The following is a 69679-nucleotide window of genomic DNA, read 5'->3' as shown; positions in this document are numbered from 1 at the left end:
TGATTAAACAACGTGCTAGACAATGATGGAAACAAACCAAAGAAAACCTGATGAGTATCAGTGTTTGATAGATAAACTACAGAGCAACTTACAAGAATGATAAAATAAGAAAGCATTTGCAGAAAATGACTGAAGATGAATGAGACATTATAAGGTGAGAAATTTTATGATGAAAGTGCTGTATTCAGCTGTGATTATTAAAGATAAGTTTTAAAACAAAACACTTGACACACCATCGTGACCAAACATCATAAAACGTCAACCAGTGCTCGACAAATGGTTCTAGTTACTTCAACGTTCTAAAAGTCCTAAATCTGATCACTTGGTCTGAAATTCAACTCAAATAGCACTTCATCAAGTGGCCAAAATCAGACCACAAATAGCAAAACAAAGCAGAGTCATGAAATCAGCAATCTGTAAGAAAAGAAAGCAAAGATTTTGAAAATCTTCGTACACGACTGCAAAATATATCTGTCAATGTCTGAATAGGAAGAAGAAAACCTTGCATATATGAGAAGCGGACCCAAAAGAAAGGCGTTTTCAACAGTCCTTAGCCGAGAATCTTTAGGATCTGCGTTTATGAAGACACGAATAAAAGAAAGAGAGAGTAAGTTTTTATTGCATTAGTTCAAGAGATGGAATATACTGTTATACGCAACCCTACCAGCGAAAAATATTGGAGTTGCAACTGGAGCACCAGTTGTATGGGCGATGTAAAATAGGGTGTAAAAATGTGGTAGGAGTTGGTAGCGCCTTTTCAATGCGGCACGGCAGACTTCCTCACACTAAATAAAAGACTACAATTCATAAGTGACAACAAAATCCTAAAACAAGAATTATTGACTTTCTTTATGAGATTACAATTTTACAAGTAGTTGCAGGTCATTAGTAGAAGAGGTAGTATTTTTGCCTGCATATCTTATATAAGTTATTTCAGGTGTCTATCATTCATCTTTTCAGTAATAGAAAAATGATTTGTGAAGCAAAAGTAGCTCTTACAAGATTTGCAAGCAAAAAACTACCTCTTCTCCGAAGGACCACGGTTCATGGTCATCAGTGCCAGCCTCAGAATGGCCACGACAGAATGGAAACATAGCTCCAACACCCATCCAGCGTCCAAATAGCCGCGGAGTCGCATTGCCAGCAAAGCCACCGATATCCGGCCCTGATAAGGGCTGACCACTAAGCCCCTGTATATAATTTAATGTCTTATAGTTAATAGGTGTAACGGAAACTTAACTGGAACGAGAAGAAAATTGTATTATTCCACATAGTTCGTTGCCGAATCAAGATACACTACTGAATAACCATACTTTTCACTCATTTCTTCTGTTAGCTCTACCAAAGTAAGGAAATATGTATGCTATAAGAAACACCTAAGCTTAAAAGAACAGCAGACAATTCCATGCTTTAAACTTTTAGGTCTTCAGAGTTCAGTTAGCACAAAATAAATTAACGTAAATGATAATACACTCCATGCTTTAATTTTGTAATAAGGATACTCTGAAATTCTTACCAGCTGAAGTACCATCGATATAGACATATGTAAATGCTCCCAGTTTGAAAGATTATCTCCTGTCCAAGTTGCAGCATATCTTTGGCTACCTATGAATCCAGCCCTTGTCAATACAAACGGTCGCTTATTCTTATCAGCGAGCTCCATCCCTTCATAAGTTGATCTTGCCATCAACATCCCATAGACCTAGACAACATGACATCTTGACTAAGTTATCTTGAAGTGTCTAAAATTGTACCTCCATCATGCAATGATGCACATACACAGCTATCGCAGGTACCAAATGTTTTTTTTTTAGCATTTAATTTCACTCTAGATGCACTTCAAAGTTCAAATGTCCCATGTGTTAAAAAGGGTGAAGGGAACCCTCAGCATAGAGATTCATAAAACACTTTTTGGAAGCTGCTACCGAAATTTTTAACAGCAGTAACATATAACCATGCAAAGACAAGTAGAACTATACAAAAGACAAGTAATAGTCGCATATGTCTATCACAATATATTTGTATCCAATCAACCACGACATATTTCCATAACTAGGATAACATCAGACAAGCATAGAGGAAATTTGAGATTAGAGTAGAAAAATAAAGTTACATTGTGGTAATGTGAGTGGTTTTGAACACCTCCAATCTCATCATCTCCACGGTGAATATTGTTCTCAGGCATCGTCTTTGTCACAACCTGGACGTTATCAAATATGACCATACGAAAACTGGATAAAGATTCTGCCTAGAAACTAATAAAGGATGAACATCGTAGACAAAATTTACTTTGAAAACTGCAGGCTCATTCATATCATTCCATATACCATCAACACCATTTGAAACGAAGTCCTTAACCAAATTAGCCCACCAAGTGCGAGTTTTTGAATTTGTATAGTCAGGAAAAGCGCAAGGCCCAGGCCAAACTTCACCTATTCAAAACAAATGTAAAATGTCAGGAATATATGCAGAATTATAAAATTAAGATGATAAGAAAGCATAAAAAACGTGATAGGAAGTCAAATTACCAATAAATGGCTTCCCATCTGCTCGGCTAATCCAAACATCATTTTTACTCCCACTATCGTACACATAATAACCTTCCTCCTGTTTGATTCCAGGGTCAAGCATCCAGATTGCTTTGAAACCATTATTATGAAGATCTTTCGCCAGAGCACTAGGATCTGGGAAACGCTCCTGAACGTAGTATTACAAAAAAAATCTTTTAATGTCAAAACAAAACTTCTAAGGCGTCTATATAAGCCATGGTGAGCAGTGTTACTAAAATCCACTTGGAATAATGATCTTTAAAGAGAAAAAAGCATGCCTTGTCGAATGTGAAACAACGAAAACCATCCATGTAATCAATGTCCATCCATATCACGTCAGAAGGAATTTTCTTGTCACGAAACATTTGAGCAATCTGCACTCACCAACACAATGATGAAAATATGACAACGAGGTCCAAAGAAACTGAACATAAAGTTTCATTCCTCTCATTAGCTTTTCACCAAACAGCCAAAATATGAACAAAAACACTGACCTCGGCTACTCGCTTGGCAGACATATAACTCCAACGGCATTGGTGGTAGCCTAAGGCCCACTTTGGAGGCATAAAAACAGTTCCTGAGAAGTAGAAAACGATAAATTATACAAAAAACAACAATCTTTACCAAGGAGAAATGATAGACAGCACAAAAGTAAGAGTAAACAATAGTCAACATACACATTACATAAACAGAGATGCTTTCTAGAGGGATTAATTCCGAAGAGAAACTTGTCACTTTTAGTCACTCAGCCAAGTTAACAGATCACATATGAAACGTTTCAATGGAACAAAGAAGCACAATTAAGATGTTAAAAAAAGAAGAAGAAGCACTTTTAATAAATTACCAATGGCGTGTGACAGGGACTCCAAAACGGCAGTGGGGGAGGAGAATGGGCCAAATGTGATTATCGGATACGATGTTGGGGCAATAATTCTTATACTTCCCTCTTTCCTTAGATCAATCTAGACAAGAAAAGTATGTTAATACAATGGAAATGATAGATTATATTGCAACGTGGATCCACAAAAGAGGGATATTATTCATATACCTCACACTTTCGTGTTGTATCAGCAAGAACTCCAAGTGTTTCTCCGGTTGGAAGGACAACTAGTACCCATGGATGTGACTGGTATAACGAAGTGGTTCCAGGGCCATATCCCCATGCATCAGTGTTCCAAGTAAAAACCTGAACATTAAACTCACCACATTAATCATGCTAACGAACTGATGATGGTTGTTAAAGTGAATGACTAACCCGTTTCCCTGTTCTCTCCAACTGACCACTAACTTCTCCTGTCCCATAAAACGACGTACCAGGAGAAAACTGCATCACAAGTTAGCATTAATTAAACTACCATTATCTTCCTGGATCATGTCAGCTCGAGATAAAAAAAAAAAAAAACACAAACCTCAAAAGTGACAACTTGTTGGTCCTGAAGACAAGCACAAGTGGGAATACATGCTGGAACATTTTGAGATACCATAGGCACTTCCCTGTCTTTACTGTTCTTAAACGAAACACTAGGAAATGCAGCTTTCCTATGCTCAACAGAACAGTCAAACCGGAAAACTCCCTGCTCCAAAATCGGATGGAAAATCATATCTGTTGAACCCATCTCTACAGTTTCAGAGCTATCTCCACTTAGAGTCATCCTAACTAAAGATTTTTTCCGGTTCCTTCTGCATGCAAGGTGGTTGTACTAGTGTGTAAGTTCTGTATGACATATCCTCCAAACAAAAGAAGGCATAAAGAAACAATTAGACTCCATCGAACGAGAATACAAGTTAGTTATTAACCTAAACATGAGCAAAAGAGAAACCCAGAGAAAGAGAACAAGGAATTAAAAATTGGAAAATATTCGATTTCAACAGCAATTGATTTTTGAATTCGGCGTTCTAATAGAATTGATCCATTCAATTTCATAGAGTCACCAGTAAAATCGTGGACCCAGAGAATCAAACTAATCCTCCTTCGTATGAGAGATATGATCAGAAGAAGTAGCAAAGAGAGCAAGAAACAAAACCTGACAGTGCTCTCGACGACGAGAGGGAAGGATCTAATCGCCGGAAGGAACAGAGACGGAGCGATCGGACTCAGCGAGTGATGATGAGAGCAACCATTATTAAAGAAGAAGGAAGAAGCTCGAGTTTTGGTAGAGAGTGTCAGTAATGATCTCTCCATTGGTTGACACTTAGCTCAATTTTGTTTTTTTTGCTTTTTTTTTTTTAATTGTCCCTTGTTGTAATATCGAGATAAGTCAATAAATGAATTTTCATTTTTGTTTGAAAAAATATAATTATGTTTTCTGACAATGAAAAAATAACACTTTTTTAAAGTTACAAAATATACACATGAAATTTTTTCTAGGAACAATTTGATTGTATATCCAAAATACGAAACTGGAAATTGGAAACAGACTCAATTTTTTATTATTTTATTAAAAATTTATTACTAAGATAACTAAAATATAAACTATTTAACTATATTCGTAATTGGTTTAACAATAAATATGGTGTATTTAAATATACAATTATTATTTTAAACAGTCCAGTAAATAAAAAATTGAATTTTATTTAATTAAATATATTTAAATTCATAATTAATTTAAATTTAATTATTATTTAGGAAAATTACCAAATAAATCCAGACACGAAATAAATTTTAGTTGCATAGTAAGTAAGAATATTACATGGTCCCGGGCCATGGGGAGATTAAAGCCCATGCCCAAACTCCTCCTAGTTAACAAAAAAAACAAGTAAGTAAGAATACTACATAACTATATTGTGTATCGTAAATGTTTCAAAATATTTTTGTATTAGATTAAAGAGGTTGAACTGAAAAACACTTGAAAAATATGTCTTTTTGTAGTCTATGAGAGTGCAAGCCAACTTGCAACATCCCACTTGTGATCTAGTTGATGATGACGGGTTAATCACATACCAGTTTTTGTCTTAGCTTGAAAATTAAAACAACGAATCTTAACCAAAACAAATATATTTTGTCTTCTTTTCTTATTTTGAATCGAATTGGATTTGCTTCTAGATGTAAGTAAACAATATTGCGGTAACAACTAATTTCTACTACAAAATATATACTCGAAAAATCTGAATTGAGTTACAAATGTATAGAATGAAAATCCTTCAGTTTTGAGTACTTATGTTCTACATCTAAGGCTATAATTTTTTTTTAAACGGTTTGGTTTTGTTTCTTGATTTAAGTAAATAATAATGTGGTAACAACTAACTGAATCTATATTGAACAAAGTATTTGAAGAGTTTGAAACGAGTTACAAAGAAAATGAAATTTCTTCAACTTTGAATATGTATGGTTCAACATCTACAACTATAAGTTTAATAATTTATTTTCAATCGTGTGATTTTTTTTTTGATGTAAGTAAATAATGTTGTGGTCAAAACTAATTGAACCTCTCTTGAACAAATTACTTGAAATGTTTGAAATTGGGTTACAATTGCAGTGAAATTCCTTGAATTTTAAGTACATATGGTTTAACATCTATGACTATCAGATTTTTTATTTGGAATGACTAATTAGAATGGTATTTCCCTATAATAGTTTAAACTTCATTTTCTACAATACTTCCACGTAAAATATAATTTAATGGTTTTTCTAATTTTGTTAATCTCATAAATTGATAACGTCACATATAAGAATAGTGAATGAGTATAAGTTAACTGAGCAAAATATTTTTTCTTTTATATATTAATATATATATCTAGAGTTTCGAAATACTAGAGTATATATTTTTGTCTTTTTGAACAAAATATCTAACTATATATTCAGGTATGTTTTAAAGAATTTTATATCTTATTTGATTAAACTATTGATAAATGAACAGAATATGTGAAGTATATAATGTTGAGCCAACATCTAATTGAATTTTTGATAAGAAAAGTAATAAAAAAATTTGAAAATCAAATTACAAATTATAATGAAATTTCTTCATCTTCGAGTGTATGGTTCATATATGGAAATACTTGCAGAAAGGAAATATATTCAATAAATGATGTATCATATGCATTTGAAGTATTCTACTTTCAAATCATGATGAAAAGTTTTAACAGCACTTACCTATTTTTACTATTTGTTAAACTTAGTTTCAATACATTGACGTAAAATAAATTTTAATAGTCTTACTAATTTTGTTAATGTGGTTAAGCCGATGTTGTCAAACTTAAGAATAGTGAATGATTATGAATATTCAACTGATCCTCATGCGTAATGATTATAAATATTATTTCATAGTAAGGTTAGTTTGTGTTGCTATTTTAATAAATTAATACATTTAATATACAAAAGAATACATATCAAATATCAAAAAATTGATTTTTTTTGGTTGACAAAAAGGCTTTTGGTCTAAACTTGTACATTCTCTCAAATTGGAGACCACATCATATAATTTTAGTCTCTATCGATTTTTGTAAGTTTTTTCTTTTAACACCTGATTTTTTCACCTTTAAATTTCTTTTGGTACTTTCCAGTCGAGCTAATGACACTTAGTAAAAAAAACGAACTTACTAAAATGGTAAATGAGTAAAGTGATACTATTATTATTATTGTATTTCTCTTTTGTGTTGTACATGAAGTTACCAAGTGTATTTAGGATTGATGAGTAATAGATATTATTTTGTATATTTTTATGAAATGACTAGTATTATTGTCTTGTACTTGAGAATCTTGTATTTAAATTTTATTAACTAACTTTTTTTCATATCCATTCATTTTTCTCTTCCAAATCTAATATCTTATTGACTTTTTGAAAATGATAAATAGGTAATTTACATATGTTATTAAAAATTAATTTTATATACGATATAAAATATTCCATAGATGATAAACAAAAAATGATGATGATTTCAAGGACAATACATCCTTTAAAAATGTAGTTTTTGAAATGTTAGTAGTGAGAAACGGTTTATGTTTCTCTAAATATATATATATATGTATATGTAGAATTTGTTGTAAAACACGGACGATGGATTTCCATAACCGGTCCATACACGGCCCATAACCGGTCCATACACGGCCCATACACGGTCCATACACGGCCCATGTACGTCCAAGACCATAAGGCCCATCGGCCCTTCTTCCTTATGTCAAAGTCGGTTTAGGAATTAGGAAGATAAGGCTAGCCTTCTACTATATATATGATGTACTAATCGATTCATTAATAAGAATAAGAAGAGAAAACCTCCTTCGAGTTTCTCTAGTTTACAACACGTTATCAGCACGACTTGCTCTAAAGTCCAACTGAGAAAAACCCTAAACCCTAAAAACCGCCGCCACACAAAACCGCTGTCCGTTCAAGCTCGGCGATCGTTTCCTGTCCGTGGTTAGTTCCTGTTCGGAGATCTGTTCGTGTTCGTGAGCAACCTGTGTTCGTGATCGGTTCTTCTTCTTACCTAGGCCGAGGTTCGTGATCAAACTAAAAGTAAAACCGAGATCTTTAGCTCTCGGTTCCATTCCAGTCAACCTCCAAACGGTGGAAGGTAAATAAATCAAACCCTCTTAGAACCTATGAATCGAACCTGATCTTTTAAATCTAACGGAACCCTAAAATCTACAAGTAAACAATCAACAAACAAAAAACTCTAAGCTTTGAAATCCTAAAACCCTAAAACTCTAAAATTCGATTGCTTGAGGTTTAGGATTGCTTAGATTGATTGCAATTGAACTGATCATGATATATTTAAATACTGGTTGTTATTGTTTGTTTACTTGTTGCATGAAAACCTTAGAACTAGAAACCTAAAATCGAAAATATTAATCTGTTTGTTCTAAGTTTAAATCCGATTGATCTTGGTTGTTTGTTTAAAATTAAAACCCTAAAAATCAATCCTTGAAATCGGAAATCCTAGAGAATTTTGTCTCCTTAAAATTTTATCATTATCGTGTTTTAAGGAAAAAAAGAAATTTTAATCTAAGAAAAGGAAAATTTTAGTAAAAGGAAAACTTTGCATGCTAGATTATAATTGTTATCTAGGATTGTTGTCTCATGCATATTGAACCACGAAATTATGAGATAGAAACAAGACATAAACCATGAAAATTTGAGTATAAATAGAGTGGCATGGTTGGATCTCAAATACCGCATGGCCCTAAGTGATTGGCATGCTTCGGTCTCAAATACTGCATGGCCTTAAATTGTTGCATGGTACGGTCTCAAATACCGCATGCTAATGATCGGATGTTTGTTCTATATTGTGCAGATGGCAAAGCTTAACAACCTCTCCTATGTTGCCCTTAATGTCTCTGGAGATAACTACTTGCAATGGGCTTTGGACACTAAGATCCATCTGAAATCAAAGGATTTATGCGAATGCATTGAGGATGAGGTTGAATGTGCCGAAAAGGACAAGTACAAGGCAATTATGCATATACGCCACCACCTTGCTGAGAGTCTCAAGAACCAATACCTCACTGTTGAAAATCCTCTTGACCTTTGGACAGAGTTGAAAAACAGATAAGGACACCAAAAGACGATGCTCCTCCCAAAGGCTCAATTTGATTGGAAAAACCAAAGGATCCAGGACTTCAAATCCGTGGATGAGTATAACTCAGAGCTATTTAAGATAGTCTCAATCCTAAGGTTATGTGGTACAGAGGTTACTGAGAAGGACTTGCTAGAGAAGGCATTCTCAACCTTTCACACCAATAACATACTGCTTCAACAACAGTATCGTAAAAAGGGGTTTAAGACATATGCAAGTCTCATCTCTTGTTTGCTGCTTGCTGAGCAGAAAAATGAGCTATTAATGATGAATAGTGCATTGAGACCTCCTGGTACAGCTCCATTACCAGAAGCACAGAAGGTTGACATGACAAAGAAAACTCCTAAAGAGCCTAAAGAGCCGCAAGAGACTAAAGAGTCTAACTATGTCCATAGGGGCAAGTATGGCCGTGGCCGTGGAGGAAGTGGACGTGGTGGTCCTGGTCGTGGGAACTACCAAAGACACAATTTTGGTGGTCAAGGCCGTGGGAACCGATCAGGCTTCGGTCGTGGTCGGGGTAGAGGTCGCGGTGTATTTAAACCGCAATATAAGACCAAGTCCACTTGTCATAGATGTGGTATGGAAAACCATTGGGTAAAGACATGCATAACTCCTAAGCACCTTGTTGATCTCTATCAAGAGAATTTTATGCATTATGATTTGATTGGATTATTGTTTGGATTATTATTTTTGGTTAAAGTTCAATTATTTTATTTTCCTTCAATATATATTAGCTTGTTTTATTACTTTAAGTTTAAAACATAAATTCTTGTCCATTATAGAAATGGCTGAGGACAAGAATATACTTGTGGTTGATAGTGGATCAAGCCACACAATTTTGAAGGACAAGAGATATTTTGTTAATCTCATAATGAAAAATGCCAATATTAGTACAATTGCGGGTATAGCAAGCCTTAGTGAGGGCTACGGCCAGGCTCATATTTTATTACCTAATGGCACACATCTTGAAATAAGTGATGCTTTATATTCACCCAGCTCAAAGAGAAGTTTATTGAGCTTTAAGGACATTCGGTTGAATGGTTTCCATGTTGAAACAAAGGGTAAAAGAAACAAAGAGTTCCTATATATTACTGAAATCACCCAAGGACATAAGAAAGTCCTAGAGTTTATACCCGCACTAGCCACTGGTCTTTACCATGCTAGGATTAATATGATAGAAGCTAATTTGGCAATGAATAAGATGTTCAATGAACAATTCACTTTATGGCATGACCGGCTTGGCCATCTGGGTTCTAACATGATGCATAAGCTAATAATGAATTCTAATGGGCACACTCTTAAAGAGAGAAAAGTTATCCCTAAAAATCTCACGTGTGTAGCATGTTCACAAGGGAAACTTATTATAAGGCCATCACCAGTGAAAGTCACTAAAGAGACTTTAAACTTTCTGGAAAGGATACAAGGAGACATATGTGGACCAATACACCCACCTTGTGGGACGTTTAGATGTTTTATGGTCCTTATTGATGCATCGACCAGATGGTCGCATGTTTGCTTATTGTCAACTAGAAACCTTGCGTTTGCTAGATTGATGGCCCACATTATACGTCTGCGAGCCCACTTTCCAGATTTTCCACTTAAGACTATACGTCTAGACAATGCTGGTGAATTTACATCCCAAGCGTTTAATGAATATTGTATGTCATGGGGGTGAGTGTGGAACATCATGTGGCACATGTCCATACACAAAATGGATTAGCTGAATCTTTCATTAAACGTATCCAATTAATTGCTCGACCATTACTCATGAGGTCGCAGCTTCCTGTGTCGGCTTGGGGACACGCAGTATTACATGCAGCATAGCTTATACGCATCAGGCCATCTAGTGAACATAAATATTCACCATCCCAGTTATTAACGGATCATGAGCCAGACATATCCCATCTCAAAACATTCGGGTGTGTCGTTTATGTACCAATTGCTCCACCACAGAGAACTAAGATGGGACCTCAAAGGAGGATGGGAATATATGTTGGATATGATTCTCCCACCATTATTAAGTATATTGAGCCAACTATGGGTGATTTATTTAAGGCCAGATACGCGGATTGTCAGTTTGCTGAATCCGAATTTCCTATGTTGGACGGAGAGAATAACAAGCTGGTCAAGGAATTATCATGGAGTCAAACATCCTTAAATTGGCAAGATCCAAGGACTCTAGCATGTGAGGCAGAGGTCTAAAAGATTATACATTTGCAAAAGCTAGCTATTCAATTGCCAGATTCCTTTGTTGACCCAAAGAGAGTTATGAAATCGTACATACCAGCTTGTAATGCACCAGTACGTATTGATGTTCACAAGGAACACAATAATCAAGTTGCTACAGAGTCTGAGGCCCGTTTGAAACGTGGTAGACCATTAGGTTCCAAAGATAAGAACTCTCGGAAATCTAAGAAAGGTGCAAATCAAACCGAGATTAAGGAAATTATAGACATGGCCGCGGCAAATCCTAAGGTACCAAATGAGGTTTGGGACGCTGAATCTCAAGGTCCTGAAGGTATTGATAATAATGAGATCTCAATAAATTATATCATGTCTGGAATACAATGGAACCGTAAGAATGTTGACATTGATGAAATATTTGCATATAAGGTGGCACTTGAAATAAATGAGGACCATGAACCCACGTCTATATTAGAGTGCACTCAAAGTAAAGATTGGCCAAAGTGGAAAGAAGCCATTGACGTGGAGTTGAACTCTTTAAAGAAGAGGAATGTGTTTGGTCCGATCTTAAGGACACCATTCGATGTAAAGCCAGTTGGACATAATTGGGTCTTTGTAAGAAAAAGAAATGAGAATAATGAAATCGTGAGATATGAGGCACGGCCTGTAGCAGAAGGATTCTCTCAAAGACCAGGAATAGATTATGAGGAAACATACTCCCCTGTGATGGATGCAACGACTTTTAGATATTTGCTAAGTCTGGCTATAAGAGAAAAACTGGATTTTCGGTTAATGGATGTTGTAACCGCATATTTATATGGTCCATTGGAAAATGAAATTTATATGAGATTTCCAGAGGGTATTGAGCTCAAAGATAAGAGTGGTTCTCGAGAACAATACTGCATAAGGCTAGACAAATCCCTTTATGGACTGAAACAAAGTGGGCGAATGTTGTATAATAGACTAAGTGAGTACCTAGCCAAAGAGGGCTATAAGAATGATCCCATCAGTCCATGTATTTTTATAAAGAAGTTTGCAAACAAAGGGTTTGTGATCATAGCAGTATATGTGGATGATTTAAATATCCTAAGAACCTCTGGGGAAATCGCTCAAACAGTTGAATATCTAAAGAAAGAATTCGAGATGAAAGACCTAGGCAAGACTAAATTCTGTTTGGGATTGCAGCTTGAGTACATAAATGATGGAATCCTTGTGCATCAAATGGCATATACTGAAAAGGTACTTAAGAGGTTTAATATGGACCAAGCTCACCCATTGACTAGCCCAATGGTTGTAAGGAGCCTTGATTTGGATAAAGATCCATTCGGTCCAAAGAAGGACGGTGAAGAGATTCTCGGTCCTGAAGTGCCATACCTCAGTGCAATAGGAGCGTTAATGTTCTTGGCTAGCCACACTAGACCAGACATATGTTTTGCCGTGAACCTCCTAGCTAGATTTAGCTCTTGTCCAACCCAAAGGCACTGGAACGGTATCAAACATGTATTGTCTTACCTACAAGGAACGCTTGATTTGGGTTTATATTATACTAACTATAACAAAGAAGGTTTAGTTGGTTTTGCTGATGCAGGTTACTTATCGGATCCACATAACTCAAAGTCTCAAACCAACTATGTGTTTACACACGGTGGTACAGCGATTTCGTGGCGTTCTATGAAGCAGAGCATTGTGGCCACTTCATCTAATCATGCGGAGATTTTGGCAATGCATGAAGCCAACCGTGAGTGTGTTTGGTTGAGATCGATGACTCAACATATCAGGACAAATTGTGGCATGGCCGACGATAAGGAGTCGACGGTACTATATGAAGACAATACAGCCTGCATCGCACAGCTCAAGGAAGGATATATCAAGGGAGATCGGACGAATCACATTTTGCCAAAGTTCTTCTTCACACATGAACTACAAAAGGCCAGAGAAGTTCAAGTGGTACAAGTTCAATCATGCGACAACTCAGCCGATCTCTTCACCAAATCATTACCGACATCAACATTCAAGAAGCTCACACACCAAATTGGTATGCGGAGACTTAAGGACTTCTAGTGATGCTTAGAACAGGGGGAGTAATGCGTGATGTACTCTTTTTCCTTCACCATGGTTTTGTCCCAATGGATTTTCCTAGTAAGGTTTTAATGAGGCAGCATCCCCAAGCGTATTACAGAGATCCTTCTTAGCATTAGCATGGTTATGTCATTCAAGGGGGAGTGTTGTAAAACACGGATGGTGGATTTCCATAACAGGTCCATACACGGCCCATACACGGCCTGTACACGGTCCATACACGGCCCATGTACGTCCAAGACCATAAGGTCCATCGGTCCTTCTTCCTTATGTCAAAGTCAGTTTAGGAATTAGAAAGATAAGGCTTAGCCTTCTACTATATATATGATGTGCTAATTGATTAATTAATAAGAATAAGAAGAGAAAACCTTTTTCGAGTTTTTCTAGTTTACAACAGAATTATATATTATTAAAAAATAATTTGAACCATTAACTAAGTGATAGATGATAGATGTGATTTGATTTTCTCGTAAGATTTTTAAACGAGATGCCCTCTTAAAAAACTTGGTGGATGGAGATACGCTAACAAAAAATTTGCAATATCTATTTAACTTTCTCAAGCATGCGGCATCTATGAATCATATTAAGAAAGTGTCATTACGATCACCTACTAAAATTTCACAATTTTTAACCAGATCTAAATCATATCAGTGTCTCTGGTGGTGATGAAATTAGATGATCATACAATATATAGGAATATATTATTTATACCCAAATCTATGAAATTCTTTACAACTCAATATATTTACATTGCTTGATTGAGATGATTAGTTTAAGTTGTATTATATGCTTTATATCTTATATGGCTAAAATAATGACTAGATTTTTTCTCATAGGTTGGATTTCTTATTATTTCATTATTACTTTTATGTATAAGTTTTGGATTAAATCGATAGTTTCAATCGAGAAACCTCATGAAACAAAAATGTGGTGCAGATTAATTAAAAAGAGATGCAAACTTATTTCGGAAGACAGGAAGATTATATGTTTTGTGATTGCACCCGATATGAAAGGGACAGCTTGTAGGGCTAATACAATCAATTGAAGCTAATAGTTGAAGATAAGTCATAAACAGAAAAGGTGGTTGTCTTTTACTATCACTATTTAGTTTTTGTATGTGTGTCTGTTTGTTATCATTGTTATGGTTTATCCAAATTAATATTCTTATTATTTTTAGTAAAAGGAATTCTTATTTTTCTTGACCATGCATATATATATACATATTTACCTATATTTAGCTCAATAAATAAATAAAATAACTGATCATGTTTACAGAGAACAACCTATAGGATTGTGAATATATATAACACAGAAAATGGAAGGTCTAATGTAGATTGTAGACATTAGCATTAATAAAACGAAAAAGATGATAAGAAGACAATTACATATAAAGAAATAAAACTAAAAAAAAAAGAGAGATAATTTTAAATTAGTTGAGACAATCGAACCAAAATTGAAAAAGTTAAGAAATGACAAGTTAGTGGAGGAGGACAAAAGTAGAGTGAGAACATGGAGGATGAGTTTAAGAATGTGTATCTATGCAAATATTCAAAGAGTTGTTGCATGACAATCAGCACGTGAACTTGCTTCACTCTCCTACCTACAAGTGGACCATGTCCATCCATGCGCAAATCCATTATGCATGCTTTCATATGAATTGAGGTGTTGAGTACTGTTGACACACAAAAAAATAGAAGATGAATATCATCAGCACGGATTATCTTTTAGTTCGAAAGAAAATAAAATTCATGTTTCTTTTAATATCATCATTAGAGCTAATTTAAGATATCATATTTGGAGTAAATTTGAGGTTTTAAAATGATATTTTATTGTAGTGAGATTTTTTAAAGATGAATTTTACTGCAATATTAGTTTTCAAATGATATTTTATCACAATTGAGATTTAATTAGAGCTTACACGCATTTGTATTTTTTTTGCTTTGGAAATTTCTTCTGTTTTATATATTATATATTTTAAAACGATTTAAAATGAGTGTAGAGTCATTTTTTTGGGAAAATTAATTTTCTCAAAAAAAATAAATTAAAATATTGGTTAATTTTCTGTATTATATGAATATTTTGAGGATTTATTACTTAAAGGAAGGATAAGAATGTTTGATTATGAATTGATATATCGTTTAAAGAGGTGTTGCTTTTATTATATAGGGTTAGTTAATATCTAGCTAGCTAGTTTAATTTTTGTATGTATAGTTGTACATCCACCCACAAACACAAAACTGTATGGTGTAAATCATATACTATAACACACACAAAAATAAGTATCTTAAGCACGTAGGATTCCGACAGAGTTTCATGGTGTTTGGACACTTTGTATATACAGTGTTGGAGGTTGTGCTCAAGTATACAGGTGTGGGATTGTCGCTTCTTCCTTTGTTCGTACGTGCAGGTGTTTGCACGTATATATATGTATGCGTGTGTGTGTGTATGGTAGATGTTGCCATGTTGGAATCCAACATATCTGGAATTACTTGATGAGTCAGGATGATGGAAAAAATGAAAGAGAGGTTGGAGAAGATAAAGAGGACGATGAGGCAAAATAAAGCAAAGCTTCATATCATCAGAATTTGCATCACTATGCTTCTTTCTTCCGATGATAACTCTTAGCTAATCTTCTATGTCTTGTTAATCTTGATCTTCAACTTTTTCTTTCTACTTAGTTTTCTACCAAACGTCGCCATTTATGGTATAAATTGGAGAATAGTATAGTACTGTGTAAATCATTGGACTTGTACAAATCTCTTAAGCTTGAATTATACAGAAGAAAAGTGTTTTAATTTCTTTGCAATTTTCAACGACATGATATCCTTAAAGATCTCATATCATAGTCTAGTATCACATTTTTCTTTTTTTTTTGGGACAAACTTCATAGTCTATTATCACTAAAGTCTAAAAACTTACCATAAAAAGTCTACAAAATCTATTATAATATGTAGTATTTGTGTGTCTATATTTTGGGCTTCGACAAATTTAAACGCTACATGTACGTTGGTGATTTGATTGATAGAGTGACTATACGGATACACTTATAACCTTATTGAATATCTACAATTATTGGAATTACAAAACCCATCACTTCAGTTCATTCTGGACAAGTAAATATACTATCAAACAACAATATACGACTAGTTTATTTATTTTCCACCACATGTATTATTTCAATTCAAAGGCTAAGACTTAAATTATGTAAATTATAATAATTTAAAAAAGAAAAACAAATAATGGTACTCGATAACCCGACCAGTACCAGCACCAATGGGTAACAGCTGCATGAAGATTACCTATCCATACATTATTATATTCGTTTATGCGTCGCATTATGAAACATCAACCAAGTAAAGTAGAAGGACGAAAGACACGACTGCTTAGTTTTAAGTTCGTTTTATGTCCCACACATCTTTACTTGTGAAAGTGATTAAACAAACGCATGATCCAAGACCCGACAATTAATTGAGTTGTGTTTATTATCTAGGGGTGTTAATTGGGACAGTCCAACCCGGTTTAGTTTCCAACTTGAATTATTATTTAAAATATCTTGTGAGTCGAGAGTTTTTTTAAATGCTAATTTTTTGTCCAAATCAAAAACTAAAATGGTTTAGTTGGAAATATATCCAAAATCATAGACCCAAAAAAAAATATGGTAGAATTGGTCAAAAAGCCAAAAAGATAATAAGTGTATCTGACTGCCCTATTATAATCTCGAAACCTAAAAATCTATTGAAAGATAAGTTTCTTGAGAAATTAAATCTATGTTTTACTTTAAATTAAAGATAAGCCTATCTGACTTCCCTATTATAATCTCGAACCCTAAAAATCCTATTGAAAGATAAGCTTCTTGAGAAATTAACTCTAAGTTTTACTTTAAATTATTGGAATATGAGTTTATAAGAGATTTGTGTATGTGAGCCTCCACTCAATATTTAATCTATAATAGTCACAAACTTAATTATCTCTACTTTTCTGTTTTGTTGGGGTCGGAAAAGGAAATACATTTTCAGAAAAAGTCTTCAACTTAGAATTGTCAAATCGGGCAAAATCGTACAAAAATATTCATGTAGTAACATGCATGCTCTATACGAATAGGAACTATATGTATATGTACAAACACGTAACTATCAATTTCCCTAACATTAGTTTGTTTTTCTTCTTTTTTTTTTTGGATAAAAAATGTGATAAGTGAGAGTGATAGATGGAAGCAAAGCCAGTGAAAGAAAAAAGACAAGAGAAGCAAAACAAGTAAACTCAGCTTTGTCTTGTAATCTTCTGTAGAGTGGGATTCCACTCTTTTTGTTCATGTCACCTCTCTCTCTCTCTCTCTCTTTAACAAACTTAACTACAACTTAAGCCTCTCTATTTATTCCCTACCTCTTTGTACTTCTCCCTACTCATAAACAGCAACACAGAGAGATCTTAACATTAAAAAAAATGAAAGAGACGACAGCACATCCAGGGAGGTGGTAAATGAAGATGAAGATGAAGATGAAGATGTTGTTAAGACGAGATAGATCGGGTCGGATATCGAAGCTCCGGTGCTGGAATTGGTGTAAAGAGCAGAGAACACGAGCGTACATAATCTGGAGGTGTTTGCTTTTCTTGTTACGGTGGGATGACTAATGATCGAACAAGAATAGCTCGTTAACACACTATGTACAAAGTCTGAGGGAAAATCAATGGAGAGGATGGATTCAGAAATTTTGTTTTTATTTCGAGTCCTTAGAAAAAAATGTGTGTATATGGATTTATTAGTGTTAATTAGTTGCTTTTATATAGTAATCGTAAGTTCTTACCAAAAAAAATATATATATAGTAATCGTAAGTAAATCTGACAAAAAGCTGATGTTTATTAGCAATTTAAGGATAAAAGTACTATTAACGTTTTACCCCATTTTGATTAGTGACAGAAAGTTAAAAGACTCCGTTTTAAAATACTGTATTCTATCACTTTGGTATTTTCCATAAAATTCAAAAAAAAAAAAAAATGATCCATAACAAAGTTCTCTAAAGATGACTCGTTACACTTGTATATGTCATGTAAAATAGATTGATTGGACGTGTGAGGATATAAATTGTTCTTATATAACTTAAGTTCATGAATTAGTTGACATATAAATAGAAACCATTGTACACAAAAAAAAACTATTATGACCATTCAATACTGGGCAGATAAATACATTTGAAGTTTCGAAAGAAGATGATATGTTTGTACAGCCACTTTTAACTTCAAATGAATTTTACTAGCTTTGAGACATAATTAGTATTCTCTTTTATAAACAAATGTCCAAAGTATCAGATTCAAGTGTTTCAGTTAAACAAAATATGAGAAAACTATCCATGTGGTTGCATTGGATGCCTCTAAGACCAAAGCGTGTTTCAGAATTCAGAGTAAACAGAGTTTCCGAGATCAAAGATCTCCACAAAATGGAAACGCATTTGAAACGCGTCAATGACTTTACGGGTAGTCTATTTAGAGTTTCTATTGTTTATGGATGGAGCGAAACAATCGACTTCAACTGGAATCAACGATGAGAAATAGGGCTTTTTCTCCTTGGGAGTCAAGAAACCCCAAGAAAAAATTTGGTTCCTACTCCAACCATGGTTCCAATTACACTAGACTCTAATAATTGGGAGATGCTGAAAAGACTGTTCCTCTTCCTAATCAAGAGACAAATAAAACTGCTATGGGACTATAACACTCTTCTAAAGCTTTGTAGTTTGTACCCTAAAATATTATCAGGATTGGTTCAAAATTATGTGTTTCATTGGGCTTCCATTAGAACTGGGCTTACGGGTTCTTGAACTCTAAAAATTGTTTTGAGAGAATACACGAGATTTTAGAATACATAGGATAGCGACATGCATGATAAAAGAAACTAGCATGTACTTGTTAGTAAAATTATGATGAGAATGAGATGCCCACGGATTACACGCATGCATAAGGACGGAACAGTGTCTCCAAAGGCTCCATCTTCAAACACAACACAAAAGAAGGAAGACGACAATGTGACGTGGAAATATATATTCTCTCATTGGAATAAAATTGTTTTAAATTGAAGTTTTTCTTCTTTTTGTGTTTATGTGCTCAGAACTGAACTTTGGCATTGAACTTAGGTTCTCTCTTTGCAAAAGTTGATGTTGACCTTTTATATTCTTCTTGTACACATAGAAAAAGCTAAGAATAATAAGAACCAGACTCCTAAACAAAAATGGGCTTTAAAAAGCAAAAGCACAAGTAAAAGAGACGAAGACATACCAAAATCGAAGGCCTAAAATTCTGCAATTGTAGATTCTAGATAGCTACGAGCATTGGTCATATATTCATATTCCCACTGTTTCAGTGTCAAAGTGTTGTAGTTATTTTCTTGTTTGTTCTTGAAGCTGTAACTCAACATCTAACTTTATGCTTGTTATCGATAAAATATTTCTTCTAATTATTTATATAACTTATTATTTGCTTAATTTTTACTCCATGCGTTTCATAATATAAGCTGTTTTAGACAATTTTTTTGTTTTATATTATAAAATTGTTTTTCAAAATTTTCTGCAAATTATAAATTACATTAATATTTTATGATTATTTTATATTCTGCAGTTTTTGTGATTGGTTGAACTTTTTAGAATAAATACTTCTTAATATGCATACTTTTATTTAAAATATTTTACATTTTGAAACATAGGAAATAGTTTCAGTAAGTGTAAATATCAATATGGCGTTTTTATTTTAAAAAAAATTCCTTGTAAGAAAATAATTTTGGTTAAAAGTATAACAAAACATTTCCCTTAAAAATAGTGGGACTAATTTGAAGATAACGAGATAAGCATGGCCCCGATATCGAATATGTAGAATGCAATACGATTGAGGGAAGAAAAGAAAAGAAAAGAAAGCGGAAATTAAAGAGTATATTATATAACCCATTGAAATTGTACCAATAGAATCGGTATATTAAGAATAGCCAACATAAGAAGATTATTTATTTTCTTATTAATTATGTCAGGGAAAGATTCGCCATTTTCTGCAAAATATAATAACACAATTTCCATTTGCGTCACAATAGGATAAATATAGAATACTGAGGGGAATAAATAAAGAGCAGCTTTTGGTATTTGCCATGTTCAGTCTCAACCTTTGATTTGTCATATTTTGATATTTTGAGCCCTAACTTGGAGCCATCATCATAAATATAATGTGAGTTAATATAATTTTTAAGACATTTCTATTATAATATTTTTGGTGTGTGTTTGTGTGTCAATATATAAATTGATCTAATTTACCAGTTGAGCAATAGTGATTACGGATTAGCCGACTGTATGTATTGGTTAAGGTGAATGAGAATATCGAGTCGTAAACACATTTTTATATTTAGTGCTTTCAAGTTCATCTCAAATTACTAACCCCACAAATCATTATCAGAAGTTCACAACATCACAACTGTGAACCCAAAAAAAAAAATCGTTTAAAAATTATAAAACCAAAGAAAAGGGTAAAGAAAGACATCAGATGCTGTCTCCTTATGACATTTGTTTAGTGTTGTATAGTTCATCACCTCCTTTGTCCTCGATGCGTTTATGACTTGACGTGTGTAGTACAACCCCATTTAATGGATGGTTCCATATGAATAACAATTAACATCAAAACTAATAATAGTCGATACAGAACATAAATTAGTGTATTATCGAAAGTAATAATATGAATGACTCTCACAACTGTACGAACGTCATTCATGATTGAATCAATCAGATTGATGCAACCTTCTCCACATGCTTTTGCTCTTGTGTACGGAAGATCCTAAGACTAAGAGCTGCGCGTGCGTTTTATACAAACTCTTTTGACATATAGACTGCTTAACTCACTTCACTAACACACCCCACGCGCTCGCTCTCTCTCTCTCTCTCTCTCTCTCTCTCTCTCTCTCTCTTTCCTTGTTCTTTCTTCGATTCTTCCCTTTCCTTTATAACCTCAAGATTCTCCTCCTTTCACTTTTTTCTTTACTATGATTGTTCATTTGATTTACTTGAATTGTCCCAAAATTCGATGCTACATGAAAGAGAACGAGTAAATAGATGACTTAGAAGCCAGGAGTCAAGTAGTCTAACTACCCTTGTTTCGTTTGTGCTTATATGGGTAAAATGGTCTCCAAAGTGGGATCCGAAAAAGATAAGTTATGTTTTTTGCTAAGAGAAAGATAAGTTATGTTTCACGTATGAATATGTAATTTTCAGCATGATTCTATATAACCTATAGTTTACTGTCGGTTGTATAAAACTTATTGTATGGTTATTATTGCTAAAAGATTTTCAGTATATTGTTTGATCTTGTAAACAATCAATCTCATATAGTGAGTTTCTAAAGAAATACCGCCGAACCGTAGATGACTTACATTTTAATGGGTCGAACTCCTAAAATCCTAGTGTGTTATGTCCTGATTCTGTTCTTCTTCATCTTTCATTTGTTCCACATCTGGATTTGAGTTTGTAATTCATTGTTAATGGATAATGAGTTTATGAGTGATTGATTCGTCGGTTTATCTCATTCATGATGTTTTCGACACAACAGTAACCTACATACTAACACAATTATTATTAAAATGAAGTATTTTTAATCCGTGTTTGCATGTGGAATCTACGATGATATAAACGTGAACACAGACACATAACAAAAAAATAAAATAAAAAACAACGTATTTAACTGTTATAATTAACTTTTTAGCTGCAACCAATAACATGAATGCGTAAATTTAAGGCCAAGATATATATACCAAATACAACAAAAAGAAAAGCAATACAAAATAATTGCATTTTTTATATAAACAATTACACGTAATCTAATCGTGGCACAAGGAATTATAACTTTCGGTTATCATGAACTCGTGTGGTCAATAGGTATCAAACAATTAATATTAACCGAATATCTTATATACAAACATTTTAACAAAAAAAAAAAAAAAAACTTTTTGTTTTCTTTTTTTTCTTTTTTGGGGTAATATCTCACACATGCGTACGTTGCGAAAACCTCCGTGGAATCACCACCACACATAAGAAATCTTTAATTCTCACACTCCAAAAAGCTTCAAATGATCAATAACAAAACTTTTCATATCATATTGTGGGCTCTACTTCCACTTCCTCCGCCGTAAGACGACGCCGCCAAACAGTGCTCAACATCATCACTTTTAAGTTGGTTGTTATTATTATTATAAAACTTATCGACGATCCTCTCGCTCGGTCTAGCTACGAGACTATCCCAAGCCTCGTCTTGTTCTTCTACGTTATGTTTCAAGAACACCTCAGTAGCGTCCACGCGGTGCATAGACAACTTCCACTTCTTGTTCAGACGTTGAATCTTTTTAAACTGTCGACAAGCTAATAACTCTGTGTTCTTTTTGATATTTTTAACCGCGACGTCAAGCATCATTCTTTGTGTGGCACGGTCAACTAGAGATTCGTAACGTAAGTATTCGTGAAGCTCGGGGACTCCGATAGCTCTTCGTATCCCCACGGAATAGTCCGCTTTGGGATTGAATACTTCTCTCACTTCTTCGAGTAATCCTGTTTCCATCATGCGGTCAACGCGTTTTGAGACGAAGGAGTTGAGTACGGGTAAGGACACGTCAACCCAAATGAAACAGCATTCGTAGTTATTTAACAAGAACCCTGAGGTATGGTTTGCAAGTGCTTCAATGTAAGAGTTTGATCCACCGGCTACTATGGGAAGCTTATGGTTCGCTGAGAGTGTTGAGATTGCTTGTGACGCAAGGCGGCTGTACTGGATGGCCGTTAGGTTTCCGAATTCCGAGTCTAATACTCCGAGCAAGTGGTGAGGCACGCCTCGGGATTCTTGAGGGGTCACTTTGTTTGTGAGCACGTCGAGACCCTTGTAAAGTTGAATCTTGTCGGAGTTTATGATCTCTGTTTGGAAACGAGTTGCTAGGTCGATGGCGAGACGAGTCTTACCCGATCCGGTAGCTCCCATCACAAAGACGACTTTCTCTTTGGGATGGAGAAAAGAGTTGACATTGACCATAGATACCTTGTTTTTGAAGCTCAAGATTGGTTGTACCTGCTTCAGTGCTGAGATTGAGAACTTCATGATGATGATTGACTTTTTTTTTGTGTGGGAAAAAGATATGTTTTGTTGTTTAGTCCTTTTTGGTAGACCACCTCAACGAGTCGTGAGCCGTCAAAAAACTTGAAACTTCTTAGGAAAGATCAGAATTGCGAGAATGAGAGTGAGAGATAATGGTGAATGGTAGCAAATGCTATACAAGTATTTAAGTATTGAGGTATGAGGAGAGGATATATATATACACACCATGGGCATAGCCGTGTTTCCTCTGACTTTGGTCTACAACCTTATTAAAATAGATTTTAGAGGTCCCATCTATAGTAAACTTTACTAAGAGTTATTAGTTAAACCCTTCGTAATTTCACAACGAAAATTTAACAAAATTACCAGAAAGAAAAACAAAATCCTTTCACAACAAAAATAATCCTTCTAGTTTGATCTTATGGGTTATTTAAATCAATAGTTACATATAGTTTAACTATACTCTTTATATTTTTTAGTTATCTTCAGTATATTTTTTGTGATAATTTATTATATTACTATTGGTTCAACATGAAGTTCAAATCTTAATTATAGCCTTATAGGTAAATATGTAATCTCCAAGTATATTTGTTTAAAATTAAAGACACTATTTTAATAAAAATTTGTAAAATTGCTTAAGATCTGTGAAACCATATATATATATATATATATGAACTTGGATGAGCTATATAAGAGAGGGTCATACAACTCACTAACCAGGGTTTCTTAAACTTTACTGCACAACAACAACAAAAGGTCACATCTATCTTGTTTTATTTTTATTCTTAAATTTACTAATCAATTTTAAGCTATCTTTTGTAATTTGATCTGATTACAATCAGTCATTCAATTGATAAAAGAACTACACTTTAATGAAATATAAAATACATACTATATTGTACTTTTTTGGGAGTCATTCTCCTGGTCGAATCTTGAACACGTGTGTATCTATTACCCTCTTCGAATAAAGGACAGTGCTCTACTCCGATCCAATGCATATGAAGTAGTTAGATACACACACAAACACTCGTACATTGGTGCATGTATACACACATATGAAAAATATAAATTTCATAACACAAGTTTTGAACTCTTCTCCTGTCAGTAACTCAGTATATTTCAGTGGGACATAAATAAAGCAGCAAAGTTTTGCAAATCTAGGTAACATAAAAAATAAAGTTGCAAATTGTATGTAGCTTATCATAATAATAAAAATAATAGAAAAGCTAAAGAACCCAAAATTCATCTGATTTTAGTAACTGAAAATTTATCGAATAAAGATGGATCCGTTTCCAGCCGGTAACTAGAAAATCCCAAAGATTTGTGAAATGGGCTGGTGAATATGGTTGGAAGACAATTTTGCCTCAGTCTATAGTAAATTTTATTTGTATAAACCACTCTTTAAATTTTGGTTTGAATTAATTAATATATTTTAAAAAGTACCGAAAAAATTAGACGGTGTTGTATGCATAATTTATGGGCTGCCTGTATTAGGCCGTGTAATATAGGGTTTCAACTCTTGTACCCCTGTATTTTTATGCTCTACCTATTACATTTGTTCTTCTCAATTGCACCTAAATTAATTGAGTTCTATGCAATTAAACAAAATAAATTAAGTTCATAAAAAATAATTTTTTGTGTTTTAAAATCGATAATTCGCGATCACTGTACCACGATTGCTTTAACCCGACTCAAAATATCAGATCCGACAAATTTTTTTTTGATGTTATCCTATCTAATAAAACCAAATCGGATTGGGGAAAAACAAAAATTAGGTTTTCTTCTCTTTTCTCTTCTTCTTCTTCCTCGAGACCAAGAAAATCGAGTTTCTCCTCTTCTCTTCTTCTGTTTTCTCGATTTAATTTCTTCTTCTCCAATTGCTTCTGCTTCGTCGTTTGCTTTGGGTGTCACGAACTGAGAGTCAAAAGCATCATCGTCGGGTCCGAATTAAACGAGAGGGCACAAAGATGTCGTAAGTTTTGATATATCTCTTACTTGATGGTTATTGATGTTGGATTTGTTTTAATTTGTCCCGAATTGTTTCAGTTTGTTGGTTTTGAGAGTTTGAATAGAGTTTGAATAGAGTTGTCTGACAATTAGGTTCATATATTTTTACTAATGTAGTGATGATGAGGTCGAGTACAATGAGGGTACCAAAGTAGAGAAATCGATGATGAACAATATTGAATCCGAAAGTGAAGCCGAAGAAAATGTTAGAAGGAAGAAGACGAAGCCAAAGCCGAAGCCGAAGCCAAAGCCAAAGCCAAAGAAGGAGAAGAAGAAAGCTAAGAAGAAAAAAGAGGTTGTTGAAGAATCTAAAAGCGAAGAAGAATCTGAAAGTGAAGAAGAATCTGAAAGTGTAGACCAACGTATTTTGGACCTCTACATTGTCCACCACCATATTTCTCAGAACATTGACATCTTCTAAAAGCTGCTTATGTTTGCTTTCAATCATTCTTATCTCCTCTACAATAGCATCATCAACCCAACGGAACATGTGTTTTTCCTTTTTATCCTAACATCATGTCCGGATCGGAAAATCAATCATCAACCCATTGGCAAAATATTTGATAAATTAAAAAAACCAACACATAAATAACATTACCTTCACGCCCTGCACGCATCTGTAGAATCTCTGATACAGATTCTCATCTGTTTTCGAAGTGAACATTGTTATTTCGTTACCACACCAGCACCTAGTCGGAACTCCTCTGTGAGTAGTTCCCGAAGTCAGCTGAGATGAATTAGAATAAAAAAACTGGCTCATACTTCCAGTTAAAGAGAAATATTGAAACGAAGATAAAGAAGAACTCGATTTTCTTTGTCTCGAGGAAACAGAAGAAGAAAAGAGGAGAAATTCGATTTTCTTGGTCTCGAGGAAGAAGAAAAAAGAAGAAAACCTAATTTTTGTTTTTCCCCAATTCGATTTGGTTTTATTAGATAGGATAACGGGAAGAAAAAAATTTTGTTGAGTCTGATATTTTGAGTCAGGTTAAGGCAATCGTGGTACAGTAATCGCAAATTATGGATTTTAAAACGCCAAAAATTGATTTTTATGAGCATAATTTATTTTGGTTAATTGCATAGAACTCAATTAATTTAGATGCAATTGAGAAGAACAAATGTTGTCTAGGGAAAATAAGTAGAGCATAAAAGTACAAAGGTACACGAGTTGAAACCCTATACTAGATGGGTCTAATACAGGCAGCCCATAATTTATCTGCCGTCATAAATTAGGAGGCTTTACGTCATTTCGGAGACAAAGCTGTTTCCAAGCAACTGTGGGATACCACCAAAAAAAAAAATTAATTAACGTTTAACAATATTTATAGACCCACAAATTTTAATGAACACATCTTACATTATATTTATATATTATTGTCACACCAGTGGTCTGTATGTAGATAATCAAAGTCAAAGAGTTTTAAAGCTTCAACAGAATTTTTGGTTTAAAAAAAAAACATGAGTAGTGTTTGTTGTTTCTACTTTCTATCTAACCAAAAGCAATAACAGCAGTAAACATGAACCAATATTTAATTCGTTTGGTAATCATTTCTTGTAGTGATCAAAATATAAATGAGAGTGTAATACGAGAAAATAGCCTCCAAAATAAAAGTTTCTTATATTTTTGCTAGGTTTGGAGTATATATAAAGATATTCCAATAAATAAATAACATCAAATACAAAAAAAAAGTTAGCTATGGTTAGTCAAATCAAATGGAGAATTTGTGGTTTTGTAATAAGGATTCCCTAGGCTCTCAATAAATATTTTATTACTCATATATTCTTTTTGTTAATTTATTATTACTTTGTTAATTAGTTATATCCGCAGATTGAAACAACGTTGCCTATAATTTGAGTGGAGTTGATATTTTTGGAAATCAGTGGTAAACTAGAATTTAATTTCCCAATTTAGTGGGTTCTGAATCTTCTGATGCTTAATTATATTTATGCAGTTGCGTAATTTTAATTTTGTTCAAACAGTAGGTCCTATACTCCTATTGATCATACAAAGTGGTAAGATTTTTTCTTTTCTAGTGGAAAAACAAGCGGCAAATGATATCAAATTAATTAGAAAAACATAAGAACTAGCAATATGAAAGTACTGAAAATATTGCTTTTGACCATGTTAATCCATTTTATAACGCTAATTTTTAATAATTTAATATATTTTTTTGGTAGATGAGAGGAGACAATGTCTCCTATGATTTATTAAAGTAAAAAAAAAAAAAATACACTCGAAACGATGTGAATACGCAGATCCAGCCCTATCCGCCAGCAATTCAGCGTTAAGAACATCTGGACAAACATCTAAATATTGAAAACCCAACGATAAAGAAAAACCATAGTTGGCTAACCCATCAGCCAAACGGTTAACTTTCCTATAAATATACGTAATACGGATTAACCAGGCCCTTGAAATAAAGTCATAGCACAAGTGTATTAGGAAGGACATTGGATGAGAATCACTTATTCCTATGGTAAGAAAACAAACAACCATCTCCGAGTCCACCTCTAACTCCACACACCACATATTACATTCCCAAGCATACAGAATCCATAGTATACATCCCACAATTCCGCTAACAAAGCAGTGCATATCCCGATTGATAAATATTAAAGCTTTAAATTCCATATTATTACCAATACAGAAAAATGGTAAAATTTATACCACATTAATTCGAGTTACCAATCAAATTAATATATATATATATATAAACCATAATCATATCATAATTCTATTTGTGATATTTTCAAAAAATACAAAAATAAACAATACTTTACATTTGAGGTACCATAACATATCTTAAGCTGTAATTAGATTTTGTTAAGAAAATTATTATTTCAATATTTAAATTTATTAATATGATTATTTTAAAATGACATAATTCAAAGCGGTCATATTCATTTAACTTATCCTCCCCTTTACTCTATCCACTGTTTTGATAATCAGTTAGCAACTTAGCAAAACGTTTAACAGTAATGTGAGCTTATAGTTTTGCATAAGTATAGTTTTAAGAATAATTTTAGTATTCCAAACTTTGCTATTTGAGTTTTTTACTATAGACATCTCACATTTAGTATTTTTTAATTGATATTTTTTGTACACTTTAAAGAAACCCATTATTAATAAAAACTAAAATTAATTATAATTTTTTTTGAAAGACATTCATCATCAGCAAAGTTCACTTTGTTTTTAACCTGTCTAATTATTTATTCGTCTACTAGATTACATTCTTTATAAATATATAAAATTCGTGGTCTAAGTCAACTCGTATAGGAGTAGTCATGGCCTATGAGATTTAGTTAGACTTGATTAAGATATTGCACCTCAACATAATGTGCCTCTTCACACATTTCTTTATTAATTTTAAGTACCATTTTAAATTATAATAAACAAATATCATATTAAAACTCATAATGGAGCATAATCATCATTAGCTTATGAACCGTCAAAGGAGTGGTTCTAGTTACTTAAGGTTGCTTGCTTAATTTAAATAAGATTATCTTAATCTCATATGTTGTCTTTCATATCAAGATTAATATATTAGACTCTCGTTCGATTAGCCGCTTCTTTAAATTTATTAGTACATAATAAATAAATTACAGTGGTTTAAATTCAAATTATAATAAGATAGCTTGAAATAAGGACTTCATTAGTTTCCCATAAACGTTATGGTTGCGAAAATCATTTTGAACTTTTTCTTAGCTTGACTAGACTTTGAAAGTTTTCTTAGCTGATATTAATGTCTGTGGTAGCAAGAGGTTGCGAATACTTGTTTTAAAAGAATTTTTATTTACTATATTAACACAACAACAAAAATACAACAAAATTTCTTCTTTATTATATTATCTTATGGCATTGTTACAATAATATTTATTACTAACTAATATATATATATATATATATATATATATATATAATATAACTGTCAAGCATTTTCGTACAAAAATGCTCAAAACCTCTTAAAATATCTATCTCAATTAGTTATATTAATATTTATTTAAAAGTGAATTTATATTACCATCTCCCTTCCTAAGGGGTTAGGATACAAATTTTTAAAACATAAATTTATATCGAAGATGTTGAGAATTTCCATAAAATATTTTACGAACTTATTTTCTTGTACTAGGAGTTTTTATTATTATTGATATTGATGTATTTTTATTTGAAAAGCGTAAAAAATGAGCAAAATAAATAAAAAGTGAGTTTTAAATTGTAACTGCTGAATTCTGCATATAGTAAAAGTCTATAATAACAGAAAATAGACATAGTTTTCCCTTGCGATGAACTACAATAAATCATGTGTCTTTAATTTTCTTGTTTTAGTAGTTTCATGAGGGTTGGATTTGAAATGCAATTCTTAAAATAAGAAACATTTATTTTTAAATTAAAATCTACAACTTTTGTGTATTTTATTTCTCTAACCACCCTTATTAGTTCTATCCCTACCAATTTACCTAAAAGAATCGATAAAAAATGTAACAATTATAGGTTGAGGTACTATAATTTTAATTATACTAGGAATATAACGTAATTAAATAAACTAAAGTTGGAAAATAAAGGATGGATAAAAGCACAAATGATCGCATCATACGTGTAACCACACAATCTATGCGTTATATAACTCATCATATGAATTTATTTATGTTTGCAAAGTTTTCGTCTTTACATTTCTAATGGAAGAATCATTAGGAACATAACAGTTCCTTCTTTTAAAACATTATCTATACAAAACAACTTGACCAAATATTTATAACTTGTAAAGCATGATCTATTATTATATATACAAAATATTCCATCAACTATTTGTTCATTTTCTTATATTAAAGTTTCTTGTTTCTGTTTATTTAATTTTGTATATAATGTGAAAATTATATTGTAAAAATTTATATAAAAATTTCTTATTTATTTTAGCTTTGGAGAATTGAATTATACTATAAGGCTTAAAGCATTGTAGTTTTACACTGATGTATGATCCTGGTATCACCCTCTTCTAATTAGTTAAACTACTAATTTATAGTATAATTTATTCTGAAGCATTATGTTTATTTTTTATTGTGAAAGAAAAAAAAAACATAATATGCTCGTCTGATGTTTGATGAACTCTCATGCTTTGTAACACATTTGATTTTTACTATTCGGAGACTAAGAGTGTAATAGAAGCATCTGTCGACGAAAGGATTACCTTAACATGAAAACCCAAAAAAAATTCTTGTTGTGGAAGTATAGTATTGCTAAACTCATATTGTCAGCCGATGTTAGTGATAATCGGAACGATGGAAGATCCATTATACCAGAAAATATTATATATTTATACCCTACTATAAAGATGGCTTAAATTTCCCAAAAGAAAAAAAGCAATCTGATGGTGTTCACATGATAATAGACTAGTAATGATTGCATAAGAAGCCGTTGCTTATTGATGATGCTCTGAGCGTGCGGATTTGATATCACTAACGAGTCAAAAGTTACAATTTGTTATGTTGCTGAAACATGTGTGGGAATGGTGATGATGAATTGATGATTTGATATCACTAACGAGTCAAAAGCTAATAATTATATTGATTAATTACTAGATGTGAATTTTTTTTTATTTTGCTAAAAACTAGATGTAATTGTGAACTATATTATAAGTTTGGAGTCAACAAGAATCAAACGAGAAAATATTTAGAAAATAAATGTGGATTTAGAGAAAATCTAGAGAAAGAACTAGAGAGAAACTAGAGAGATAAAATGACTTTTCATCTATTTTCTTCTCTTATACATAATTCTTATTTATAGAGGGAGGAGACAAAGAGAGGTTGAGAACCAGTGGTGAACAAGTGTTTCAAGTGTTATGGCATAAAGAGAGACACATGTTGTGATGGATACACACACATTTTACAACACTCCCCCTTGAGCATCCATCACTAGTGATGAGTTACACACTGCTTTATTAAAAACCTTATCATGGAAAAACCTATTGGGATAAAAACTATGACAAGGGGAAAAGAGTACAGTTGTGTAAACTCCTCCTCGAAAAAACTTCAAAGATCTCGTAGATGCTGCATTCCAATATTATGAATATGCTTTCTGAATGTGCTAGTCGGAAGCGCCTTTGTGAATAGATCTGCTGGATTGTCACATGAGCGGATATGTTGGATATCAACTTCCTTCTTTTACTCGAGTTCTTGAGTGTAGGAGAAAAATCTTGGAGGTATACGCTTTATTCTGTCGCTCTTGATGTAACCTTCTTTGATTTGAGAGACACAAGCAGCATTGTCTTTAAATAATGTTGTTGGCTCTTTACTGGTGACTATTCCACTCGATTCTTGTATGTGGTTAGTCATTGATCTGAGCCATACACATTCCCTCGATGCTTTATGAAGAGCAACTATTTCTGCATGATTTGAGGAAGTGGCGACCAAAGTCTGTTTCTGTGAGCTCCATGAGATTGCAGTTCCTCCAATTGTGAAAACATATCCAGTTTGGGATCGGGATTTATGTGGATCTGACAAATATCCTGCATCTGCAAAACCAACTAGACCAACCGAAGAGTTTATAGGATAGAATAATCCCAAGTCAATCGTACCTTGAAGATAACGGATAATATGTTTTATCCCATTCCAATGCCTGCGAGTAGGGGATGAGTTGTATCTTGCAAGAAGATTTGTAGCAAATGCAATGTCTGGTCTAGTGCAATTTGCAAGATACATGAGTCCACCGATAGCACTCATATAAGGTACTTCGGGATCAAGTATTTTCTCGTTGTTTTCACAAGGTCTGAATGGATCACTATCGATATTCAGAGATCTATTGACCATTGGAGTACTCAAAGAAGTCGTTTTGTCCATATTAAAGCGCTTTAAAATCTTTTTCATATAATTTGATTGATGCACAAATATTCCATCTTGGAAATGCTCTATTTGAAGCCCGAGACAGAATTTTGTCTTTCCAAGATTGTTCATTTCAAACTCTTCTTTCATATGAATTCTTGCATCATCAATCTCCTTTTGAGTTCCAATTATATTTAGATCATCAACATATACAGCAATGATCACAAATCCCGATGGAGATTTCTTTATGAAGACGCATGGGCATATTTCATTATTAACATATCCTTTCTTCAATAGGTATTTGCTTAAGCGATTATACCACATGCGCCTAGATTGTTTTAATCCGTAAAGTAATCGCTGTAATTTGATCACACAAATTTCATTAGACTTAGAGTCTAATCCCTCATGAATCTTAAATCCTTCTCGGATTTTCATGTATATATCATTATCTAATGATCCATATAAATATGTTGTCACTACATCCATAAGGTACATTTCTAAATTCCTAGAAGCCGTTAGGCTCATTAGTACCTGAATGTAATTGCATCCATGACTGGAGAATATGTTTCTTCATAATCAACTCCAGGTCTTTGAGAAAAACCTTGTGCAACAAGTCGGGCTTTATATCGTGTGATTTCATCTTTCTCATTTCTTTTTCGCACAAATACCCATTTGCAACCAACATGTTTTACATCTTTAGATGCAGTGACAAGAGGTCCAAAGACATTTCTTTTATTGAGGGAGAGCAACTCAAGTTGCATAGCCTTTTTCCATTTCTCCCAATCAGGTCTATGTTGGCATTCTGATACGGACCTTGGATCTAGATCGTCTTTTTTCATGATCGATCTCTTTAGAAACAGAAAAAGAGAATATTCCATTATCATCATCGATTTCATCTCTATACCATAACATTCCATTTTGGGCATAGTTAATAGAAACCTCATATTTTCTGTATCATCCTGAGGACTTTTCTCTTTATTTGGTTCTTCTTGAACCTTTTCATCTCCCATTTTCTTTTTCTTTCGGGGATTTTTATCTTTAGAGCCCATTGGCCTCCCCCTTTTCAATTGAACCTTAGGTTCATTAGCTTTGCTTCCATCAAGTTCCTCTCTAGGAATTTCAAATCTTGATGGTGCATTTGCAGCGGGGATATATGACTTTGTCACCCTTTTTGTATCTATGAACGCATCTGGTAATTGATTTGCCAAACTTTGTAAATGTACAATTTTCTGAACTTCCAGTTCACGTTGATTTGTAGGGGGATCAAGATATATCAAAGATGGTGTATACCATGTAATATCTTTTGGTACTTGTTTAATTCCTCCCCCTAACACCGGAAATTCATCTTCATTAAAATGACAATCGGCAAAACGTGCCGTAAACATATCACCAGTTTGCGGTTCAAGATATCGAATTATACTCGGTGATGCATAACCGACATATATGCCCAATCTCCTTTGTGGCCCCATTTTTGTTCTTTTCGGTGGGGCTATAGGAACATAAACCACACATCCAAAAATACGGAGATAGGATATGTTTGGCTCTTGGCCAGATGCTAATTGTAAAGGGGAATAGTTATTATATGCGCTTGGTCGTATTTGGACCAATGCCGCAGCATGCAATATAGCATGACCCCATATAGAAATTGGGAGCTTTGTTCTCAATATTAATGGTCTAGCAATGAGTTGTAGCCGTTTAATTAAAGATTCAGCCATGCCATTTTGTGTATGAACATGAGGAACCGGATGCTCAACATCGATTCCTATTGACATACAATAGTCATTGAAAGCTTGTGAAGTGAATTCACCAGCGTTATCAAGTTTGACTTTCTTTATGGCATAATCAGATAATTGAGCTTTCAACCTAATTATGTGGGCTATGAATTTTGTGAAAGCCGTGTTTCGTGTTGTCAATAAATACATATTTGACCATCTACTAGATGCGTCAATCATTACCATAAAATAACGAAACGGCCCGCATGAAGAGTGGATAGGTCCACATATGTCACCATGTATTCTCTCTAAGAATAATGGTGATTCATTCCCAATTTTGGATGGCGATGGCCGAATTATGAGTTTTTCTAGAGAACATGCATCACATGAAAACTCATAAGATCTAAAAATCTTTTGGTTCTTCAATGGATGACCATTGGAATTTTGCACAATTTTTAGCATCATGACTGAACCAAGATGTCCAAGTCTTTCATGCCATATCTTAAATGTACTAGTAAACTTAGAGTTCACAGTAACATAAGATGCAAAATTATATATTTTTGTGCAATACAATCCAGAGGATAACATTGGCAATTCTTCCAATATATGTTTCTCCTTAGATGTTATGCAAAGATATTCAATGCCATTCTTAGTAAGAGTTTCTATATGATATCCATTTCTTCGGATATCTCTGAAACTAATCAAGTTTCTATAAGACTTAGGGCAATATAATTCATCAATTTCAAATTTTGTTCCCATTGGCATTGAAAAATTGGCTTTTCCAAAGCCTATAATAATCTTTGCATTACCACATATAGTGCTCACGCTTCTAGCGGAGTCTTTTATTTTGAGAGAGAAGAAATATTTTTTCTCTTTAAGTATTGAGTGCATTGTAGCACTGTCTGCTAGACACATATCTCCATCTTCAATCTCAAAATTTGACATTTTCTGAGATAAAATATTTATAATAAACATTAATGAAATAACAAAAAGTTTTACAAAAAAAACTTATTATATATTACAATAAAACTATTATCCAAAAAAAAACATTTTATAAACATAAAGTACATATCAAATTATGACAAGGCATATCGGCCTTATTCGCATGATTTTCCGTTTTCATTATCAACGAGAAAATCTGCTATATCAAGATGGGGTTCATCGTTTAGGCCATGGAAAGAAGGTCCAGCTTTATCATAGATGAGGTTGGTCTCAACATCCCTTTCTTTTGCCTTTTGGGATGATTGGTACAGATCGACAAATGTTTTGGAATACGACATGTCTGATACCAATGTCCTTTCATGCCGCATCTGTAACAAGTATTTTCACCTTGTTTCTTTATAACGCGACCAACATTATTGATTTGAAGATGCTTGTTATTTTTTCTTGCGTTGAAGTCATTAGGAGAGAAACCTCTTCCCTTTCCTCGTCCACGACCTCCTCCACGACCATGACCACGGCCTCGACCGCGTCCGCGTCCACGTCCTCGTTCTTGCCAATTATTATAGCTGGATGTAGCAACATTCACTTCTGAAAGTGGAGCTGATCCAGTTGGACGGGTTTGATGATTTATCATCACAAGCTCATTATTTTGTTCAGCAACATGCAGAACTTGCATCAATTCAGAATATCGAGTATACCCTCTTTCTCGATATTGTTGATGCAGGAGTACATTTGAAGGATGAAAAGTTTGGAATGTTTTCTCGATCACATCATAATCGAAAACTTCTTCTCTGTAGAGAGCCATCCTTGAAGTGATTCCGAACAAAGCGGAATTGTACTCACTTACACTTTTGTAATCCTGAAACCTCAGGTTTAGCCATTCAATGTTTGGCTTTTGGTAAGATCACATAGTTTTGGTGATCAAACCTATCCTTGAGAGCGATCCAGAGATCTGCAGGATTTTCTCTCGTGATGTATTCATTTTTTAAACCATCGTGGAGATGGTGACGCAAGAACATCATGGCTCTTGCTTTTTCCTCTTCTAACCCCGTTTCTGACGGATCGAGGGTTTTGAGAAGCCCATTCCCTTTCAGATAAAATTTTGTATCTAATGCCCATGTCATATAATTTTTCCCAGAGACATCAAGGGGGGCGAATTCATGCTTTGCCAAGTTTGACATGATTACTATATAAATAATAAAACAATTTGTTAAAAATAAAATTTTATGAAACACTTTTGTAAAATCTTGTTTTAACAGTAAATATAAACTATATAAAAAAATTATAAGCTATATAGTATATTCATAAATTAAAAACAATTTATTTAGGAGGCATAGCCTTCCATATAATTTAAAATATATAGATCTGAACATATGATCAAAGAGGCAGAGCCTACCATTAGATCAAGAATGTAGATCTAAAATTGAAATATATAGATCTGAACATATGATCAAGGAGGCAGAGCCTACCATTATGATCAAGAAATATATATATAGTCTTTTACTCTATACATAATACATATAGTAATATGCATGTAAAGTAATTAAATTCAAACAACTTTAACCAAACTTAATTCATACCTCAAATTGATGATGGATCACAAATCGCTTATGCTCAACCTTGTAACAGATTGAGAGTCGTTCGTACTGATAACATGTTGTGAACTATATTATAAGTTTGGAGGCAACAAGAATCAAAAGAGAAAGGATCTAGAGAATAAGTGTGGATTTAGAGAGAAGCTAGAGAAAGAACTAGAGAGAAACTATAGAGATAAAATGACTTCTCATCTATCTTCTTCTCTTGTACATAATTCTTATTTATAGAGAGAGGAGACAAAGAGAGGTTGAGAACAAGTGGTGAACAAGTGTTTCAAGTGTTATGGCATAAAGAAAGACACATGTTGTGATGGATACACACATATTTTACAACATATGTGAAATTTTGTTCGATCTTATTTCTTCTAGTTTCGAATCTTTTGATAGACTTTCTTATGTTTGAGCCGGTTTGGACTCAACTTCAATGTATAGTTCGGATTGGATGATTAGTAGCAAAAACCAACTAGCATTTTTTATTTGGTTTTCGTATGAGAAAAAAACAAAAAAAAAACTTATATGATCCTTATGTTATAATGTGTGTGTGTTGTCATTGACTTCGATATTGAATTTAAACACCTAAGAGCAAGTGAATGTATAAAAGAATTCTTTCTTTTATTGCTTTAGGAAAACTGACTCAAAACTAAAGCTCCCAACAAACTCTCTCAAAATGTTATAAGCTATGTCACACCTTGACATCTTCTTATATAGAGAACAGCTTACCCAATTCCTAATCAAACTAGGTAATAAGTATTTAGATAACTCCTAAAATACTTCCTCCTTATCCTTATCTCTTTATAAACCATAACTCGGTAGGATTAGGATTATCTTGTTCTTCAAGTTTCTTTCAAGCTTATCTCAACATTCACCCCCCTAAGCTTGAAATCTTCCAATGCGACATCTTGAACTCCAATAAGATCCCTCATCTCTTTGAACTTGATTCTCCCAAGTGTTTTTGTCAAGATATCAGCCTTCTGCTCACTCCCTGGGATGTGCTCCACTTCTATCTGCTCATTCTCTACACACTCTCTTATAAAATGGTACCTGGTGTGTATGTGTTTACTTCGCCCATGGAACACCAGGTTCTTCGTAAGTGTTATCGTCGACTTATTGTCAATTAACAAAGTCATCGTTTCATATGCGTCACCAGTGACTTCTCCAAGAAGCTCCTGAAGCCATATCGCCTGCTTTGCTGCTTCGGTAGCGGCCATAAATTCTGCCTCGCAAGAGGACAATGCTACTGTTTCTTGTTTCTGTGTACACCAAGTTACCAAACAATCGTTAAGGTAGAAAATGTGGCCGGTTGTGGACTTACCATCATCTTCATCAACGTTGTGACTACTGTCACTATAACCTATAAGTCATGCCATGCTTGTTTGTCTAAAGACCAGACCATGTGAGATAGTACCGCGTATGTATCTACGAACCTGTTTCAATGCAGCACCATGTGATTCCTTCGGTTCTTGCATATACCTGCTCAGCACACCAGCACAGTAGGAGAGATCAAGTCTAGTATGAAGCAGATACCGAAGACACCCAATATTTATTCTATAAATCTTTTCATCGTAGCACTTCTCTTCCGGCGCTTTTGACAGCTTCAAATTCGAGTTCATAGGTATGTGAACAGCGTTACAATCTCTCAAACCAGCTTCCTCAAGGATCCTTGCTGCATATCTTGCTTGAGTTAACATAATGCCTCCTTCAAACTGAATCACTTCGATTCCAAGATAAAAGGTTAATAAACTGAGATCAGTCATCTCGAATTTCAATGACATTTCTCTTTTGAACTACAGAATTAACTCCAAGCTCGTCCCCGTGACAAGCAGGTCATCAACGTAGATAGCGACTAGAAGAAGATGCTCCTTGACTCGTTTTTGGTAAAGTGATGGCTCCTTACAACATTTAACAAAGCCTAACACCTTTAGAATCGCATTCAACTTGTTATTCCAAGCCCTTGGTGCTTGTTTTAACCCATAGAGCGCTTTGTTAAGTTTGTCTACCTTTTCTTCACTGCCTTTAACCTCAAAAACCTCCGGCTGACTAACATGCACGACTTCCTTCAGTTCTCCATGTAGAAAAGCGGTTTTTACATCTAGATGATGCACTTCCCAACCGTTCGAAGCAGCCAACGCTATTAAGAGCCAAACTGTTTCAATGCGAGCCACCGGAGCAAACACCTCCTCATAGTCTATCTCGTGCCTTTGTACGTATCCTTTGGCCACAAGCCTAGCCTTGTATTTGTTGATACTTCCGTCGGAGTTTCGTTTAAGCTTGAAAACCCATTTTGGCCCAATTGGTTTGACACCCCTAGGAAGATCAACTAAATCCCATGTCCTGTTTTTGTTGATAGAAGAAATCTCATCTATATAAGCATCTCTCCATTCTTTGATATCTTTGGCCTCATTATAGTTCCATGGCTCCTCATTTATAGCAAGTAACATCCTCTCACATTCGATTTCAGCTATCATTAAGTAATCCTCCAAGTACCTTGGCCTTGTAGTTTGTCTACCAGACCTCCTTAACACCGGTTGGATCTCTGTTTTCTTGGTTCTACCACTCCATTTTGCTGAGGTGAATAAGGTGCAATGAGTTGTCTTTGAATGCCAGCATTGTCACAGAAACTTAGGAATTCTTGAGAGACAAATTCTCCCCCTCTATATGTTCTCAAAGTGTTGATGGTGGCTCTTGTTCCTTGTTCAACTAAGCTTTTGAACCTTTTGAATTTCTCAAAAGCTTCACTTTTCTCTTTCAAGAGGAGCGACCACATATACCGTGAGTAGTCATCGATTAGCACAAAAATATACCTGTTCTTTCCAGCAGTTGCAGGTGTAATGGGACCGCAGAGGTCTCCATGGATAAGCTCAAGAACTTGTGATGCTCGATATGTTGCTTCTGCAGGAAAACTTTGCCTTGTTTGTTTACCAAGCAGACACGAGGCACATGTTTCCTTCTCAATTGTCATACATGGCATACCAATGACTAGACCATTCTTCATCATCGACTTCATGTTGTCTAAGCCAATATGCCCAAGACGAGCATGCCATGTCGTTGAGTCGTTCAAAGCCATCACCTGTAGACACTTACTCTCTTCAATATCCAGAAGAACCTTATACAGTCTATTCTTTGCTCTAGTCGCTTTTACCATCAATTTAACCTCACGATCACGTAACATAAGAAGTTCCCCTCTCATTCGAACATCACTTCCTGCCTCCGTAGCTTGTCCTAGACTTATAATGTTACTCCTTAGGTCTGGTATGAAGTAAACATCTTTCAATATCCTTTTTTCTCCGTTTATGATAAGAAGAATTGAGCCTCTCCCTTTGATGTTGATGCGAGAATCATCGCTGAACCTTACTTTCCCTATTACTGTCTCATCAATCTTAGCAAAATACCTTTTGTTGCCTGACATGTGATTGCTCGCTCCATTTTCGAGGTACCAAACATTGCTTCCATCTGATTGTGTCTCAAACTCATTAGGCTTCACATTCTTCTCATTGAGATATACTATCTCATGCATCATCAGTTCGTCAGCAACTTGAGTTATTTCTTTATCGTTTTCCATAGTTTCTTGGAGTTTACGCAGCATGTCAGGACAATTCGAAGCATAATGCCCAGCTTTGTCACACCGGTAACACACAACTTTTGATTTATCTCTTTGTTGATACCCGAAACGTCCTCGTGCTAAGAAACGTCCTCCTGGTCCTCCTTGTCCTCTGCCTCTATTTGCGCCATAGTTGCTTTGAAAAGATTGCGACTCCATATTAGCATACATAAGTTTTCCTTGGTCCGTTGGAAGTTCCTCTTCTTCATCACGGATTCTTTCTTTGTATACTTTCAATCTCCCCACAATATCTTCAAAAGAAGTTGCATTCAGGTCGAGGATTTGTTGCGATGATGTGTATAAACTTTCTTCGTGGTAGACTCTGCAGAAACGTTTTTACAAGTTTTGGTTCTTCAATATTTTCTCCTAGAGCAGAGGATTTAGTTGCTATCACGGAGAGTTTTCCTGCAAAATCGTCGATTGTCTCTTCTTCCTTCATCCTCATTCTATCAAATTCAGCCATCAAGGTTTGTAGTCTTGCCTCCCTTACTCTTTCTGCTCCAAGGTGTCTTGCTTTTGTGGCATCCCAAACATCCTTCGAAGTGTCAAGCTCCCCAACTTGGAGAATTAAGGCTTCTGGGATGGATTGGAACAAGAGAGCTCTAGCCATAACATCTTTGTCTGCATCATCAGATCCTGGCTCTATGGTTTCCCAAACTTTGTTGACTCTAAACATCACCTTCATACGCATGGACCAGACGGTGTAGTTAGTGGCATTGAGCATCGGACATTGGATAGACGATGAGCTTCCTTCTTTTGGTCTGTTCTGTGCAACAATGATTTCGGACATGATTTGATCTTGCAAGATATTCCCTTTACCAATATCTCTGTTGCGTCTTCAAAAGAGTTTTGGTTCTCTTGGATTGATGTTTCACGGTTTTGTCTTAGGATGCTTAGTTTCAATAAAGCTCTGATACCAATTATTGAATTTAAACACCTAAGAACAAGATAATGTATAAAAGACTTCTTTCTTTTATTGCTTTAGGAAAACTGACTCAAAACTAAAGCTACCAACAAACTCTCTCAAAACGTTATAAGCTATGTCACACCTTGACATCTTCTTATATAGAGAACACCTTACCCAATTCCTAACCAAACTAGGTAATAAGTATTTAGATAACTCCTAAAATACTTCCTCCTTATCCTAATCTCTTTATAAACTATAACTCGGTAGGATTAGGATTATTTTGTTCTTCAAGTTTCTTTCAAACTTATCTCAACATTCGATATGTTATAGACATAAACAGACGTACGTGCAATTGTTTTTGTCAACACGTACAAAAGTATTAACTAAATACGATTAAATCGGTGTATATTTTAATTGTCTTCAACGGTGATGGGTCAATTTGTTTCCTAGTGACCACCGATCGTGTTCGTGTACACCGGTACCGTCGGTACGTGCATGCATTTTGAGTCGCAACTTCTAATCAAAATGAACTGTCTTTCTCTACGCGTATAGGAGAAATAACAATGTTTTTTTTTGGGTCACACAACATGTTGTCTCACTCTTTTGAATGTTTTTTCTTCTCATTTTTTGCAAAATTACTTTTCAATTTGATATCAATACAAATCAAACCCACAAAACTTAATTTAATCAATTTTTTATTAATGTTAAATGAAAGTTTTAATTTTTAATCATTTTCTCTCTTTCCCTTCTCACTCCCTCTGTTTATCCTACTCATGCATTTACCCCCTCCCCCCCCCCCCCCCCCCCAAAAAAAACAATATAATTAAGCTTTTATTTCCTATGGTTTGGTTTCAATTTCAAACGTATAACAATATTAAAAAAAAAAACTAAAGAATAATGATGAAGATAAGTCCATAGGGGTAGGTTTCAATTATAGATAACCTATAAGCCAAACCTAGATTGGAAGATAAAGACATGTAACTGAATAAAAGCTTAATTAGGTTCTTAAACTCAATATGTATCAGTCATTATCATTTAAAAGTTGGTAGGTAAATTTTACACCAATTTAATCATCATTTTAAAAAAAATTTGGTCTACCATCCTACTCTATTATAGTTACATTCTGCCTAAATGTTTGATAATTAATTACAAGGACACAAGAATATTCATCTAAAAGTGAGGAAGGGGCGGTATTCATATCAGCCATTCTTTTTTACCTCCCACCTAAAACTTTCATTTATGAAAATAATGGTGAGTGTCTTTTCGATATGAGGGTAAGAGAGACGATACAGCGGAAAATAGTAATACCATCTTTTACTACTTCACTAAACAATCAAAGCCATTGTGTTTGAACCAGTAACAATAAAGCAAAACAAGATTACTGCTCCTTTAGGTAGAAGGAAACAGAGATATGACAAAAAAATTGTGTTTGATATCATATCTCAACTCATTTTTCCTTTCACAAATTTTGTTTGACTGCAGAATTTAATAAAACAAAATTACCTCAATAAAAATATTAGCGTATAAATTCTAACGGAAGAAAAAAAAAGCCATGCCCACATTACTACAAAATCATTTCATCTTATGAAAACTGTTGATGCAGAGCCACGAGTGGTTTGGTAAGTCACTCGGAAGACTTTTTGTTCTTTTTGGAATCAGTCTCTTCGTTAAGCAGCTTACTCTCTTTCCGCTCTCTCTTCCGTCCCTTGGATTTATCGTGCAAGTGCATCTCATCAAGCTGCACAAAGATCGAAACAATCAGTTTCGGATGATAATAACAATAATAATAATCTGTATTTGCTTCTGTTATTTCTTACCTTCTGATCAGGCATATAAATCTTCCCAATCTTTCCACGTACGGCATCTTGATCAACGTTTTTCTCCTGTACAAACAGAGATTGATTGATTAGTCATTGGTGTCTTTTGAATTTTAAGGAAACATGAGATGAAGCTTTAGACATTTTTTTATGTTTATGATTTACCTTCTTCTTAGGTTTATCCTTGGATGTTCTCATTGCTTCTTTCATTAAGCTTTCGTTAGGAAGACGATTACGCCTGATAACCAAGTCCATGGATGGACCGACTTCAACAAGCTCCATTCTAGGAACAATGGTCCCTGACCTTTTAAGCTTCAATGCACAATGAGTGAGGAAAACTTTCGTTGGGGATATAGCTGAACATACGTAAGCACGGTCTAATCCAGTAAGATTTAGATTATCCACAACCTGCAGACAAAAATTCCACTTCTTTCAGATTCTGTTATAAGCCAAAATATAGAAAGAACCATAACGCAGGTCAATAAGAATCAAACACTTCACCTCGCCACGAAACAGATCAGTCAAGACTTCTTTTAGATGCTTAAGCTCTGGTACATTCTCAAAACCTTCACCGGTAAAGCAAATAAAAGGCTTCGTTCCTTCGTGAGGTGCAAATTTCTTGTCATAGGAAAACGAAAGCAAAGATTTAAAGTTCTCAATCCCAACTTCTATAAGATCATAGACCTGGTGATCGTACATCCTCCCAAGTACAAGGTTATCAGGTCTTTTCTTTGTGTGAGAGCCATACTGCAAACATAACATTAACCAACGTTAGGACACACATCAAAAAGTTAGTTTGCAAATACATTTCAAAATGATAGAACAAAGAAGACAGCAATGGCATGCCTTAAAATGAAATCAAGACCACAGGATAGATCATCTTAGCAACAATTTGATCTACCATAATCAAGAATCAATGTTAATAATTGAATACTAGACAAAATGACCAAACTAAGTTAGGAGATGAATCAAAATCATAGACAAATAACATATCAATAATATCAAAGCAGAGATCTCCAGTAAGATACAACAGCTGCCAATAGCTATTCAAATGGACTCTGTTAACGAAACTTACCACAAAAATGCTACAATCTGTTTTCTGAGAGAAGAACTCTAAAGAGGTTTCACCACCACTCTCAAAAGGCCTAATATTCTCATTCCTCCTAGAGTATTTGATAGCACCTCCCTTCTTCAAACGATACAGTTCCATCAACACAGAGCTAACCGTAGCACTCGTCTTTGTTCCATGAAGTATCAAAGTCTTCCTCCCCGTTTCAACCTACAAATTCCCCAAGATTAAACAAACGAATCAGATACAAAAGTTTGAAACTTTCGAAAACCCATTAACCCAATTGATAGCTAAACAACATTAAAGAGACAGCTCTATACATATAGAGCTCAACTTCGAAACAAAGGAATCAAAAGCAGAAGAAGAAGGAGAGAAAAGGAGAAGTCTTACCAACTTAGGAGCTCGTTTCTCGAGTACACGTTTAGCTTTGCCGGTCTTCGGAGTTCGTATTTCCATCATGACTGATAAATCGCCGGAAAATTTTCACAAGCGACGGCTCCGAATGTGAAAGAGGAAGAGGTTTTTGCGATTAATTGATAATGCAGTCTAGGGTTTTAGTGAGGCAACTTTTAGAGAATTCTAATATGACCCCAATTGTTATAAATGTTTTATAATTCACCCCAATAGTTTGACAAGGTCCATGAATTATTTAACCTATACGGGCTCAAGTAAGTAATGACGGCCCATGAAACATTTGGCTTACAAAAGATTTTTTTATTCTTCTCATATTTATTTTGAGTTCACTTTTTACATTCATGATATACATTGAAACACAACAAAACATATGATGGTGCTTCCGTGTGAGATTCCCCCCCCCCCCCCCCCCCCCCAAAGGTACGATAGGTCTTCATGCTTGACATTGAGCAATCCGTTCTTGCTTCCCTGTTTTATAGAGAGAAGGAAAGATGCAGGTAAGAAGAGATATTATATACATGAACCGTCTTATCCCTCCACAACCACTTGCTTGCCCATCCCTCAAATGTCAAATGGTACAAGTCAATGTAAAGAATCTCCAACTAAGATTCACCAAAGAGATCGTAACAACCTTACTTAATAGTCTTATAGAACCTAAGATGTAAGTGTATGGCTGTATGCATATGAATTGAGAAACACAATCAAAGCATACCTTGCATAGACTTCTCTAGAACTTGTAACTGTCTGATGAAACCGGCATTAGGACTTGCCACGGGTCTTTTGGTTTTAACGTGTTGCAATGCTTGATCTAAGGTCAATCCGTGTTTCTTCATTAGGTACGCAACAACTATAGTGACACTGCAAGTAAAAAAGGTACAATCAGGGGAAAACAAGTTCTGTTCCAAATTGGGTTACCAAATCACTTGAAGTTAAAATATTCAGCTACAACTAAAATATCAAAGAAACCAAACAATACTAACCTCCGTGATTTGCCAGCAAAGCAATGAACAAGAACACTACCGCCTTGTCTCTTGGCTTCATCAATGAAATCAACACACTCATCAAAGTATACTCCCAAATTTGTATCTTCCTTATCCACAACTATCACATATAAACAAACAAAAGCCATTCCAACCCAAAAAATCAAAAACATGTTCTGTATTCAAGCAGACAACAAAGGTAAAAACATTTTGATTATATGTTTATACCTCGAACAACCTTGTAAACAAAGTCATCAGGGTGAGCTGGTCTCAAAGAACTAGCAATAGTCAAGATATGTGTAACATTGTAAGCTTTCAAAACATCCTTGTTACAAGCTGCTGCAACGGATCCAAGATAAAGACCCTGAAAAGTTAAAAAAAAAAAAAATCAACAAAGAAAAAAAAAAGATTCGATCTTTGAGAATGAACAATCATTGGTTGGTAAGTAAACCTCTTCAATAAGAGATGGGACATTGTCTTCTCTACAGGTACGAGCATATTTAATAACACGAACAAGTGCTTGTATCTGATTCTTCACTTTTTCATTATACCGATCTATTCCTGGTAACAAAGAAGACGAAGACGAAGAAGGTGATCCTCTGTCTCTAGAACTCCTGAAATTGAAATGATCAGAATTGACTCTTGTACAACATTGCAAGAACTATGAATTGGGTTCGAACATAATCGAATCGGAAGATGAATGATCTTGAAAACGAAATCAAGAATTAAGATCAAAAGATGAATAGAAGGAGAAGGAAGAAAGATCTTACATTTGAGAAAGAGAAGTTGAATACGAAATTCGCCGAAGAAGAAAGAGATTACGAAAAAAACGAAACTTTGAAAAAGGTTAAAGAGGAAATTGGGAACTGCAATGGTTGTCCAGGTTTTTTGGGGGAAAGGACTCAGGCAGGAGAGGGAAGATGTGTGTTCTGTTTAAAGAGGGGTTAAAAAGTTAAAATTTCCTTTCTTACAGGGAAATGTTTTTATTAACCAGGTCCCTAGAGATGCTTAGTATAGTCAAAAATTTGGGTTGTCGTGTGAATGTTTAGAATTTGGGCTTCTAGGCTTAGTCTGCTATTAGGCCTTCTATGTACCGCTACGTCAATGTTAATTAACAAAAGATCATCAAAAAGTTTTTCAAGGTCATGTAGAAATACATATCAGCTTGGTTACCAACTTACCATAGCGAAAGTCCTGTATTTAACTTCGAAGGACGATATAGTAAGAGCCGGCCCTAAAAATTTATGGGATACAAGCAACAAAATAGCTAGTTTTTTCTCGGTTTCAATCTAACTTTCTCAGTTTGATGCGGTTTGGTTATATTCGGTTGCACTATTTTTCTCCACCTCTACAAGTAATATTTGCCTTGAGAGTTGAACAAGAGACCTCGCGCCCGTGAAGTAAATCATCGAACCTATGATCCAACCAAATTGGGATAGAATCAATAGATTCCTTGTATCGAATATGGGCTTTTTGTTTTGTCGACTTGGTTTTGCTACCAAGCAAGTGACTCAAAGAAACAAGATAACCAAAAACTACACGTTCTTGTTATGACATTGACTTGTAAAACAGTGTTTTATCATCTAAACCAGATTTGATCGGAAAACATATAAACAAGCGATTTCACTATTCCAACAAAATCAAGAATCCAATAAGAAAAGAAACCAAATCATTCCCCATGAAATTTTGCAATTTTCCAACAGAAACAAAACAAGAAATCGCTACAATTTTGGCATTTTTTTTTTTGTTTGTTTGCTAATTACAGATCCAAAATAAAAAAAATAAAAAAGAACCCAAACAACCATCAATCACTTCAGACCCAAGAAACCGAAACAACAGAATTCGCAAGGCCAGATTGTTCAAAAGTCGTATTAGATCCATAATGAAGAGTCTTGTAATCCCCAGGAAACGCTTGGATCAACTTAAACAGCTTCCTCTCCGATTCATCAATCTGCGAATTACAATACGACCAAAGAAGCTGAACCGATTCACTCTTCAAGAAACTCCTCTGCGTTATCCTCCCGTCAGGTAACCGAACGCGGATTCTACACAAAACGCTTTGATCGAAATCGCGATTCGTCGGTTCTTCGGGTAAGTGAGGGAATCCGAAATACGCGTTTGATGACGAAGACGAAGACGACGTCGTAGACTCCTCCGATTCTTCTTTTTCTTCTTCTTCTGCTTCATCGCGTTTGCTGCGTTTGATCCTTCGCAAAGACTCGATCTCTAGTGAAGCCATGTCCATGAACGGTGATAATTTCTCCATCATCGATTGACACTCAAGCATCGTTTGGTTGAAATCGATGATGATTGATTTTTAAAACCCTAATTTTTTCTCATAGTTGAGAGTCTGATGATATGTGAATTTGTGAGAGCTTTCACCTTTGATTTTATAGATACGAGAGAGAGAAGAATGGTATGAAGATTTTTTTTGATATTTTCCTTTTCTAGCCCCGGCTCCTTAACCGCAAAATACTAAATCGAATTAAACCAGAACTAACCAATGAATTATTATAAACTTCATAACCGAGAGAACCGAACATTAAAATACTCAATCTTTGTTTACTTACATATGAACAGTACAAAAGCATTTCTTTTCTCAATTCATTCATTTGAGGTAAGTCACAAACCAATCAAGCATTTCTTTATGAGCTTCTTCTGCAGCTTTAACCGCCTCTGGTTCGTCGATGTTGTACCTAACTGTCCAGCCGTGTGACACTTTCGGGTGTATCTTCACGTAACTAGGCACCTATAGAGTCCGTTTTAAGTTAGATGAAATTAAAGGCGTTATATATATAATATAACTGTTTTGAGTTTGCAGTGCAGAAGCAGCTTACCTCGGGTTTGGAGGCTAAAGTCTCTTCAAATTGTTTCACGAGTGCTGGTGAGGTCCAATGATCAAGTTCAGCTCCTAATATAGCTATTGGAGCCTTCCCACCTGCAGAGAAGACAACCAAAGACTATGAAAAGTAAAGCAACCGGACCAATCGAATTGTTTCTATGTTTGTAAATGTGATGATAAAAACAATCAACATCTGTCATCTGCTTAAGTTAGTGGATGCTGTAGACTATAAAGCCACAATGGTTATCTAATCTTGGTGATACGAGTTTACTAAATTAATCTTATAGGTGACTCTCTAAATGTTACAAAGAACTAAGGCATACCAAAGTCACTTGCCCTTGATATCATCAACTGTGACAAAAGTAGGATGAAGCAAAACAGCTGCTTGAATAAGCTCCATTTTAGACAGTTCCACCACTACTTTTGCTGAAGATCAATAACGCAAGACAGAAAGCTTAGCAATTAGATAGTCACAAATTCCTTTACGTAACTACAGCACAGGTAAATTGGGAACAATTCCTCACAAGAAGTGAAGAAGCAAAGATAATTAATAGATTAAAAACAAACCTCCCCAACACATCCCTGCAGCTCCAATGGCTGTTATGCCTTTGTTCTTTATGGCTTCAAGTACTGGTATGGTGTCTTCAAAGCCCTTATCCTGGAACAAAGAGAATATGAACTGATTCAGATGGGATCTATAAAAACTTTAGTGGAACTTGTGAACAACAATCCTGTGCTAGAAAGAAACTGCAAAAAAATGTTGAGAATAAGGAGGGAGGAACGAACACAGCCATGGTCTTTGATCCAGACAAGGACGGGTCTATCCTGATCAGCGGGATTATAAGGATCTCCATAGAAGTAATCAGGAACCACAACATAGAATCCTGAAGCTGCAACCTTGTCCGCAAGTGCTCTTATAGATAAAATTACATAAACATTTATCAATAGTGGGTGCAAACCATGCAGTGAAAGCAAGGATTCAAATTAAACACTTAGATCTTATCAATTGAGGTCAGAAAAGACAAGTCAACTCAAAGACACATAATAGGGAGGCTATATATTGTACATACAGCAAAATCAACCAGACACATATGCAAAGTCTAACTACAGTGGTGACAACTATTGCAGCAAGATATTCAAAATTGAGATTTAAGCCTCATATGTGGCTACTAAATACTATGAAACTCCTTTGAAGCAACAACCAATATTTTAACAATCTTCCATGTTGTATGGTCAACTCCATGCAGAGGGAAGGACATATATTACCTCAATTTTGGAGCTTCATACCCTGAAGAAAAAAAAACGTACCTCAAGTCAGAAGACAAAGATATGATGATCAAATCAACAAAAGGGATCCAAAAGGGGAAAGACAAAGACGATCGAACATGTCTTCAACTAAAATAAAGAACGTCAAATCAATACAAGGAAGAAGAAGAGAGTATTTACCAAAAACTTCAGAAATGAGGAGGATGCAGAGTTTGGAATCAGGAGAGCCGGAGACGTAAGCATCAAGCCCACCAACCTTCTCAACATGACCAGACCCGGAAACCGGGTTAAGAGTTGGCGGGTTTTCGCAGCACTGAGGTCCCGACATGTGTTCTTCAGAAATCGGAGAGATGAGACCAAACAAAACCAAACTCACTCATACGTTTTCTTTTTGACTTGTTGTGACTACGTACATAATGGAGACTTTTCTCAAGTAATCTGTATTCTACCAAAATAATATAAACATACATTTTTTTCTTCTGTTGCTTCTTTAGTGGAAGAAGACTTTGATTTTGATTAAATTGATGTTTGGTAACTTTTTGGCTTTTTGCTAACCAAATAAAGATGATGAGAAAGGGAAAAAGTTTTGCCATCATATTAAAATCATAAAACAAGGACCAATCTCACAACATGGAAATATGCTACAAAAGCCAATAGACAAACAAATAGAGAGTAGTAGGAACACCAACCAAGAGTTTTGCTTTGTCTCTCTTTTCATTATTTGCATATTTGAACAGTACAAACCCTTTCTTTCTCACTTCATTTGACATAAGTCACAAACCAATCAAGCATCTCCTTGTGAGCTTCGTCTGCAGCTTTAACCGCCTCTGGTTCATTGATGTTGTACCTAACTGTCCAACCGTGTGATACTTTTGGGAATATCTTCACGTAACTATACACCTACAGAATCCGTTTAAAGTTAGAAATAGGCGATAAAACTATTGAGTTGCAGTGCTGATGAAGCTTACCTCGGGTTTGGAAGCTAGAATCTCCTCAAATTGCTTCACGAGTGCTGGTGGGGACAATTTATCAATCTCAGCTCCTAATATAGCAATTGGAGCCTTCACATCTGCAGAAAACCGTGATATTGGTAAAAGTAAAGCAACTGACCAATCACACTGTTTCTAGATTTGCAAATATGAAATCATATTCTTTACTGTAATGACAAAACAATAGTTATTCAGCTTCCTTTCAAACTACTCCCAAAGGTTGTGGATCTATGCAACAATGATTATCTAATCCTAAAGACTGGCTAAATGCTATGAAGCATTAGGCGAGGCATGACAATTAATCTTTCTTGGATTATGTGTGGGATCAAGATAGAAGTATGTCGATAAATCGAAGTACTAAAGTCACTTACCCTTGATATCATCAACTGTGACAAAAGAAGGATGAAGCAAAACAGCTGCTTGAATAAGCTCTACTTTAGACAATTCCACCACTACTTTTGCTGAAGATCAATAACCCCAAGAGAGAAAAGTAATATCAATTAGGCATTTCTAACTCTTACTAGCAGAAAGAGAATGTCAAAAAAAATTCAGCATAGATAAATTTGGGAGAAATGCGCCACAACGAGAAAAAAAAACTAACCTCCCCAACACATTCCTGCAGCTCCAATGGCAGTTATGCCTTTGTTCTTTATGGCTTCAAGTAATGGTTTGGTCTCTTCAAAACCCTTATCCTGGGAAAAGAGAAATATGAAATCTATCAAAACAACAGAACAAGAAGACATAAAACCAAGCCGAACTTGCGAACAATGATCTTGTGGTTGCAAAAAAAAAAGAGTTGAGAGAATGGATAAAAAAATTATGATAAGGAGGAGGAACAAACACAGCCATGGTCTTTGATCCAAACTTGGATGGGTCTCTCCTGGTTAGAGGGATCAAAAGGATCTCCACAAAAGTAGTCAGGAACTACAACATAGAATCCAGAAGCCGCAACCTTGTCCGCAAGCGCCCTTAATCATACAATAATTTACAGTCTATAAACATTCATCCATAGTTGCACAAGAGAAACTCAAGAAAAAAAACAAAAGTGAGTGCACAACGCAATCAAAGCAATGATTCAAATTAAACATCTAGATCTTATAAAATGAGGTCAGAAATAATAAGTCAACATAATGCAAAACCAACCAAACTATTTGCAGACCACTAAAATCATTTATTTCTTTCAAGCAACAAACCCAAATTAGAAAGTTTTCATCTTCAATTCAATGGTCTAGTCGATGAAGAGGGACGAATTTGTAGTAGTACCTCAAGTTTGGAGCTTCATAACCTGAAGGACAAAAACGAAACTGAAGTTATAGAATACACAGATGACATGATCAAATCAACAAAAATATCCAAAAAGGGGAAAAACAAAAACCCTAATTACTCGATGATCATGTCTTTGACTAAAACAAACAACAGAGCAAAAAAGGAGAAGTAATTTACCATAAACATCAGAAACGAGGATCACACAGAGCTTGGAATCGGGAGAGCCGGAGACGTAAGCATCCAGTCCACCCAGCTTCTCGACATTACCCGACCCGGAAACCGGGTCAAGTGTCGGCGGGTTTTCGCAGCACTGAGGTCCCGACATGAGTTCGTTCTTTAGAAAAACAGAGAGATAAGACAAAAACACAGAAGAAACAAAAACCAAACCAAACTCAACCATACGTTTGATTTAAATAGTGGAAATTTTTTTATATCTGACGGTTACGAATACTATGGTTATCGATCCAACGGTCTACATTAGTAGTACTTATAGCAAAAAAACAAAAATCTTATTTTCTATACAAGATTTGTCTTTTTCATTTTTTGGTTGTCTATACATGCGTGATATAGATTCATCACACTATACTAAAGCTAGAGAACCCAAGGCCAAGAATAAGGAAGCAAACACTAAATCATCTAACCAAACTATCAAAGCAACTATCTGAAATCTGGAGTGATCAAAATTTTTAATAAACTGTTAACGCAAATGAATAATAAAATCAGCGGCATAATCCATTGTTCTGAGACCTCCCAAGGAGAGTAATACAATCGCTAGTTCGTCTTTTCCCCACTGTCTTAGTCCATTGCTCAGACTTTTTAACACTTCTGTATCGATCTCTGCCACCCAAAGCGGCAAACAGCTCACCATCAGACTCACCACACCGGTAATATACGTCCGCCAAGTTGCTGTCTCGCATCCCACTGATATTTTCCCGTCTAAGGCACTCGCGATAAACTCCAAGTGGCTTCCCAAGATTGCTTGGCGGCGGCGTTTTGATGCTGATGATCTTGACTCCACTCCCCAAGCAAATGCTCCACATAGGACCACAAAGTAGGCAAGGGCATGGCCTCTAAGCTCCGCAACTAGATCCGATGGTCTTCGTTCTCGGTCTGACTTGTCAGTTGATAGAAACCAAGACGGGATGTTTTCTTTGATGAGTAGGTGGACTACACCTAAGCCACCGGTTAGCCATACCAACGAGGCACTAAGTGAAGCAGCAAGCTTGACTTGAGTCATTGCTGTTGCTAGAGAACTTTGGCCGTATCTTGTTCCGTTCTTCACTGTCTTCAGCCTTTCCAGCTTCTCCGTTGAGAGCCGGTTCTGGGAAATATCCTCCACTGAATGTATCAGGATAGAGAAAATCTCTTCTGAGACAGAAACAGTATCTCTGAGAGCACGATACATACGGAGGTAGAGGATCCCTGGTGCTACAGGTGAGATCCCGCCATAGAAATGAGATCCAAATCCATGGCCAAGAAGAGCTCCAACGCCACCATCATTTGACATCGGGGCAACATTCAATCCGAGAGTGGCACTGAAGCAGTTTCTGAGGAGCTGAATAACAGCGTCTTGATTGTGAAGGAAGACGGTGCGAGAGGCAGAGAAAACAAGGAAATCGAACCAACGTTTCGCCTTTTGAGTCCATAATGAAGCTACAATGGGCATGCAAGGCCAAGGGCAGCCTGCAGCCAAGCACTCCAGAGCTGGGCCAGCCAGGTTGAGAAACCGCTCTGAGGCTTTGTCGATTTTGTAAGTAATGGTTAGACTTACAAAGGCGGCTAAAGGCAAAGGAAGCGTTGCCGGAGAACTCCCTCCAGCTACAACACAGCAAGAACCAACCATAAGTTCAAAAGAAAAATTTAACACATTTGAGTAAAGACAGGTAAAACTTATGATAGAGGGAGAAGTGTAGAGAGATGTAAGCCAAACAAACAAACTCCACGTTTAAACAGGTTGAATAGTTTTACCAGGAGCAAGGCTAGGGATATCAACGCCTGTTGTAGCAAGAATTTTCTTTATAAATTCCTCAACATTAGGTAGATTTGTAGCTGGACTTGGCCAATCCACGCCATTCATGAATACTGGCTTCCAAACACTTCTACTCACCTCAGCTGAGAAATAGCTCACTATCGTTGCTAATGATGCCGGGAGAAAATCTGCCAAGTCTTTCAGCCCTGAAAGAAAATACTTGTTATCACGTAAACAAAATCACTTTACTGTAAGAAAAACATATGATATAAAAACTGATCAACACAGTCAGACATATATAGGCAGATGTTATTGCACATGACTACACAATTTTAAGTCGTCTTTTTTTTTCTCTCTCTCTGGTCACATATTTATGCTGATCCAATGAAACAAAAGAAAGCACGAGAAACAAACCTGTAGCTAACTCACGAGGGGAGAGCTTTCCATGAGTACAAGCTGTCAAAGCAGCATCTACAACATATGGAACAGCTTTGAGGATATCCCAGGCAGGAAACTCAGGTCTTGGATTGCTATCTTCACTTGCAGCTCCTGATGAACTGCTCGTGCCCGAATTAACTGGATTTAAAGTCTGACTGCCTCTGACTTTTCTGAATACCATGCTGAGAAGTGCTTCAACTATCTGATGAACGGGAGATCCATGTGTAAGTCCAGATAATGTGGCAGCAATGCATCTCTGTTGCTGTCTGTACCAGATTTTCAGCTTGGGGAACGACTCAACAAACACGGGCTGGCAAGATGCTGCCCTTGCAACTTCTGAAAGTCTCTTTCTGTTTCTGTCTCTATTAAGGGTCTCCGAGGAAACAAGATAAGAATTACGCACTAAAAGAAGATGTTCGAGAGTGAGTTGGGAGCCAACTGTGGGCACATCTCCTACACCATGCTCAATAGGAGGATGATTGAATCTCCAAAGCTTTAAAAGAAGAGTAAATGCATTTGAAAAAACAGAATAGGCTGATATTTCTTCTCCAGAAGGCAGAGTCCATGATACACTCGGGGTGTAAGATCCAAACTCTTCACAGATTGGCATTAGTGAGCAAGCAAGTTGTGGAACCTATAAAATAGCCATCAAAATCGTACATTACATCTTGCAGTAAATTCAGTATTAAGTTTAAAAAACTTAGAAGCATAATTTACATACCATGCCATGTAAAGAGAAAATCTGAATGCTATCCACAGATCCTATCCCAACAATAACAACATTCAGCATACAGGCATAAGCGATCAAATGACTTTCAGCCCTGGAATAATCTGCTGAAACGGGTGGAGATAGTAATCTTGTAAGAAATTCAACAGTGTGTTCCTGTACATTGAAGAAAAAGAGATGAAGCAAACATATATGTTCAGCTGAATTTTTCACTGGTGGAGGTAAATTCATCCAAATTTTCACTGGTGGATGTAGTGCTAACCTGTATGTTCCAACCCCGTGCAAGAGACGCCCCGCAAAGAACTGTAGCAGCAGATATCTTCTCATCATCCGATCCTTTGACTGCAACCTCATATAGTTTCTCGAGATCTGCTAAGCTTCCATCAAATCCATGAGCTATTTCAGTTGCTATACTCTCGGTAAATTAAAAAAGAACATTACCTGGCTAGGAAACAAAAAGGAATAACTGAAGAAGATGCAAACTTAAGTCAAACTAGAATACAACCACTCTTCTCATTGTGGCAACCTTGGGTCAGGAAATGTGTTGTAAGAGTTATAGGTTCCTTAGGTTAGTAGGTTTACGATTTTGGAACTTCGCAGCATAATCTTTTCATATTTTTAAATTACAACTGATCATATGATGTGGAGGGAAGACTATGTGCAGATAATCGAGCAACCAAATACAAAAAGAAAATAGCAACTCATTCTACCTTGAAGCAGGAACAGAAACTAATGCATTCACCATTGCAGCATCCAGTGGGGCGCCTTTCACAAATGACGACCAGCAGGGTACTTCATTGGGCAGACTATGAGGTATTTGGTTGAATTGGCCACTAACATAGCCAGGCCAAGAATAGGCCGACGTATCCAGTATGTTTCTTGCAATACAAGCCTCAACTATCAGGTGACGCATGTTTCCAGCTACGGTATTTCCATAAAATATGTTAGGCAAGGAAGAGATCCATAATATCAACAAATGACGACAATCAAGCGGCACTAATAATGAAGCATACAAAGACAAACAAATTTGTTTAAATTTCAATTTAACATAGCAAATTTTGCTTAACTTACAGCAGTTCATAGGCATGTCCTTCATATTTATGACATCAGAACATGGCTTTCCAACATTGCCACCTTCCAAAAACAAGATTGCCTTTGTGGCAGCCTTGTTGGCAGCGGAAACAACGCAGTTGGGAGGAGCCAGCAATCCGGGGAACTCACCAAGTACCTGCAAACTTGTAACAAGATCATCTCGGAGCTTTTCCATGACAGATACGTATTTCCCCTCTTCAATAAGGTTTGCGACCACAAGAGGCACAATACATAATGACATGCACAGCCTTGTGTCCAGTCGGGGAATAGGTCCTTCAATAGGATCCCTTTCCTAGCAATAAAGAATGACAAGAAGATCAGAACAGCCATTGGATACTAAAAATCTGACCTTATCATGGATAACACACTAACAACCAAATATTATAGCTTTCGGTTTAGCCTAGTGAATGTTCTGATACGGTCTTAGGAATTATGGCAGTCAATTTTGACAACAAATTGAATAGAGCCAAATAACAGAACCAATCTCAAAAACACATGGTGCACGTAAAACTTGCAAACAAGAGCAAAAGCGCTTTTCTGGTGACCAGGACCAGGTAATGGTGAAATCACAAAGAGTAGGAGTAGTAAGAGATCAGTCTAACCCTTTGAACAAGTCGGAGAGCTGCTATCCAAAGACCCAAGAAAGTGTCCTGCCAAGTGCTCCCATTAATTTCTTTAAGTGTTTTAGCTAGACCTGAAAATTTGATATTTTTTAGTCATTTCATTATGTGTTTGAGATAGACTCTCTTTGGTTAAAGCCACAAGTGAAAGAAGATGGAGTCTGCAAATTACCGGTAATGATTTCAATCGCACTAGTTGGGTTTACTTGATATCCATCCATAGCATCTTCAAATACTAGATCAAGAGGAAGCCAAAGTGAAGAGAGACTTGCTCCATGGCATAGGCCAGCAAAGGAAGAGAGAGATCCAAAATCCACAATAGCGTTGGATTTCCGTGGTAAAGTTACTTTGCTGTCAGAAGAATACCCAAATCTTCTATTCGAAATCAACTGCAATAGATCCCCAGAATTTAGAACCTTTGAATTCTTTAAAGCCAATGAATTTTCTGCAAGCAGCTGCACTTTCTGGACAAATTGATGCCAATTCGAAGCCCTGAAAAGAAACGGATAGCAAACATTTAAAAGAAAAACACTTTACGATAGAGAAACTACTCCAAACTTCAACATAGCAGATGAAGTGTGAGTATGATTTCACATTAACTATGATGCATACCTGTTTGAGGATACCAAATATAGCAATCTAGAGATCACTGTATTTCTAAGGAACTCCGTAATCATCTCAATAGCCATGATAGTATTCAAACTCTGTAACTTCTCAAGAGATCCAGTCTTTCCATTATACATCTCAGGAGCATCAATTTCCATATCTTGAGACTTGACTAGCCACTGAGAGCTCGAGTCTTGGCTTAGCTCTAGCAAACCTTCATCACTTAAGGTCGCATCTAACAATTGTGACACCATCTTAAAGACGAATTCTACTAAAAGCACACCAGGTTTGCTTGTTTCCAGATCAAATAACTCTGATAGACGAAGAATTCTGGCTACCGATATCATAACCCTGTACAAAAGAAGACTTAAACATAAATACCAAGAAAACAACAATGCAACTATTCCTACAAGTCCCCCAGAGCCAAACAAAAATTAAATGAAACAGGAAAAGTATTTCAACAAAAACTCACTTCTGGTAGTGAGGTCCGCTAATATGATCTTTAATAGTAAACATATTTCTCTTGAGCAGCTCCAGGTAAATTCTATAAGCCGCTAGTTGCGTAGACCGGTTTGGAACAACTCTGCACAGAACATAATCTACAATAAGATAAAAGATCTGCACTATGAAATGAACCAATCTAAGATCCATCAAATAACATCGTAGAGATTCCCAAATCCAAATTACGAAACAAATCGTCAATACATAGAACCCTAGATTTCAGAAAACAACGAATCCAAAAAAAAAAAAAAAAAAAAAACATTAGGATTGAGAGACCTGTCAGAGAGAAGAGAAAGAACAACGAGAGGAGAAACAAGGTTCAAAGCCATAGCTCTTTCGAGAAACTTCCAGAGGATAGGAACGTTGTTATCCCAGCAAATGTAGGAAACAATCACATCCGCAAGCTCCGTCGACGGTAACTCAACAGCGAAGAATTTCAAATTGGACGAAAGCTGAGAAGCCCAAAGACGAGGATCGACGCTGTTTCCTTGAGCCATCTTCGTCAGCTCAATCACACGATCCCAGACGGTTCTCCGTCCATGAATCACCATTTTTCTCCGTTCAAATCAAACCACGACGACGACGAACGATGAAGGAAGGAGAAGAGGGCGGGTTAAAGAAACAGAGGCTCTTCAGATTTTGATTTGGCGTGTGCGTTTTTGGTGTGTTTTGTAAAAGTAACTGTGTGTGCGTTTTGCAAAATGACTGAATAGTCCCTCCCTCCCTTGTGAAAGAGAGAGAGAGAGAGAGATTGGATTGGATTGGATTAGTGCGCGCGTGTGTGTGTGTGTGTGTGAATGTCCCGAGACGGGAATTATGAGATAGACGTCAAAAGAGTTCACATTGTCCCATATCTATGCATTGTTTTTGTTGAATTTGTGTGATTACTTGTTTATAATATGTAAACAATTTTTGTGGTGTTGTTTAATTAATTTTATGTATATACTATTACATTAAAAGTAGAAACTTTCATTTAATCACCATTTTTTTTGGATTTTCTTTGATTTAAACAGTTTTTGTAATTTCTTAAAAAAATTATTGGTCAAAAGTTTTATCTGATTTTATCGATAATATGCTATAAGTGGATGTTTTTCATAACTATTGTAGACGTTTTAACATTTCGTACCAGAAATTACGGGTTTTTGTTAAAAACTTATGTTTTATCAAAAATGGATGTTTATCATGACTATCCTACACGTGTTAACGTTACTAATATAAATGTATGTAAACAACTTTTCCTCCAATTGAACTAATCTTTTGTAGTCAAAAATAATAATCTAAAATCTGTTTTATCTTTGTTCCCAGAAATTACGGGTTTTTGTTTGAAATATTCGTTTTATCAAAAGAAATATTCCCATATATATATGTATGTGTGTTCAAAATTAAAATTTGATTTTTATTTTACTTTGTTCGAATATTTGATAAAACAATTGCAACCACTAAACATTTATATTATTGGAATTATAATATTTTATTGATTTGTTGAGTGATTACTTTATCGATATGCTAATTGATCCCAAAAAAAAAAAAAAAAAATGGGACTAAGAATTATTGACTTTCCCAAATTTATCTAATGAAAAAAAAAAAACAATCATGATATAAACACTAATTAGATAGATGGTGGAAAGAGGTGAGTTACAAAGCCATGATTTCCAAGTAAGACTTTTGGGGCATATTTTGCATGAAAGACTTAATGCAAGAAGAGCTTTTAGGTAATCATGCAATAGAATCCCATTTTAGTCAAATATTCCAGCTTTGGTTATGAGTCTAATGGGTAAACATTACCATTTCTTGCCAAGAATAAAAACATTACCATGTTCTGTAGATCCTAGTTTTCAACGCATGATATCATCACACATTCTAATTCTAAACTGATAAAGATTGGTTAACAAAATTAACAACAACAAAAAAAGGATTGGTTACAAATATATTTGAAATAAAGTACTGATGTTTGAATTGTTTTTTTTCTATATAGAAATAAATTGGTGCTTTCATAACTACTACTGAAATAAATATTTTACCAAAAATATCATAAATAGTTTTATTTTTAAAATTTTTTTTCCATAACTAAACTTTCAACAATCAAAATTAAACCCTAAATCATAAACAGTAAATCCGATATCAAAATGAAACCTCATTTTCTAAACACTAAACATGACTCTCTAAAAACTAGTACTCTCTTTATTTCACAAAAAATGTCATGTTGACACATTTTACACAAATTTTTTTTAAAAAAATTATACATGTTTGTCAATATTTAATAAGTGGTTAGTGATTTAAATTCAATGAAATAAGCTTTGGTTTAGGGGTAAATTAGAAAATTTAGTATTAAAAAACACATTAGAAATATAGAATGACTATTTTTGTGAAGCAAATATTTTTTTCTAAAATGACACTCTTTGTCAAATAGAGAGAATATATCTTAAAACTAAAATAGTCAACCAAACCCCCAAAAAAAAAAGTCTATACTTTTTATAAATCAATTTTTTTGTTTGTATTATTTTTTGAAAATAAAAAATTTATGGTATTTAAAAAAAAATAAAATATAAAGTGTGATATTTTGAAGAATTGCTCTGAATAAAATGCATTTTGATCAACAGTTTTACGTGATTGGCAGATGAATATAAATAGTCAATATTCTTGTGATACCATGAATATACATAAAACTTTATAAAAAGGTGTCTCTGACTCTATCTACTTCTACTATATTATTATTTTTGGATATTGCAAAATTAAAACTAGATAGAAAGTACAAAAGATGCGGAACCTACGAAGTTGGTGAATTGAAGAACACGATTAAATGATGGATGACCCACATGAATCCAGCTTTTACATTCTCTTTAGACTATAAACAAATGAGGCAAGATCCAAACCATGGGTGTGTTTAAATTGGAATTCTCAAAGAATAGGACGACGGAATTTAGTGAAGAGGTTGGCCAATTAATTTCATACTTGATGTCATTATTTTTTAATAACCAGACTAACTACTATAAATTGGTTGTAGATACGCCATCATTTAGATGATGAAAATAGTCTAGGAACGTGAGTCTTGTGTAGGATTTACATCAATAATTTTCAAAAAAGAGACATAAAATTGTAGTATTTTCCATTTTCCTATATCACCTACAAAAAAAATTGTATAAACAAATAAAATGCAAAATAGGATAATATTAAGAGGAAAAAGTGAAATGATAATTGGTTTTAGTGGTTAGGAGTAGGTGGAGATGATGCTAGTGGAGGTTGAGGATGGTCCATCACCAGTTTCTAGTCGAAAATAAAAGTCGTACCGTTCGCTTTAATCAATGGACATCTCGAATTGAGATGTATGTAGCATGTATCTAGCTTTTGTGAAATTTTATCCTCTATATACACTGATAGTGCAAAGTTTTGTTTATTGCGTTCAAAAATTCTCTGATCCACAAACTACAAGTACAATTATATATATTAGGTTTCACGATTCACAAAAACAAAAGAGAAAAAAAATTGAATTTGCAAATAGTATTATTAAAGATTTGCATGCGTATGTATGCTTGTTGTAAAAGTTTAATATTACATATTCTATAGAATGAGAATTGTTGCGGAAGGAACAACAGTAAACTTTTCAAGTCGAAGAACAAATGAAATGATCTACATCTTAAGTCATTCTTATAATTAATGATTAAAGACTTCTAGCTGGAAAGATGCTAATCAAGGTTTTGATCAAGAAATGACAGCTTACTAAATCATAATTCAAATAACATGTTGGCCAAAAACAAAACACGATATTAACATGATTCATATATCAATTAGGCAAGTCTCCAGTTAAAACCGTTCGTAAAAAACATAAGTGGAGAAGAGATCGAACCCAAAACAAAAAGTCCCTTTTTATTCTGTTAAATTAAAGTTGTAGTTTGGTTGATGTCTCCTTCAAGTAAGAATTATATCTTGGTTGGTGAACACAAACACTATTTCACTTAGTGGCGCAAGTCATTTGTTTCTCAGTCCAGTTGTCTGAAAACGACAACGTTTGTGGTTTCAGATTTTGACTGCGCACCTTCTTATCTTCACACCAAATCCATCATTTTTTCTTTGTACTTATCCCCATCATCCAAGTTATATCCATTGCTAATCTGTACGTTATAATACATTTCTTTTTTACGTTTTGGTTTTTTTTTTCTTACTGTAATATATGAAAAAATTAGTTGGACCACAAAACGTCTAGATTAAGTTCCGGTGGTAGCAACTAGCAAATATGGGTCGAGTATGAGTAATTTGGATAGTCAAATTACATACTTTTTTTTTTCTTGGTCGTGCTTAAGCCTGGCCTACTAACCGAAATCGAAGAATCGAATCGATCTAATAAACGAGAATTGAACCGAATCAGAACAAATAAAATACTCGAACGAATCCTAAATTTATATACCTAATAAATTGGAATCAAATCCTATTTAAACCGAAAAGCAAATGGATATTCAAAAATACAATTATACAGTATATTCAAAGTGGTAATTATAAACCGAAAAACCTAATATCATAATTATAAATTCAAATATATCAATTATATTTTTCTATGCAAAAATGATATCTGATCACCACTTTATCCGTTAAAATAAGTTATTTTCAATCAGTCTGACAATTTCTATTATTTTAATCCAAAATATTTGGGTTTTTGTTGGATCTGATAGAGTAATAATAAATGATGATAAACAAAGACTCAAAGAAGAAAAAGTTTGGTCAAGTGGGAGGTTTTAAAATGATGTCAATGAGTTTGTGGAGTTACTCAAAGTACAGCTGAGCCGCACCATATATTATTATATTCTCCAACGAATTGGATGGAGTGTGTTTTTAGCTTAAAAGAGTTGTTGGTGCTGCTACGTTAATTAACTATATTATTACTTTCTTTCATATCACATGTTTAACTAGACACGTATGGTTGGCTTCTTGCGTTTAAAGTCATAACTTGCTGATTGCGACTATTTTTATCATTTCTTTAATTCAGATATTTATAAAAAAACTAATACTATATGATTAAGATTAACTAACATGGTAATAGGCTAATAGCTAATAGAAAAATACACAATAGAGAAGACACAAGTGATGGTGCACTCAAAAAAAAAAAACATCCATTGCTAAGTGAAGCCAAAACATATGTAACTAATATGAATATATGGCCTCTTCTATTACTACTACTACTCTGGTTTTGGGCTACAAAGAATGAGAGTGACTCCATAAATAATCTAACTTGATGAGCCCTTCCAGATGAGATTCAATGGCTGATTCATTCAAAAGTCCTCCTCAGTTGTGAATTCGTAGTTCTTACTTCCATTTTGGAGGTTCGACATAACCGATGCCTTCTGATACTCTCCTACTCTCTTCTCAAAGAAGTTTGTCTTCCCTCTGCAAATTTTTATCACAAACGTACAAAAAACAATCAATGAAGCTATCTTGGCAAATCAAAACTAGTAATGTACCGACTACTTACTGCAGAGATATGAACTCCATCCAGTCAAATGGGTTTTCTGCTTTGTATCTCCTTTCACACCCCAAGGTAACCTACCAAAAAAAAAAAAAAAAAACAAGACAAATCCATGGGTTTGATGAAAAATCTAATTCATGTTTCAAAATGCTATAAACATTTGATTTCCTTTACCAGAAGACGGTCTGCAACAAATTGTATGTACTGACTCATGAGGTTTGAGTTCATTCCGATCAGATCACATGGAAGAGCCTTGCAGACAAACTCTGTCTCGATTTCTACTGCCTCATGAACAATCTGATAAACTTTCTCCAACGGAAGCTGCTTTTGCATCAAACTGCACAAAGTATGATAATCAGTAAATGGATACAGACCTATTGTTCACAAAACAGTGTAATGTGAGACAGAGTTTGTAACATTTTGACTTATAGTAACAGTAAGCCACATTGAGTTTTACCTGTACAAGAGACAAGCAAAGTCACAGTGGAGCCCCTCGTCTCTCGATATAAGCTCGTTTGAGAAGGTCAAACCAGGCATAAGACCCCTCTTCTTAAGCCAGAAGATGGCACAGAAGCTGCCCAAAACACATGAATGCTTATACACAAGAGCTGACATATATACGATATGTTCTCTATGCCAATCATTCCAAGGAGGATGTTATACAACAGCTGAAGAAGTATACCTTCCTGAGAAGAATATTCCTTCTACACATGCAAACGCAACCAGTCTCACAGCAAATGACATAGGACTACAGACAATGGTAGGTACACAGTCAGATATTACAATAAGAGACAAGCAAAAGTGTTTCTTCAACCAAATAGAGGATAATAAATCCGACCATATTAACTCAAACCACAGTTTTGTACCTTTGAATCCAATCTAAACACCATTGTGCCTTCTTGGAAATACAAGGAATGGTCTCAATAGCATTGAACAATCTATCCTTCTCCTTTGGATCCTTTATATATGTCTCCAGAAGTAAGCTGTACATCTCTGATATATGTCACAAGAAAAATATATCTTGAATCAGAATTACACGGTAGAGAGAGAAATATTTGACAAAATCGTAGTCCCCTATTGTGGGATATTAAAGCTAGAAACAACAAAACCTATCAAGCTTCAAGCCCCTCTTGATTACTGGTTACAACTTTCCAGTCTTATGGCTTGATCCTAAGATGTTTGTGTTCATTCACCCTGACCTCAGTTAATACTTTATTTTCTTCTATACTCATCATGACTAAATAGAATCTTACAACGTTCACAACTTATAGAAGCAAGTAAAAACTAAACACTTTCGAAATTTTGCAGATTTATACAAAAACAATCTAGACTACTTAACGCTTCCACTAACAAAGCCATACCCGAATGAATATTCTCCATGGCGATTTGAAAACCATAGAAAGCGCGAGCCTGAAAAATTCAGAGAATTGACTGTCTCAAAATCAAACAGCAAGTGTTGTCTTCAAGATTATCAAGTAAGTCAACAAGAAGAGTAAAATTAATCTCTAAAGGACAGATTTTTCTACACTCCTCACCTCCGGAACTTGGACATCATTCAAGAATCTAGCAGCCAAATTCTCCAAAACAATCCCATCTGATGCTGCGAAAAACGCCAGAACATGACTAATAAAGTGTTTCTCCGATACCGACAAGGCTTCCCATTGTTGCACATCAGTTGAAAGATCAACCTCTTCAGCTACAATCCATCCACAAAAAGTAAAAAAAAAAAAACAGAATTGATACTGATATTAACAGAAAACAGAACACTCACAAAACAAAAATCAAAGTAACAAACTCCATCCACCACATCTATTCTATATAACCAGGTAACGCAAATGAAAGATATTACAATCCCATAACAACTAAAAGAAGAAGCTTTGCATATATATATCAAACTGCAACTATAAGCATAATCCGAATTCTAGGGGGGGGGGGGGAATAGAGAAACGAACCAGTCCAGAAACTAGCCTCAGCCTTCTTATACATCTCCCAAATCGATTTGTACCTAACGGGAAACATAGTAAACCTCTGGTTCTGCGCCATCAAAAGCGGCTCTTTCGATTCATCTTCTTCTTCCTCCATGTCTCTTCTTTGACCATCCTTCAACGAACCCATTATCACTAACTAATTCCTCTCTCAATTTCAAGGGTCCTTTTTTTTTTTAATGTGGAGAAACAGAGGATTAGGTATACTGCAGATTGATAGGGAAAAAAGAAACTGAAAACCCTAAACAAAAACCCTTGGAAACCGACAAAAAAAAAAAAAATTGGTTTTGTCTATACGCCTCCTCGTGATCTTCCGACGTGATTTTCAAGGCAACGGTTGAATAATGAAAAAAAATACTTATCTTGTTAACCACACAAAAACAAAAACAAAAAAAGGATATTTAGTGGAAGCCACGTAAATAAGAACTTGTCCACTATTTTACTAACAAAACATTGTACAATGACTATTCTAATTTAGCCGGGGCAAATTTTAACTGAAACGGAAAAAAATTTCTATAAGAATTCAAGTTTTTTGATGAAAAATATAACTCAAATTTTATTTAAGAAAAACAACCCATTTAAAAAAATTGGTTAATTTTTTAAGTAACACAATGCTATTAAAAGTATACGGGTTGAAATATTGGTAAAATAAATAGACAAATTGGACTTTTAACTTGGTTTTGTATAGATTGGAAGACGCATTTGATGTCAAAAACGTGTGAATATAGATAAACCTGAGTAACAGGGGCAAAAAAGAATTTATTACCAGGGGCATAATTCAAAACTGTTATAAAATAACATTAGTCTAAAAAAATTTGACAGTGGCAACTGCCCCTCCATACTCTAACGTGGATCCGCCCTTGATTCTACTGTCACAAAATTGTTGGCCATCTAGTGTTTGACATTTTTAGATTTTAGTTCTTGTTCATCATCGCCTCACTATACGGTGTTGGAACACTATTCAATATTCAATACAATCTAGTAATAGTAATGATATTATCTATACTATTAATTGGGGAGTACAAAAGCAGAAAAAAAAAAAACCTTTACAAAAAATTCCACATATTACCCTTATGGATTAAGCAAAGAAGAAGAGAAAAAAAAATTTTAAGGGCAAAAAGGTATCAAATGGGTATAAAAGACACGGATCCTAACCGACCCGGTTTAATCATATTTGGATCTTGTTTTGCTAGATTGACTGTCGAATATATAGTCCCTTATCCAATCACCTCGGTTGCATGCAAAAGAAAAAACAAAAGGATTAAACCGACCAGAATCAAAAAGATAATGTTAGTTAAGGAATAGATAATTGAATTAAAATTCCTATAAAAAGCGAATTGCCTTAACTATCATCAATATCAATCTCATTCCATATAATACCAAACAATTAAACTACAATCAATATCTGTTATTTAATCCGACTTAATCATCACCCAAATCAACGAATCAGCCTAAACATCCTCTATATTTACATCTCGAATCAATATCACAACCAAATCAGTATCCCTAATAATTAGTAACTACAATAACTATTAACAGGGAACATTAATCACAAACCGTAATATGGAGATTAGTTTAGTAGGATTGAAATCTCATATTATTGATATTTTAGCAAATAACATTTAAATATAACTACAAATATGGAAAAATACAGAATGATGATTCACTTTTTTTCTACACATTCAATAGAATAGGAAATTAAGATATTTGAATTTATGGGACAATATCTTTAAAACAGAAACTCAATATCGTCAACTTGACCATTGTGTACAAAATTTTGTATATAAATGTAGCATCCAGGTTTACCTTTTTAGATAACCTAAAGCTCTAATTTCTTTCACTCAAAAACATCGATTACAAAAAAAAAAAGATTGATGGATTCACATACCTTAACGACATTAAGCCCTTGAAAACGAGTTAGCGAATCCAAGCATCCAAACCAAGATCCTTCAATCATGGAAGCAATTCACTAAGCATATTGGATATGAATCTGTACGCCTCTAAGAAGATAGTAGAGATAAGCTACTAATATTTATTTTCTCGTATGTTTTACATCAATATTAAGTTTTCTAATTTGTGATCCTAACAATTTTGCAGCTGAAAAGTAAAATACAAAACCATCTCGAGCAAATTGATAAGTCTGTAAATCAGAATTCTCAACTATAGGATTTTCAAACAATCAACAAGTGGTAAGGATTTATTTATATCTCATCTACAATACTCAAATTTTGTTTTAAATAAATCATGTTAAGAAGAATCTACTTTTTATTTCAATATTTTATAATTGTATAGAACCTGTCAAAATATTTGTTTACACTTTGTTTCGTGTAAGAAACAAACTATACAAAAAATTTGGTTTGTTCTAATATGTTTTCTTTATAATAATTGAAATGGGTAAGCTTTATGGTTCAAATAGATTTATGTGGTTTACCCATGTTTTCTATACAACGGTTTGTCAATAAATCAAGGTGAACATATTACCTAAATTTTATCTTGGTTTTTGCTAAGCAACCATATGCCATTCACTAAATATTTTAAAAATCTCACATTTTGGTATGACAGCATCAACTTCCACACTTGATGAAAATAATTAACGTATCTTATCACTAATATCTAATAAGCATATTCTAGAATTTATCATTTCCCGAAACCGTCTCTATTAGTCATATAAATACAAACCTCGATGAACAAACTTAATACTCAATACTTTAGATCTATCAGCCAATTTTGTCATCAAGGCTGCTAATCGTGGATGAAGAAAGCTTGCTAACATCAAGCCTTTCAAAATGAGTTGGAAAAGTAAAGGTGAAATCGTCGATAGTGTACAAGGAACAACATAGATGGGGGGACTAAATTATTGTTTTCTTATTTGTTTGTATCTTATAGGATCTACTACAAAATCAAACTTGCCAAAAACAACGGTTTTGAATGATGTTACAAACATACCTGGTCTTGCCAAACATGGTCGAGAAGCACCATCGATCAAGAGAGAGCAATTACAAGGAACTGAAAACAATGGGATCTTCCTTAAACAACAAATAAGGTGATAGTTAGTTATGGCATTACCAAGTTATTTGATCTATATTGTAATCATCAAAGTAACACACATTTGTTGATATAATGAAGCAGGATCTGCTGCTTCAGTAATCCGACTAAATGAAGACGAACTCATGGAATCTCTACACAATTTAGTCCTCCAGCTATTAATAGCAAGCAAGGTAATAAGGATTTGAATAGATATTGAGTAACTGCTGAATACTATCTATACATTATTGTGTATCTATAGTCATCTAATCATGCATTAGAACTAATATTAAGTCGATTCTCAGGTGTAGCTTCAATGTAAAATCTTTTATACAGCATATAAACAATACAATAATCCGAATATTATTACTTAAGTCAGAGCTATTATAACTAATAACAACCATTACAATAAGATCTTATGACAAATTTTAAAAATGAACTCAAGGAGTTTAACATTATTATGTCATTTTTCACTCTATCAATTCCATTAAAACTCAAGGCAATTAACGATATTTCTATTGGGCATTATAAACACATCAATGTTTCGGAGTAGAAAAACTGAAAAACAATTTACCTTGCTTTTTTTTGTAATTGAAGGATCAGAGAGGCCTCCAAATATTGTACGCATGCTAGAGGACGACAAGACGAAGCAGTGGATCAAAAGAGAGGTCAGTTTTGTATAGCCATCGACAAAGCGGATCAGATCTTGAACATGAAGCTGGATTGTAAAGAGAAATCGGGTTAAAGGAGTAAGCAGCGCGAGAAGAAGCTAACTACAGTGCATGTCGATTTGAATTCTCTACAGATGAGGCAAGGGTAACTTGGCCGCCTTCCGAAGTGAAGTCGCCGGAGAGGAGAGACGATACGAGATTGTTTCTTGGGGACTGATTCCCACCAGGAATGCATCGGATCTCGAATCGGTCACGAAGGAGATTCCTGAGATGGCGGCGACAATAATGGTAGGTGTCGTGGTGGATTTATAATGGTGAGGAGTAGACGATGAGATCGTTGAGGACAGAGAAGGTGAGCCGCCGAGAGGTTTGACAGAGGAGAAGTCCATGAGAATTGAGAAGGTGAAGAGACTGATAAGAAGAAGATGGACAAGACCATCGTGAATCCGTGATTAACGAAGAAGAGAGTAGTAGTAGAACAAGAGCTACAAGGATAGGAAATGTGACTTAACACGAAAAAAGCTTTTGGGCCAATATGCAAAACAGGCCAACATAAATGGGTTTCGTCATTTGTGTTTTAAGTTAAGATTCAAACAATTATTGAGTAATTAATCCATTCCATTTTTACTATTAAACTTATATATATATATATATATAACTTTATGTATTTGATAATTTTTCATATATTTTTATAACCTAAAATGTCTATGTTATTTTATGATACATATTTTATTTTCAAATATTCAAAATGATATATATATATATATTTACTTATTTATCAAAGCAATAATTAAATTTTAAAATTTTATGGTATTTTATTGTTTAAGGTTACTTAATCAAAAATTAAGTACTAAAATAATATTTATAATTACAATTAATAAATATTATTTCAATCCATCACTTTATTAACAATTCACTTGCACTATACTCTAGAATAACAAATACAAGATGAG

The 69679-nt window shown here is 34.7% G+C and overlaps 9 protein-coding genes and 5 pseudogenes across 12 annotated transcripts in view; 4 read left to right on the top strand and 10 right to left on the bottom strand.

Moving 5' to 3' along the window:
- Positions 1 to 4796, bottom strand: part of LOC104766280 (uncharacterized) — an 8203-nt gene extending 3407 nt beyond the window's left edge. Inside the window, exons 1-15 of one of the 2 annotated variants that reach the window (XM_087503262.1) lie at positions 4574 to 4796; positions 3959 to 4229; positions 3805 to 3873; positions 3598 to 3735; positions 3394 to 3511; positions 3044 to 3126; positions 2828 to 2923; positions 2529 to 2697; positions 2290 to 2432; positions 2114 to 2200; positions 1517 to 1702; positions 1023 to 1190; positions 665 to 785; positions 502 to 571; positions 1 to 15 (exon numbers count right to left, since the gene is read on the bottom strand). The exon at positions 1 to 15 is cut by the window's left edge and continues 73 nt beyond it. In XM_087503262.1, the coding sequence (XP_087359388.1) occupies positions 1 to 15; positions 502 to 571; positions 665 to 785; positions 1023 to 1190; positions 1517 to 1702; positions 2114 to 2200; positions 2290 to 2432; positions 2529 to 2697; positions 2828 to 2923; positions 3044 to 3126; positions 3394 to 3511; positions 3598 to 3735; positions 3805 to 3873; positions 3959 to 4229; positions 4574 to 4731 (1892 nt within the window). In that variant the 5' untranslated portion in view covers positions 4732 to 4796. Of the gene's footprint in view, positions 16 to 501; positions 572 to 664; positions 786 to 1022; positions 1191 to 1516; positions 1703 to 2113; positions 2201 to 2289; positions 2433 to 2528; positions 2698 to 2827; positions 2924 to 3043; positions 3127 to 3393; positions 3512 to 3597; positions 3736 to 3804; positions 3874 to 3958; positions 4264 to 4573 lie in introns of both variants that reach the window. The other variant, XM_087503263.1, reaches the window with a different exon arrangement.
- A 4254-nt stretch (positions 4797 to 9050) lies between these two features.
- On the top strand, positions 9051 to 9901 carry LOC147920489 (uncharacterized). Its single transcript, XM_087501097.1, has 2 exons — positions 9051 to 9653; positions 9842 to 9901. The coding sequence occupies exons 1-2, from the start codon at positions 9051 to 9053 to the stop codon at positions 9899 to 9901; spliced, it is 663 nt and encodes a 220-aa protein (XP_087357223.1).
- A 2598-nt stretch (positions 9902 to 12499) lies between these two features.
- Positions 12500 to 13304, top strand: LOC147920488 (secreted RxLR effector protein 161 pseudogene; annotated as a pseudogene).
- Positions 13305 to 15782: 2478 nt separating this feature from the next.
- LOC109130830 (small polypeptide DEVIL 21 pseudogene) lies at positions 15783 to 15947 on the top strand (annotated as a pseudogene).
- Positions 15948 to 17520: 1573 nt separating this feature from the next.
- Positions 17521 to 18278, top strand: LOC109130935 (small polypeptide DEVIL 23 pseudogene; annotated as a pseudogene).
- A 3936-nt stretch (positions 18279 to 22214) lies between these two features.
- Positions 22215 to 23677, bottom strand: LOC104766279 (adenylate isopentenyltransferase 7, mitochondrial pseudogene; annotated as a pseudogene). Its single transcript, XR_015590595.1, has one exon. The product of XR_015590595.1 is annotated as an adenylate isopentenyltransferase 7, mitochondrial pseudogene (transcript).
- Positions 23678 to 40341: 16664 nt separating this feature from the next.
- Positions 40342 to 40878, bottom strand: LOC147920487 (uncharacterized). The gene has a single exon (XM_087501096.1). The coding sequence runs from the start codon at positions 40876 to 40878 to the stop codon at positions 40342 to 40344; it is 537 nt and encodes a 178-aa protein (XP_087357222.1).
- A 1529-nt stretch (positions 40879 to 42407) lies between these two features.
- LOC104766278 (ribosome production factor 2 homolog) lies at positions 42408 to 44462 on the bottom strand. Its single transcript, XM_010490138.3, has 6 exons — positions 44272 to 44462; positions 43888 to 44091; positions 43314 to 43559; positions 42978 to 43220; positions 42813 to 42878; positions 42408 to 42733 (listed from the first exon to the last, which is right to left on the bottom strand). The coding sequence occupies exons 1-6, from the start codon at positions 44338 to 44340 to the stop codon at positions 42620 to 42622; spliced, it is 942 nt and encodes a 313-aa protein (XP_010488440.1). The 5' UTR covers positions 44341 to 44462; the 3' UTR covers positions 42408 to 42619.
- A 118-nt stretch (positions 44463 to 44580) lies between these two features.
- On the bottom strand, positions 44581 to 46566 carry LOC104766277 (dual specificity protein phosphatase 1-like). The gene is made up of 6 exons (XM_087500405.1): positions 46046 to 46566; positions 45727 to 45889; positions 45504 to 45639; positions 45276 to 45396; positions 45008 to 45153; positions 44581 to 44763 (listed from the first exon to the last, which is right to left on the bottom strand). Coding segments are annotated over exons 1-6 (603 nt in total). The 5' UTR covers positions 46048 to 46566; the 3' UTR covers positions 44581 to 44728.
- Positions 46567 to 46927: 361 nt separating this feature from the next.
- LOC104766276 (plant UBX domain-containing protein 12 pseudogene) lies at positions 46928 to 47689 on the bottom strand (annotated as a pseudogene).
- Positions 47690 to 47760: 71 nt separating this feature from the next.
- On the bottom strand, positions 47761 to 49875 carry LOC104766273 (endo-1,3;1,4-beta-D-glucanase-like). Of its 2 annotated transcripts, none has more exons than XR_015590433.1 (7): positions 49564 to 49875; positions 49384 to 49405; positions 48904 to 49030; positions 48685 to 48775; positions 48441 to 48543; positions 48113 to 48213; positions 47761 to 48024 (listed from the first exon to the last, which is right to left on the bottom strand). XR_015590433.1 is itself a non-coding variant. In XM_010490129.3 (7 exons), the coding sequence occupies exons 1-7, from the start codon at positions 49709 to 49711 to the stop codon at positions 47884 to 47886; spliced, it is 720 nt and encodes a 239-aa protein (XP_010488431.1). In that variant the 5' UTR covers positions 49712 to 49852; the 3' UTR covers positions 47761 to 47883. The 2 variants fall into 2 exon arrangements, 1 of the variants encoding a protein (XP_010488431.1); XM_010490129.3 differs by having other exon boundaries at positions 48454 to 48543; positions 49564 to 49852.
- An 82-nt stretch (positions 49876 to 49957) lies between these two features.
- On the bottom strand, positions 49958 to 52035 carry LOC104766274 (endo-1,3;1,4-beta-D-glucanase). Its single transcript, XM_010490131.2, has 7 exons — positions 51816 to 52035; positions 51636 to 51657; positions 51214 to 51340; positions 50974 to 51064; positions 50744 to 50833; positions 50352 to 50452; positions 49958 to 50283 (listed from the first exon to the last, which is right to left on the bottom strand). Exons 1-7 carry the CDS (start codon positions 51961 to 51963, stop codon positions 50143 to 50145), a joined length of 720 nt encoding a protein of 239 aa, XP_010488433.1. The 5' UTR covers positions 51964 to 52035; the 3' UTR covers positions 49958 to 50142.
- A 216-nt stretch (positions 52036 to 52251) lies between these two features.
- On the bottom strand, positions 52252 to 58454 carry LOC104766275 (mediator of RNA polymerase II transcription subunit 33A). The gene is made up of 12 exons (XM_010490132.3): positions 57868 to 58454; positions 57563 to 57673; positions 57097 to 57441; positions 56657 to 56976; positions 56467 to 56558; positions 55844 to 56156; positions 55483 to 55693; positions 55035 to 55149; positions 54767 to 54928; positions 54022 to 54679; positions 53607 to 53813; positions 52252 to 53456 (listed from the first exon to the last, which is right to left on the bottom strand). The coding sequence occupies exons 1-12, from the start codon at positions 58140 to 58142 to the stop codon at positions 52336 to 52338; spliced, it is 3930 nt and encodes a 1309-aa protein (XP_010488434.1). The 5' UTR covers positions 58143 to 58454; the 3' UTR covers positions 52252 to 52335.
- A 4118-nt stretch (positions 58455 to 62572) lies between these two features.
- LOC104766272 (ribonucleoside-diphosphate reductase small chain A) lies at positions 62573 to 65500 on the bottom strand. The gene is made up of 9 exons (XM_087500404.1): positions 64999 to 65500; positions 64582 to 64742; positions 64408 to 64456; positions 63913 to 64039; positions 63729 to 63794; positions 63504 to 63620; positions 63221 to 63383; positions 63053 to 63123; positions 62573 to 62967 (listed from the first exon to the last, which is right to left on the bottom strand). Exons 1-9 carry the CDS (start codon positions 65159 to 65161, stop codon positions 62853 to 62855), a joined length of 1032 nt encoding a protein of 343 aa, XP_087356530.1. The 5' UTR covers positions 65162 to 65500; the 3' UTR covers positions 62573 to 62852.
- Positions 65501 to 69679: the final 4179 nt, after the last annotated feature.

The sequence above is a fragment of the Camelina sativa genome, chromosome 19 (genome assembly GCF_030686135.1).
Source record: "Camelina sativa cultivar CO46 ecotype springtype chromosome 19, ASM3068613v1".
In the NCBI taxonomy this organism is placed as follows: domain Eukaryota; kingdom Viridiplantae; phylum Streptophyta; class Magnoliopsida; order Brassicales; family Brassicaceae; genus Camelina; species Camelina sativa.
Note: the sequence above shows the minus strand (reverse complement) of the source record. Positions and strands in the feature narration are given on the sequence as shown.

Coding starts and splice junctions, on each gene's coding strand:
- LOC104766274 (XM_010490131.2), bottom strand. CDS start 51,963: ATGTCGGGACCTCAGTGCTGCGAAAACCCGCCGACACTTGACCCGGTT. Junction 50,834..50,973: donor TGCAGGAATGTGTTGGGGAG/GTTAGTTTTTTT, acceptor ATTGATCTTCAG/CAAAAGTAGTGGTGGAATTG. Junction 50,453..50,743: donor CACAGTTGATGATATCAAGG/GTAAGTGACTTT, acceptor GGTTTTCTGCAG/ATGTGAAGGCTCCAATTGCT.
- LOC104766273 (XM_010490129.3), bottom strand. CDS start 49,711: ATGTCGGGACCTCAGTGCTGCGAAAACCCGCCAACTCTTAACCCGGTT. Junction 48,776..48,903: donor GGATCAAAGACCATGGCTGT/GTTCGTTCCTCC, acceptor TCTTTGTTCCAG/GATAAGGGCTTTGAAGACAC. Junction 48,025..48,112: donor CTTTAGCCTCCAAACCCGAG/GTAAGCTGCTTC, acceptor CGGACTCTATAG/GTGCCTAGTTACGTGAAGAT.
- LOC104766278 (XM_010490138.3), bottom strand. CDS start 44,340: ATGATGGAAATACGAACTCCGAAGACCGGCAAAGCTAAACGTGTACTC. Junction 43,560..43,887: donor CAGATTGTAGCATTTTTGTG/GTAAGTTTCGTT, acceptor TTATGTTTGCAG/TATGGCTCTCACACAAAGAA. Junction 42,734..42,812: donor TTTATATGCCTGATCAGAAG/GTAAGAAATAAC, acceptor ATCTTTGTGCAG/CTTGATGAGATGCACTTGCA.
- LOC147920489 (XM_087501097.1), top strand. CDS start 9,051: ATGCTCCTCCCAAAGGCTCAATTTGATTGGAAAAACCAAAGGATCCAG. Junction 9,654..9,841: donor GTGGTATGGAAAACCATTGG/GTAAAGACATGC, acceptor TGTCCATTATAG/AAATGGCTGAGGACAAGAAT.
- LOC104766275 (XM_010490132.3), bottom strand. CDS start 58,142: ATGGTGATTCATGGACGGAGAACCGTCTGGGATCGTGTGATTGAGCTG. Junction 57,674..57,867: donor CTTTCTCTTCTCTCTGACAG/GTCTCTCAATCC, acceptor TGTTCTGTGCAG/AGTTGTTCCAAACCGGTCTA. Junction 56,559..56,656: donor TGCGATTGAAATCATTACCG/GTAATTTGCAGA, acceptor TCAAATTTTCAG/GTCTAGCTAAAACACTTAAA.
- LOC147920487 (XM_087501096.1), bottom strand. CDS start 40,878: ATGTCCGAAATCATTGTTGCACAGAACAGACCAAAAGAAGGAAGCTCA.
- LOC104766277 (XM_087500405.1), bottom strand. Junction 45,640..45,726: donor TCCCATCTCTTATTGAAGAG/GTTTACTTACCA, acceptor TTAACTTTTCAG/GGTCTTTATCTTGGATCCGT. Junction 44,764..45,007: donor TCTAGAGAAGTCTATGCAAG/GTATGCTTTGAT, acceptor TCTATAAAACAG/GGAAGCAAGAACGGATTGCT.
- LOC104766272 (XM_087500404.1), bottom strand. CDS start 65,161: ATGGGTTCGTTGAAGGATGGTCAAAGAAGAGACATGGAGGAAGAAGAA. Junction 64,040..64,407: donor CATGGAGAATATTCATTCGG/GTATGGCTTTGT, acceptor GACATATATCAG/AGATGTACAGCTTACTTCTG. Junction 63,124..63,220: donor TTGTTGCAGACCGTCTTCTG/GTAAAGGAAATC, acceptor TTTTTTTGGTAG/GTTACCTTGGGGTGTGAAAG.